General features: G+C 33.1%; 5 protein-coding genes and 1 non-coding gene across 6 annotated transcripts; 5 read left to right on the forward strand and 1 right to left on the reverse strand.

Annotated features, from left to right (window-relative positions):
• The first annotated feature begins 850 nt into the window (after positions 1-850).
• LOC110645645 (2-methyl-6-phytyl-1,4-hydroquinone methyltransferase, chloroplastic) lies at positions 851-4,981 on the forward strand. Its single transcript, XM_021798865.2, has 3 exons — positions 851-1,689; positions 2,632-2,938; positions 4,620-4,981. The coding sequence occupies exons 1-3, from the start codon at positions 1,127-1,129 to the stop codon at positions 4,773-4,775; spliced, it is 1,026 nt and encodes a 341-aa protein (XP_021654557.2). The 5' UTR covers positions 851-1,126; the 3' UTR covers positions 4,776-4,981.
• A 4,180-nt stretch (positions 4,982-9,161) lies between these two features.
• LOC110645640 (calmodulin-like protein 8) lies at positions 9,162-10,192 on the forward strand. The gene is made up of 4 exons (XM_021798861.2): positions 9,162-9,419; positions 9,496-9,653; positions 9,754-9,831; positions 9,951-10,192. The coding sequence occupies exons 1-4, from the start codon at positions 9,344-9,346 to the stop codon at positions 10,083-10,085; spliced, it is 447 nt and encodes a 148-aa protein (XP_021654553.2). The 5' UTR covers positions 9,162-9,343; the 3' UTR covers positions 10,086-10,192.
• A 678-nt stretch (positions 10,193-10,870) lies between these two features.
• Positions 10,871-12,160, forward strand: LOC110645639 (uncharacterized). The gene is made up of 2 exons (XM_058140459.1): positions 10,871-11,810; positions 11,960-12,160. Exon 1 carries the CDS (start codon positions 11,096-11,098, stop codon positions 11,702-11,704), a length of 609 nt encoding a protein of 202 aa, XP_057996442.1. The 5' UTR covers positions 10,871-11,095; the 3' UTR covers positions 11,705-11,810; positions 11,960-12,160.
• An 8,410-nt stretch (positions 12,161-20,570) lies between these two features.
• LOC110645650 (calcium-transporting ATPase 12, plasma membrane-type) lies at positions 20,571-24,434 on the forward strand. The gene has a single exon (XM_021798872.2). The coding sequence runs from the start codon at positions 21,006-21,008 to the stop codon at positions 24,177-24,179; it is 3,174 nt and encodes a 1,057-aa protein (XP_021654564.2). The 5' UTR covers positions 20,571-21,005; the 3' UTR covers positions 24,180-24,434.
• Positions 24,435-31,850: 7,416 nt separating this feature from the next.
• On the reverse strand, positions 31,851-33,659 carry LOC131177987 (extensin-like). The gene is made up of 4 exons (XM_058143178.1): positions 33,165-33,659; positions 32,738-32,819; positions 32,126-32,368; positions 31,851-31,888 (listed from the first exon to the last, which is right to left on the reverse strand). Exons 1-4 carry the CDS (start codon positions 33,657-33,659, stop codon positions 31,851-31,853), a joined length of 858 nt encoding a protein of 285 aa, XP_057999161.1.
• A 19,881-nt stretch (positions 33,660-53,540) lies between these two features.
• LOC131178265 (small nucleolar RNA R71) lies at positions 53,541-53,647 on the forward strand. Its single transcript, XR_009147399.1, has one exon. It is a non-coding gene; the product is annotated as a small nucleolar RNA R71 (small nucleolar RNA).
• Positions 53,648-72,089: the final 18,442 nt, after the last annotated feature.

Genomic DNA, 72,089 nt, shown 5'->3' on the forward strand with positions numbered 1-72,089 from the left:
CACTTCAAGCATTGCTGTAGCTTCGCCTACCACCGAAGGAGAGCAGTAAAACTTGAATATAAATTTAATTATGGGATAAATTTTATGGACTGAAATAAAAAATTAATAATTATTGTGATTCTATGGAACCGATAGTTGTTATCATTTTGAATAAAAGAGCTTACGTCTTGAAAATGACGTTCACATTTTTCGGCTGTTGTTGGAATGATTTAAATAAGGGTATTTTATTATTATTTTTTACTATTTATTATTATTATTATTATTATTATTATTATTTAAATTTATATATTTAAAAATAAATTATTTAATCCCTAGTTTAATTTAAACGAAATATTTTATTGATATTTCTAAATAATGTAATATTGTAATTATTAAGATTAGTTAAATATATATTTTTTTACTAATTTTGTATTAAAATTATCAATATATAACAATGTATAATATTGTATAGAGTAATTTATCGATATAGTATTAATAATAATAAATAAATATATTTAATAAATCTTAATAATATAATATTGCATTAATTAGAAAATTCTATATTTTATTAATCAAAATTATTTATCATAACCTAATGAGAAAAAGGGTAACCCAATTTCCACGACAATTATTAAAGTCAAAATCAATTTAATTAATAAGAATTATATAGACTAATTTATTTTTCTTATAATTACTATTTATATCTTAATTTAGTTAGTATACCCATATTTTCTAATATATGTATAAAGATTTTTAAATAATTTTAATATAATTTATTTTACGGGGAAAACATTTTTGTCAATTAAAAAGATTTTGAAAATGAAATTTCTCTTACATCCTCGTTCTTTCCTTTATTTAATATCTAAATAAGAAAAATTTTAATTTTTCTCAATCCAAGTAAATCTCTGGCAAAGGGGTAAAGTCGTAAAAGGATTCTCTGTTTGGCTTCAATTGAATAGTTATATAACAGTGGCTAACCACAACCGTATACCGGCAATTTGCTATTCTAGCCGCCACATCATGCTTACTGAATAATCACAAACCACCGCCAGTGCCGATTAATAAGCTGGTGTCTGCAAGTGGGTTTCCTTTGAAATCTTCAAATTCACTTGTTCTCCTTGGTGGGTAATCTTTGGTTCATCCATTCATGGCTTCCTCAATGCTTAGTGGAGCTGAGAACCTCACTCTCATGAGAGGCATAAGCCCAAAAGTGAAAGGGTTAGGTTTTTCGCGGTCAGATTTTCACGGGAACCACTTTCCCGGAGTGACAATCACTTGCTCTAGAATCTCCAGGACAAGAACAATGATGCCCAAGTGCAGTTTATCAGCCTCTAGGCCAGCTTCTCAGCCCAGGTTCATCCAACACAAGAAAGAGGCTTTTTGGTTCTACAGATTCCTCTCAGTTGTATATGACCATATTATAAATCCTGGTCACTGGACTGAGGACATGAGAGATGATGCACTAGAGCCTGCTGATCTCAGTGACAGGAATATGGTAGTTGTAGATGTCGGCGGTGGTACTGGTTTCACTACTTTGGGTATAGTGAAGCATGTGGATGCCAAAAATGTCACCATTCTTGATCAGTCCCCGCATCAGCTTGCAAAGGCCAAGCAGAAGGAGCCCTTGAAGGAGTGTAAGATTATTGAGGGCGATGCAGAGGATCTGCCATTTCCTACCGATTATGCTGACAGATATGTGTCCGCTGGGAGGTATGTCTCTGACATGCATGCCTTGACTTTTATTAGAATTGAATTCCAAATTTTTGTTATTTATGTCCTTATTCCATTGGTATTCTTGGTTAATTTATGATTTGGTGGCTGAAGTAATGATCATGGTTCCATTTCTACTCGAAATTTTATGATTAGCTAGAGCTGTTACCCTTCGTTTGTATCCTTAATTTGGCAGGGGAAATGGACAGAAATTAAACAGGGAAATGAGGAGAAAAGAAAAGAATGGAAATTTAATTTATTTGTTGGATAGATTAGTAGAATAGGAGAGAAATGCCATTTCTCTCTTAAGAAGATAGAGGAAATACCCCCATTTTCTTTCTTATGTCTATTATATTGCAGAAGGATATTTACTTATTTTAGTATAAGTAACACTCATTTCCCCCCCGTTTCTCTCCATTTCCCACCGATTTGGAGAGAAATATTTTGAGTTAATTACAAGGAGTTTGAAATGAAATTTCTCCTCTTTCTCCTTTCTCTTCCATTCTCTCCTCCATTTGATGTCCAATCAAGAGAATTTAGAGTCTTTTCTCTTCTCTCCATTTCCCATTTCCCTTTTCCCTGAATCCAAAAGGGTTATTAAATTCTTGTTATTCTTTAGTATTGTCAAGAACAATTCTCTCTGTCAAGTTTCTATTCATCTATGCTGTGTTTCTGTAATTTGGATTTCCAAACAGTGAGGTCAAATTGGTATGCGTATCTATGTATTTTACCATGTATTTAGTGCGCTGTGAATTAGTTATGTGCCGTGGATGTAATGAAGTTTGAAGGATGGAGTGTGCATAGGGTCAAATTTGGTCTCTGCATATGTAGTTTATTTTTACAGGACAATGGTAGATTTATAAGAGAAAGTAAACTTCATATTTATATTGAAAATTGAGTCGATTTCCTAGCTATGGAACTTATACAATTACATCTTCTCAGTATTGAGTACTGGCCAGACCCACAACGTGGCATCAAGGAAGCGTACAGGGTCCTGAAAGTAGGAGGAAAAGCCTGCTTAATTGGTCCAGTGCATCCAACATTTTGGTTGTCTCGTTTCTTTGCAGATGTTTGGATGCTCTTCCCAAAGGAGGAAGAGTACATTGAATGGTTTGAAAAGGCTGGGTTTAAGGATGTCCAACTGAAGCGTATTGGCCCAAAATGGTATCGTGGTGTTCGCCGGCATGGGCTGATCATGGGATGTTCTGTGACAGGTGTTAAACCTGCATCTGGAGATTCTCCTTTACAGGTAACTATTCTTGACTTGTTCATTGTTTAATGATTAATCAAGCATTTTGGTAGTTTTATCAGCTCAGTCTTAAGGGTTAAAATCCTTGTCCTTTTTTTTAATATATTCATTTGGATATAATGTGGTTTGGTGGATGGATGTGTGTATGTGGATGCCTATTTTAGTAATTTTGTTTTAAATTAAGGTTATCTTGCTATAGAAAGCACATACTGGTTGCTCTCTTGATGCTTTGGGTTGCATTCTGTAATGTATGAATATGAGTTAAAAAACCAGTCATGTAGCATTCTTTTATTTTATTTTTATTTGTTTTGACATATATAAACTTGACAGCAAGAGTGGAGGAAGGGGGACAAGGGGAATCTTGCCCCCCGAACATTTATAAAATTTTTTAAAATAGATGTAGTAAATTATGAATTTTTTTTAATTAATTGGCCTCCACAAATTTTCTGTTAACCCTTAATAGTTTATAAATTGTTTATTATGACTTAAGCTGAAGTCTCAAAATTACTTAGTTATTATTGAGTATGAACTATGAAAGTTCAATTAAAAATTAATTATTTAAATTTTTATATTTACAAATTAAAATTTGACTGATAGTTGTTTTTGATAGTTAAGTAGAAATCAATTTAATAATTCCCTATCACATCATCCCAAATAAAATGGGATTTCTCAATATGAACTTTTGCTCTTCCTTTCCTTTTTTATATATTTTCATTTAGCTCTTCTCTCTTTCATGACATTCAAACTAAAAAGTTACCTTCAATCCGTACAAGTAGACAAAGCTAATGGTCTCAACTCTCATGCAATTTTTGGATAGATCAACTTAAATGTATATTTATATTTATCTTTTATGTGCTATTAAGTTGATATTTACATATTCTGTTGTCTTAGTATTTTCAATTGCTCTTTAATCAAAGTGTTTAATATGTGAAATATCTCTCTCTCCCTCACACACACACATTTGGTTTCCTTTGTAATCATGCCTTGTGGATATGATGAAGATTGGCTAGTTAAAAGTAGGTTCTTACACATATACAGATTTGTATATATATATATATATACACACACACACACACATTTATGAGCTTGGTTTTTTAGTTCTTAGCCCTTCAATTTTAGGATTGGATACTGAAATCTTCTGATCCTAGATCTTGGGAAATAGTTGACAAGAACTGAAATGTAAAATTTTGTCAAGTGCATTCAAGGTTCAGTTTCACCGCCCCTGCAACATCTAACTGTAGTGTGCAGTTCTTCATTACCTCAGCCACCATTATTGTAACTTAAGCTTAGCTGGGTTTCAGGGCAATTGTTACTGAACAGTTGCATGTGTTGAAGGCACTCCAAATCCTAGATTAAGAAAATTCTTTTGACCTATTGTCAGTATTGCTAGAACTCGACCCTTTGATTAGGGTGAGAAGATAGATTTTTGCAATCGAATGTAAAATAGTTGAATGGCATTATTTATTTGATTTCCGACCTGTATATGCTAATATTTTGGGAATAATTGAGGGCGGAACTTTATTACTTCCCTAGTGCAGTGATTCTCTGTTTCTAACTTTGCTTAATGTAGACTGTAGTTGGTGATTAGCAGAACTATAATTTATCTATTACTGCAACTGTCTCTCTTTTTTGTTCATTTGTTCAAGTACTTTTTAATATATATTTTTTTAATTTACTACAGCTTGGTCCAAAGCAAGAGGACGTGGCAAAGCCGGTGAACCCATTTGTGTTCCTTCTGCGTTTTATTTTGGGTGCCATGGCAGCAACATACTACGTGCTGGTGCCTATCTACATGTGGCTCAAAGATCAAATTGTACCCGAAGGTAGGCCAATCTAAGACGGATTATGGAGTTGCTTTTGTGGGCTGCTTCTTCTTCTTATTATTTTTTTTATTTTTATTTTTTTAGAGTTTCCGCTTGTGTGGTCATTAGAACGAGTATGCAAGACTAAGTGAGATGAGTGTATCATTGAACACTTCTAAAACTTTTTCTAAAATTTCTTCGTTTGAAATAATAATAGAAGCTGAAAGTCGTCATTGGAACATTACAAGCAGTAGACCCAGAATTTGATGCCACCTGGTAAAATTGTAGACCCGGTTTCATATGGGGGTCCAAAATGACCCAATGGTGTCCGGTACCACATCTTCACATGATACAACTATTCAACAATCCCCCCATATATTAGAGAAAATTTACGCCAGTTAAAGGTAGAATTCCAACACTGGAACATATACTTTTATGACTAATGAAGAGACTAATTAAGCAACCAAGCAAGCACATAATGAGCATATTATATGTACCTGCAAACTTCCCTCCATATATACTTTCTCCACCAGTGCCCCCAAACCAATTAAAGTTTGATCCTTACAAATCAGCAAATGAGTATTGAAGTCACACGGTGAAATCGCATTCATTAGTAGACTAGAAAATTTATCAAATCATAGTGTACCTTTTCCTTTGAAAAGTCACCACCTTGTCAGGACAAGGAAAAGAAAATGAGCAATTTGATAGCAATGAGATTAAGTATCACAAAAACAGAAACAAAAGAAACTTGCTCCTTGATCATTGATACTACAAAAGAATCACATGAAGGTCGAGTTTGCTAGGGAATGTTGCTGCATTGTCAAAGCACCTTTTGGAACTTTGGTCAGGCACTTCTAGAGCACCCATGGCAAAAGCATCCCAAAAGCACGCTTTGATGCTTTTAGTTAAAGAATCCAAGAGTGTTCTTTTGCAGAAGGCAGTTTCAAATGCAATGCAAATTCCGCACCAAGTTGTGCAAAATTTTGTTATCAAGGAAAACAATACAATATGCTACAGCTCAGTGACAATGGGTTCTCTACATAGTTAAGGAATAATGAGACAGCAATATATAGATATGGAAAAGGCATTCACTGAATGTATTAATAACAATCCAAGACACCATACAGTTGTCAAAACAGTCAAACCAACAACAAGTATTTATATTATTCATTTATTTGAGTGACACTTGTTGAATAGGAAAGAAAAAACATACTTGGGCCTTGAATCCTCTAATAATTCGATGAAAAAAAGATCCTTTATGGTGAAGAGGTTTCCCAGTTGTTCACCTACAATGGATCACGACATGATAGTGTCAAATTTCAAATTAACTTATGTAGACAATAGGCAACTGATTTCTCAAGCAAAGAAAATAAATAAGGGTATTCAAATCAACATTACAGAACCAACTCCGGCAGTTTCATAAGATCTAGATGTGCCAGTTCCAGCACTACAATAAAGATGAGTGTCTGCCACCACTCAACAGCCAACAAGTCATTGGCAGAAATAAATGCAAATGCTAAGTGCTAACTGTATCTTCTTAAACACATGCATGCTACTATTCTTAGGTACTTTGCCCAAATTGTCAAAGTAACTTATTACATTCAGAACCAGTACATCATGCCAACAACATCATCTATGGTTGCTTTCCATATTATCCATTTTTCTAGTCCCGAAAATATGTATATTGTATACAGTAACTCTTAGGTTTTTTTTACAACTTCCACTAATTTTTTTTATCATATTGGCCATATATAAATTTCAAAAAAAAAAAATTCCAAATATGTCAAAAGTGACTTTAAATTTTAAACTCATTAACACTTGCACAGTTGATATTCAAATATAGGCCGTATCAGGACATTAATGATCATTCTTAAATGCAATCAAATCTCTAGTTAGGTGTTGTAATCGTTAATAAATGGTCAACGAATACCTTCATCATACTCTTAGTATGCCATAGGGCCACATTATAGCAAGTGTGAAACAGGGTCCCATTGATTGTAATGCATAACCATTATTGAATACAGGATTTGAGAAGATATAGTGTAAACACAAGGCAGGACAACAGTAAGAACATCAAAATGTCCATCCATAGATCCAATACTAAGTCTTTTCCCTTTTTCTATGAAGATGAATGTTCATTACAAACCTAAGCAGGTATTTTAAATTCTTACAACAGCATGCTGTAATACACAAAGACATAATGCTTATGGTGACCACTCCAATAACTATCCGTGAAACAAATTAAAATCCATTTAAATAAACAACTAAACTACGCCCTACAAAGATAAAAGTGAAACTGTGCAAGCTACAGTATACAACCAAGGAGAAGAGCATTTTAAAGTCAACAAAAGGTTCTCAAAAGCAAAACAAGTTTCTTCATTTTCAGCAGGAAAACTGAGTGTTATGCACCCATCATAATAGCATCCATTTAGTGAATCAAGTAAACTTTCGCTTGCATGTCCTGAAGCAGATTCTCAGCATGTAATATATAATTGGAAGAGCCATTGGAAACAACAACATTTAAAAAAGATGTCAAAAAACACCAGATATTGGAAGCAAATAATAATGATTGGACAAATCAAATTGCAGTAGTTCCAACAACATATTGAATGGAGAATATTTAATATGTAGTTATAATTTAAACAGAGAAGTTTAATATGCCTGCACAGAGTGCCCAGAAATTATCTGCAGTATTAGGAACAACATCTGCAAAAAGCTGTCCACTAAAAGAAAAAAGTTCATGCAGTTCAATAGTGGTACACAAACTTCGACTTCTTTCACATAATAAGAATAACAAAAGGCTTTGGGTGCGAGAAGGAACAAACAAGTTGGGTCTTGCATTACCTCAATAGCAATTCTTTCAACTGGATCTCCATCTATTGATACTTGAAAAAGTACAAGAGCGTTATTTTTCTTGCTCATCTCTCCTATCTCTTGAACACAGAATTAGACATCAAGTTAACATATGCATTCCCCAATATTGCATTAGGGTATGTGACACACCTAATTCTATAAATTATCACACATAAAACATGCAGAATCTGTTGTGAGGATATCTGAAATCTCCATCCACAATTTCCATTTATGTAGAAACTTCAAACATAAACGGTACACTTGTTCAGACAGAACTAACATATAAAAAAGGAACTTGGTTTCTCTAACTGGCCAAAGTACAATCTCTTTCTATAATAAAGTTGAGACAAGCTCGTATTACGTTGTGGAATGTTATTCCAAAAATCCTGAGAAATCAACCTTAAGGCAGGGATAAGATAATCGATCGCAAAGAACCTTTCCCTAACATACATTTACCAATGAAACCCAATTACAAAATCAAAATTAATAAAATAATAAAAAACCGTATCATTTGGTTCCGTTTTGAGTTTTAGTATGCTCATTCTTAATTTTCCACCTTCATTTGATCCAAGCAAATCCTCTCTCAGAAATGTAGCTAACTGACTCCAATTTGCAGTCAGAGTACAAAAAAAGTTTCATGCAGCTAAAGCTTGGTTATGTAACACTTTGGTTAGCGCATTTTAACAGAAGTTGTAAAATCCTAAACCCAAATTCTTGTTTTAAACTAAAGGCAATACAATACAGCTTCATTTACTTCAATTTGACTATATTTTAAACAATGGCAGACTAAACATAGCATAAATTTGAAAATATAACGCAACGGGTTGCAGAAACTGAAATTCTACGAATTCCCACCCATTACAAAAACCAGATGAAGGTGATTAATGAGAGAATTTAAGTTGAGACAAGTTTCTAGGCAACCTTGGTAGTGCGCAACTCAGGACTAATTGAATTATTGAACTAGGGATTGCTACTTGAGAACTCAGTCAGCGGCGATAATTACCAGTGTGAATTGCCAAGTGAGAACGTAGCTATGCTTGCGTTGCTACTTGCAAGAGATTTTACCTGCAAAAATTATTCTATTCCACGTTTGGGTGCTGGGCATGAATCTCCTATGCTAGAAATTTTGCAGTTGAGATACACTAATGATCAATCTATGTACGCCACGTGGTCATATGCTTTTTTTTTTTTTGTTGCCCAAAAGCAGAATTCATTGAGGGGCCTTAAATGGCCAATCAAGAAAATACTTAGTTGGTCAAAAGATTTACAAAGAAAGGAAATATCATGCAGACACATTCTAGTAAGATTGTGACCTGCAGAATTCCTCACCCTAAAACCAAATATGCGCCAACGCTATACAGAACTGTTCTTCCCTAAAATGCACGGCAAAGATGGATAAAAAGAAAGAGAAAAAGAAAAAGTCATGGTGCAGTAGACATTGGTTTCAAGAATGAAAGTGAAGGCCGAACAAAAAGTGCCATTGAAATTTCGTTCATCCATTCAAAAAGTTGATTTTATTTAAGAAGCTTTGAATGGAATTCATAGCTCAAGCGCGTTGAACCATTTCAATTTTCAATCACTTTCCCAATAAAAAAATTTATATTTCCTTCATAGCTTACTTTTTATATTAGACTTCTTCATACCTCAAGCTAACTCAATTAACCTTCAAAAATACACATTTCTTCTTCTTCTTCTTCCTCATTTCTCTCTTCTTTTCATCTACTAGAAAATCTTGAAAGATTAAAGAAGAATGGCAGAAGCACTTACAGAAGATCAGATTACAGAGTTTCGTGAAGCCTTTTGCTTGATTGACAAGGACTCGGATGGTGCGGTGTTGTTCTTTAGTTCATATACGATATAACTCTGTTCCATGAATATTATGTTCTAACAATATCTATGCAGGCTTCATTACAATGGAAGAACTAACAACCATTATCCAATCGCTGGATGGACATCCTACAAAAGAAGAAGTTCGAGACATGATAAGTGAAGTTGATGTTGATGGAAATGGAACAATAGATTTTCAGGAGTTCTTGAACATTATGGGAAGGAAAATGAAGGCAAGATTTTATATATGCAGCTGTCTTCGGCTGCCCTAATGAATTATTTTCTTTTTATCCATCTATCTATTTTCATTTTCATGTCATTTCATTCTTGCAGGAAAATGTTTCTGAAGAGCTAAAAGAAGCTTTCAAAGTATTTGACAGAAACCAGGATGGATATATATCAGCTAATGAGGTCAATATTCACATTTCATCTTCTCCAAATTACCTAGTTTTTTTTACAGATTGAATTATCTCTGGTATATGTTTGTATTCACACGTATGTCTGACTTGATACATTGTTTAACTGTGCAGCTAAGGCAAGTGATGATAAATTTGGGAGAGAGATTAACAGAGGAGGAAGCTGAACAGATGATAAGAGAGGCTGATTTGGATGGTGATGGTCTAGTTAGTTATGAGGAATTTGCCAGGATGATGATGGCCTTCTAATCTGTACGAAAAACATAGATCATGATCCTTGTATGCTTGGTTCTTTAGTTTTCTTCTTTGCTTGTCAGGTAGAATTAGAAAGCAATGAACTCCTCGTTATAAAGGCATATGCGCAGTAGAATGAAAGAAAAGGAAAGAAAAGGAAAGAAAAAGCTATTATGTCATGTTGATTATTGATATGAATAAGAATCAAATAGCACAGTACAGAAAGCTTCATCATCAGAATAGAAAAATATGAGCAGAAAATTATAACATGATTCCTTGTTGCCTATCAAATTCAGTTCATACGCCTAGTCCTAGAAACAAGTTCCATGGTCTTTCAATGTAGCTGACGGGCATAATTTCTCCATTTTGGGTTTGGCATTCACATCATTGTAATGTATGGGTAGTCAAAATACTGTTATTGCGTATTGTTTCCATTTTGTCCAAGGAACACAGGAAACCAATTGTATCAAATTAGCCATTGATCAATAATCAGTAAGTAAATTCTTATTAGGTAGCTATACAAAGTAGAAACTATAGGACCAATGATGAGTAACTTTGAATACCTGCTTTTATTTTATTTTATTTTTCCTTTATGTCGTTGTTACAATAGCATATCTGTATTTACAATATGCCATTGGACCTATAAGCATTGAATTCATGTTTCAGTGAAAAAAAAAAACTATGTTATTTAATGTTAATATATTAAAATATTTGAGAAGAAAATACTTACCTTTAAGCAAATCACTATGTTATTAAAAAAATTAATAGCCATTGGAGTTAGTTTATTGGCTAACAATTGCTGAAGATAAATCACCCCACTAATGCTCTAAAATAAATTATTAAAGCAAGCCAATATGAGCTAAACAGCTGATCCCCACGGGAGAAGTAGACGGAGAAGAGCACCTTCGCCTTCTTCCGCTCACCTCTCTCTCACAAATCATTCAATTTACTTCCCATCAACTTCAATTAATTTCATCTCATTCTGCGCTTCCTTTAGGAAGGCTAAATCTGGAAAAACGCGAAACATGGACCCTTCCTTTCCTCAAAACCTCGATGACTACTCCCCATCTTCAACCACAGTCAAATTCGACTATCCAACTCCTCTCCTTAGGGGTCCGGTACCCGCCGGCCCATCCGACGACCCTTCATCCGGCCCTTACCTTCTCGCTTTCAGAAATCCACGATCCTGGACAGCCGCCTACAAGATCTGCGAGTCTAAAATTATCGAGCAGTGCGAGGGCGGGGCCAGGATTGGGTGTGCCATAGCCGCATCCAACAAGTGTAAACCCCCGTGGTGGCGCAGTTTGATTGGAGGGAAATTGCCTGATTTGAAGGAGAGAGAGATGTGCGAGGAACGCGAAATGGAAGGCTGTTTGGCTGCAGCGAAGGAGAAGTGCATTGGGTTCGCCAAGGACAAGTGTTGGAGGCCATTCAGTGAAGCAAGAATTGCAGCTGGGGAAGGGACGGTGAGTGAGAAAATGGTTAAGAAGTTGGTATGTTTAGTATCAATGCCAGAGAGGAGCAAGTGGCCCGGTTTGATTGAATTTGATAAATGTGAGTTTGGCATCACAAATCACAGAGCTGGTGAGTTGCTGGGCTCTGATCCAAATTATGAATGGTTCTTCAAGAGGTGAAAGAGAGAAAGAAAAGAATGTGGAGTTATTGGGTTGTGCCATTGAAGCTCAGTGATGCTGGGAGGTTTGGCAATTTCTTACCTGGTTGAGGATGGACACTGGGGAGGTATGTCTGTTAAACTTTACCACCTAATTGGTTTTTAAAGTGGATAAATAGATGCTAATCATGTTGAGATGAAGAATGTTTCCTAATGCCTATGGTAGTTGATGGTAGAGCATCTTGGCTTGCTTAATTGGATCAAATTTTATATGCAGGGGCTTGTTTAATTGGATCACATTTAATGTTCAGAAAATTTCTTTCTGGCGCTTTTAGTATATTCATTCTTTCTTAAATTTGTAAATTTGATAAGAGACCATTATCAGATCTCTTTTTTTTTTTTTAGTTTATGAGATGCCAAGGAAAAACTTGACATGGAACACATAATCAATAATATTAGAGAGCCCATGATTTCAATAGAGATGGCAAAATCTCCCAATCCCGTGCGAACTCGCCCCGTCCTAATTGGGACGGGTTTTTCAACATTTGACTGTGTTTCAAATCGGATTTCGGGGTACCGAAAAAATTTATCACCGGAATATATCACCGGAAAGGTGTGGTATCTGTATTTAAGAATTCCGCTCCAATATATATATAATTTCATTTTAATTAAATTAATAGTAAAAGATATAAAAAAAATTGTTAATTCATGAATTATAATTACTTAAAATAAATTAAAAGAAAACGAGTTTGGTGAGATGGGGTGAAACTGGGACAGGGATTCTAGTTTTTCAACGGGATGAGGATGAGTAACTATTTTATTAACCCGGCGGGATATGAGGCGGGATTGAGGACATATTTATTAGTAACGGGGCAAAGAAGTGAATGAAACTGTTCTTGATTCGCCTTCTTGCCATTTCTATATTTCAACCTAAGAAATTCTTAGGCGGTAGTTCTACCACGCCATTCATATACTACACCAAACCATAAGTCCATACAAGTATTTTTCAACCTCAATCTTAGGACGATGCTTCAGAGGAGCACTTTGTGGTGTTAATTAAATTCCACCATGTCGACCGAGAGGTGCTATTCACTCTTCAGCACTTGAGAAGAGCTGAGGAGGGAGCAGTGACATCTTGCAAAGGCCTATATGTATATATGCTTGCAGCTTGGTTTCACTAAGATCCGATCATATGTTCAAGAAATTATGTGGTGGGAGGCGTCTTTTTAAGTTTTAAATACATAATCAACCGACTCTGGACCAGAAAAATCCTTTCCTTCAAATGATCTCCTCCTCTACATTTTTGAGGCTTCTCCCGTAGAACTTGGGCTCAGTTTGTGGGCATCGAAATTGGGCTTATACTGGTTCTACTTGCACCTAGCTGATAGCTCATCATTCTTCGCCCACACTTTTCCTTATTGATAGGCCTTGAATAGCATAGAACATAGAAGACCTAACAAGTCCAAATTCTGCAAATTTTTTTGGTTAGACTTGGGTTAGTATACCTTCCAAGCCCTTTCCCACCTATCCTATCGTCTGAGCTCAAAGGTGTTTCAGCCTTTTTGATTCCTGGCGTTTAAACCTAAACACTGTGTCAACTACGACATTTTCTTCTTCAGATAATTTAAGCTGTGGTAACTATTTCTTTGTGAAAATTGCGAAATTCTCTTCAACACTACATGCTTTGACCTTACGGAGAACAATTTACTCGTTTATCTCCAATATATAGCAATTATGAAAATATTGCACTTATAAAAATTTCATATTTTTCATTTGTAGTTAAATATAAGAAAAATTTTAAAGAAAAAAAAATATTTTTCATCTTCAATGACAGTGAAAATAAGGGTGATTAGTATTTAGTGCTGTTATAAAAATCAGATTGATGATCAAACTGATTTTATGGTTTTTTTTTTTTTCAATCCATGAAAATCACCCTACTAATATCTTATTATTATTATTTTTAATATATGAATCCCCCTAAACTCAATTATAGTTTATTCTAAATTACTCAAGAACGTTCTAAATCCAATTATTATTATTTGAATAACACATCAACTCATTTTAACTTTATATATTTTAACTAATACTTTACATAAAATATATTTTTTATTAAAAAAATTATATTTTATAAAATATTTAAATCTTATTTATTTAAAATATAGTATATAAAATTTATAAATATTATTATAAAAAAATATATTTTATATTTAATTAATTAATTTTAAAAATGAGTAGATAATAGGTATCCAATATATAAAATTTGAATTTGACATTAATATTATTTCACAAATTTAAATTTGCTCTAAACTTGTTTATATAATACTTGAACTCATTCCAATATGGTTTAATTAGATTACCTACTTGAAAATATCTAATTCTTGCTTAAGAATGACCACGAATAGAGCACTCACAAAAAGTATCATTCATTTCAAATCCAATTAAAATTTATTAAAAGCATCATTCATTTCAAACTCAATTAAAATTTATTTTTAACTATTTAAGTCTATTTCAAATCAGATTATTATTATTATTAATGAAAATGGTCAAAACTATTTAATTTTAAATATTTTAATTAACAATTTATATAAAAATATTTTTTATTAATAATTTATATTTTAAACATTTAATAATTTTAAAAAATATTTAAATTTTATTTATTTAATTTATAATATATAAAAATTTATAATTGTTATTATAAAAATATATATTTAATTAACTAATTATATAAATAAATTCAGATAATAAATTAAATATATAAAACTTAAATTCGATATAAATATTATTTTTCAAAATTAAATTTATTTTAAACTAGAATATATATTATTTAAATTTATTTTATTAAGATTTAATGGTGTCAAATACTCACGTATAGCCGACCTGTTACCATTCCTTATAACAACTTTAACGATAATGTCGCATAAACCCTAAATTGAATTGCCAGTTTATTGTTTTGCTAGTTTATTGGTTAATTATTGTTTAATCGGTCAACCCCTGTCATTGTCCTACATTTCTTCTCCACTCCTTGCGTACGAAATATGTAATTAATGTAATTTTTTAAACAAATTCATTTAGCACTAATTGAAACTTAAATTTAAGATTTCATAGCAAAGGAAATAACTTTAATATTAATAAGTTAATTGATACAATTAAGGGTATGTTTAATATTATGTTATAGTTAAGAAAAATACTTTCTAAATATATTAATTAAAAAGTATTAAAATTAATTAAAAACTAAATTTAATATATTTTAATAAAAAATTGAAATAATAAAATAACAATAATAATAATAATAATAATTATTATTATTATTATTATTTTGTTTATCATAGTGCTTGTTTTTTCAATGTGAACTTAAAACAAAGATTTGGAGTGGAGACACCAAGACCACGCTGCAGTCTGTCCTGCTTGCCTGCGGAATGGGTTAGAAATAGAAATTTAGGTCGGAGCTATTGAAGTCTAACCCAGTTGAAGGGCAGGCATAGAAAATTAAATATTCGGAAAGTGCACTCTCAATTTCCTAGTTTTTATCCAAATGCAACCTCAGTTCGTATACCATTTGAGCCTTGTTCATATTCCACATACTACTAATATTATTCCACATGGTTGCATAGATGAATGTTAAATTAATTATCCTGTTAAACTTTTTAGATTCAACCTTTTTATTCAAAGGGTGCGTGCTAATTGAATTTATAATTATTTTTAACGCAATTATTCTTTTTTTTTTTTAATTTTTATTATTGTTTTTCAACTTTGATTGATATATTTTAATAAGGTCACTAACTCACCATTTCTAAATTTCAATAAAGATTTTATCAATTTTCTCACCTAATAGCCGCCCCACCTCCTTTGCCGACCTGTTTATTGTAACACTGTCCTGGATTTATTTAAAATGATTTTAATTTCTTCTGTTTGTATAGGAAAAAAAAACATAGAAAATGGTAGTTTAGAATAGCTTGGACATTAAACACCTGAGAATAGACATTTTAGCAATATTATTTGACAAAATGCTTTGTGGTTTTAAATATTAGGGGCTGCTGGCAAACAAAACTTTAATTATTAAATTCTTGATGTTAAACTTTTTATCAGTTAGCTTAATTTCCTAGATGATGCATTTTCTTGGAAAATGGATGGTGGGTGCCTACTGCCAATGGACAAACTGTTGTCCTACATGGATCAACAATGGGCATAAGGCAAGAGTTTTAAATATAAAAATTTAGATAATTTTTTATATTTGAACTCTTTTTAGAGATTAATTAACTTAGAATATTTTTCATGTTTTATGATAAATTAAATTAAAATAAAAATTTTTCTAGAGTTAAAGTTTTTTTTTTATTAAAATTAATTCTTATCTCAATATTAAATTTTTTTGTCTATAATTTCCTGTTTAAGCAGGAGAATGTTAAATATAAAAACATTGTCATTGTTGGTCAATATCATCCACCGCATAAAAAATTCTTGTGATAAAATTCAAAATTGATGAGTTCAGAAGTCAGAATCCAGCATCTGTGAACTTTGAAAGTTTCATTGGCATTAAATGAACAGAGAAGGAGCAAGGAAGCTTCACTGTCGGCTATGAATTTATTTTTAATTTCAATAACTGGAATCATAAGCAAAGCGGACTACGACAATCTGATGTGTTGACAAGAAATAGGTGTCAGAGACGACTCAGTAAAGACAAAGGTGATGTCGATGCTATTAATAGAGAGAAGTGTTGTGTTGTGCAGACGAATATGATAGGAAATTGCGCCATTACTTTTCAATGACTTTGCAGAACTGTTCAGCAAAGTATTCAGTTGGTGAGTGACGTGTGGGAAATTGTCTCTTAAAAGAAGATAGTGGAGATTATGGATCCGTGAATCATTTCATAAATAAAATTTCTAATGAAATCAAATGTTGTATTTGACTTATTCTGAAAAAAAAAAGAAAATATGCTTATGAATTATGATAGGTTGTTTATTTTATAAAAAATAATTTATATATAAAAAATATTTTTTATAAAAATATATATATTTTTTATTTTAATATTAAATTAATAATATATATTTATATTACAAATATTTTTATATTTTAATAAAACTATTAAAATTTAAAAAATAAAAAATAATTTAATTTTTTTAATTAAAAAAATATTTTCCTTTCCCTTATTTTTTTTAGTATTTTAAACATTAAAAAATATAAAAAATATATTTTTGTGAAACAAATAAAACTTTTAATACATACTAAAATATGAGCATTTATGATAAATTCTTTAATAAATTGATTTAATTTATCAACTTTATAGTCTAATGGTTAAATTTTTGTGTTTAATTAAACATTGACCCGTAAATTTTAAGGTTTTAAATTAAATTAAAAAATCATATTAAATTAATTAATTTTAATAAAATTTATTTTATTATTTTTAATTAGTTATAATTTTTCATGAAAAATTAAACCTAATCGAAAATTAATTTTATATTTATAATTTTTTATAATATTTTAAGATATATTATATACTTTTAATATAATTATACATTTTATATATAATTAAAATTTTAATATATGCATTATAATTATAGATTATATAATTTAATATTATTTTTTATTAATTTATTTTTTTCTTAATAATTTTAATTATAAATACATTAAATTATTTTACAATATTTAATTATAAGTGAATTATATATATATATATATATATATTCAATTTTTTATTTTATATGTAACTTATAGATAATAATTATATAATTAAGAAATAGTAAAAAATATATTATATACTACATTTGTATTAGTATATTATGTATAATATGTTTAATTTTAAATTATATATATATTATAGTAAAATATTATTAATTAAAAAATTTAAAAATATATTATGTGATATATTATGATTATAATAATCAATTTTAAAATTTAAATGATAAATTAAATATAATTTTTTATAAAAATCATTATATAAAATCATTTTAATAACTAACTTCTTTTATTTGGTGGATGAGTTTTTTTCCTATAAAAAGGATCAAAATTCGAATGGAAATTATATTGAATGAAATTAAAATTAAAGTATTAGAATCAAATTAAATTTAACTCGTATTAGAATTTCAATTCGATTTTAATTATTAAGTATATCATGAATTAGAATCAAAATCACACACTCTTAGCCGTCAATATGAGAAAAATAAATTAAAATTTATTGGGATTTTAAAAATATTTATTAAAAAAAATAATCAAATTCAGTTTACGAAGCAAAATTCAAATTCAAATTTTCCACCTTTCTCTTACGCTCCAAAATTTAGTAGCTTCTTTTTTTTTTTTTTTTTGTGGTCCCTTTTCTTTTTATCACTTTAATTTGACTTTCTTCTTTCGCTTAAAATATTTTTCGTGAAACACGATTCAATGAAAAGTTTCCATTCATTACTCACTTAGGATGTGAAACATAGATGAAGATGAAAATATTTTTTTTTTTATTAATTTGATTTAGACTTAATACCTCAAAAATTTTAAATGATTATAATATTAATAAATTAAAATTAATTATTTAATAATTTTAAACTAATGAACTAAATGAGACAATAAATCGATGGATTTTAAAAACTCTCTTGATGATATCAGTTCGAGTAATTATCACACGTGATTACTAAGTGTTTTCATAAAAATTATTGAAAATTTATTAAATTGTAATTTAATTTTATAAAAATTATTGTGACTAAAAATTAAAAGTTTTCAAATTAATTTATTAATTTATTAATTTTTTTACAAATAAAATTATTTAACTGGTGGTAAAAAAAGTATAAAGAAGAGAAAAATTTAACAACGAAGATGATAAATAGATGTATTTTTATATATTATATTTAAAAAAAATTAATAAAATAATTAATAAATCAATAAGTTAAAATGAAAATTTAATTTTCAATTATAATAATTTTTATAAAAATAAATTAGAATTCAAATGAATTTTATAAGAGAAGTTAAAATTTAATATTTTTTTTATAAAAATACTACTAAAATTAACTTATAATATAATATTTACCCAATAATTTTGGTACAATGTTGAAGATATATCATATACATTTTGTCAACCATCGTACAAACAAGATTATGTTATCGACTTTCTCTTTGGATTCTTGATGTCTCGTAGTGCTTGCCGGAGAAGCTAAAGTCTGGCTAATCGGCGCTTACCAATTCCATGGTAATGGGTCCGAAAGTTTATGGACAAAATTAAGTTTGGCATACCCTCTTGATCTCTCCGACATTTTCCACCCGTCGACACTATAGAAGATTTTTTTTTTTAAATAAAAAAAGGAAAATTACAAAAAGTATATTATGGTTGAGTGCATTTTGCAAGTTGGTACTTGTAATTTATCATAGATAATAAATATTATGTTTCATTAGAGTTGTATATGAATAAGTCATGACTTTGAAAGCAGTCATAAATAAATAGAAAATGAAAATTTATGTTAAATATAATTAGGCAAAAACCATGAGAATAATTTGAATAAAAATTGAGATTAAAGGGTAATTTAGTGTGCAATTATACCATAAAATTATTAGAATTTCAAAATAAAGGCAAAATTTTCATATGCAATAAAAAATTTACAGCAGTCATAATTTATTATTTTTATATAATTTTCTCTCCATTTAAATTACTAATATGTTTAAACGATTTGTATAATTATAGTTTTTAGGATGGTAATTGATCGAGTATTTACAAGCATTTAATTTGATTGAATCCTAATATGATAAATTTGAACAATATATAATTAGGTTTATGTTAAGTTTGAATTTAAAAAATAATATTAATGACAGTTTCAAGTCGTATTAGAGTTTTGCATATTATATACTGATTACACAAATTCGTTTATATAAATAATTAATTAAATAAATAAATAATTTTTTATAGTAATATTTATAAATTTTTATATATTTTATTTTTAATAAAATAAAATTTAAACATTTTATGAAACTATTAGATTTTTTAAAATATAAATAACTAATAAGAAAACATTTTTTTATGTATTTTATTAATTAAAATATATAAAATTAAATGAGTTTGGATAACAATAATCAAGTCTGAGAAGAATTTAAATGATTGAGAATAAATTTTAATCTAATTTAAAAGAAATTTAAATATTAAAAATATTAGTTAAATTTGAATTCAAATAGGTGTTCTTCACGAGTTCTACCCATTATCATCCTAGTTTTTTCCAAGTATTTGTTAAACAATATTTATTAAGCAAATACATCCTAAGCGAAGATGCTGAAAATGAAAGCTACATTAATTGATTTGTTTGGATTAATTTTCAACACTATATTAAATTACATCCTTTTCTTGTAAGTTTCTAAGAAATTATAGCTTCTTCTTTGGCTCCGACAAATTATTCAATGTGCTCAGTACACTATAAAATAATACATTTATCATTAAAAAAAAATTAATTACTTTTTAAATTTAAGAATGTAAAATTTATAATTTTATGAGTGAGAGTGCATATATATACCGAAAGTATTTAATAATTTGTCACTCCAGTTATACTTCAATTTAGAATTACAACTCTAAAACACAAACACGAATTCCATTCTCCAAATTCCCCAAATTGGATGAGCTAGGTCAAGAATTGGGTTTTGTGTCGATTTCTCCTGCGTTCTCGTTGTCAACCAAAATAGGATATTAGAAGGATTGAGATAGAAATAGGGGCAACGAAACAAATCTAAATGAATGGCAACCCATTTCGCAAGCAATCTGTATACCACACGATAGGCTGACAATGCAATCAATCCAATCCTTTTATAAACAGAAAATACAAAGAAAGGTGGGCATGAAACCGCGTTTCTGACGTCTACGGTCAATGAAACTTTTCCATTTCAGAAAGTTAAGTGGATGTTCATCTAATTTGGACAATTAAAAAACTTTGTTGACCTAAAATGAACACTTTAGCATGTTCAAGGACCCAAAAACATACAATGTGTTGCTAGTTGTTGGAAATTGAAAATCTTGTTTTCTAACGCCACACTATTAAATACATTGAAAATCAGACTCCGGCAAGAATTAGTACCGGACAAAAAAGTACCCATGAATTGCTATTCAATTTAGCTGTGCGCAGATTGTGGCTAAAATAAAAGAAAATCAAGTGGGGAATACTTTAGAAAACCCTGTTGATTGGCTGTGTGTAAAGTGAGAGTCACGTTTGTACATACGTTAATTTCATTGTATAATTTTTTCTATAAAAAGGCTCTCTCAGGCAAGCTACTGGAAATGAAATTCCAAACCAGCCCTTCTTCTCTAACTATCTATTAGAATTTCTTTTCAGACGCTGCCTTACTAGCAACTTCTTAACAAAGAAGGGAAAACTATGGCGAGCAGTAAGCAATCGAATTTCGATTGCACCAAATTGCTAACCAACACTCTCAACAACGCAAAGAAACGGTGGCGTATTGCTTATTTAACAATCTGTTCTGTTCGTGCAATGCTTTCTCTCGTAAGAGAGATAATTGTATCCGAAACAAATAGCTATCAACACTCTGGTATTCTGCACTCTGTTCCCTACACCATACTTGATGTAGAATCGATCAGTTCCCAAAAACATGTACCCGTTTCCAGTATCCCTGGTATTGATAAAAAAAGACTTACCGAAATGGTAAAAGAGAAAGACTCTGTAGCTCTCCGCCAGTTTAGAGGAGTTAAAGGTGTTGCCACCGCTCTTGGGACAAACTTAGAGCATGGAATTGACGGTGATGACAGTGAAGTCAGCTTGAGGCGTGACATGTTCGGTTCCAACACTTACGATAAGCCGCCCCCCAAGGGGTTTCTATTTTTCGTGCTGGATGCTTTTAAAGACACCACCATCCTTATCCTCCTGGTATGCGCTGCTCTTGCGCTTGGCTTTGGAGTAAAAGAGCATGGAGCAGAAGAAGGTTGGTATGAAGGTGGGAGCATCTTTGTGGCTGTGTTTCTAGTCGTTGTTGTCTCTGCTCTCAGTAATTTTAGACAGGAAACACAATTTTACAAGTTATCTCGAATAAGTAGCAATATCAAAATTGATGTTGTTAGAAATGGACATCGACAACAGATCTCTATATTTGATATTGTTGTTGGAGATGTTGTCTCCCTGAAAATTGGAGATCAAATTCCAGCGGATGGCTTGTTCTTGCATGGGCATTCTTTCCAGGTAGACGAGTCAAGCATGACAGGAGAAAGCGACCATGTTGAAGTCAATTCCACCAGCAATCCATTCTTGCTTTCTGGTTCGAAAGTTGCCGATGGATATGCTCGAATGCTGGTGACATCCGTTGGAATGAACACTGCTTGGGGCGAAATGATGAGCTCAATAACTCGTGGCTCCAATGAAAGAACACCATTACAAGCTCGACTTGACAAACTAACCTCTTCTATTGGGAAGATTGGCCTTTCGGTTGCTTTCCTAGTTCTTGTAGTCATGTTAATTCGCTATTTCACAAAAAATACAAAAAATGAGAATGGTATGACAGAGTACCGAGGTAGCAAAACAGATACAAATGATCTGTTAAATTCTATTGTTCGCATTGTGGCTGCTGCAGTCACTATCGTGGTCGTGGCAATTCCAGAAGGTTTGCCGTTAGCAGTCACGCTAACTCTAGCTTACTCCATGAAGAGAATGATGAAAGATCAGGCTATGGTCAGAAAGCTTTCGGCTTGTGAAACCATGGGATCTGCCACAGTTATCTGTACTGACAAAACAGGCACTTTGACATTAAATCAAATGCAAGTAACCAAGTTCTGGCTTGGTCAAGAACCCATTGATGAAGTTTCTTGTAGAGGAATTTCTCCAGCCATTCTTGAATTGTTCCACCAAGGAGTCGGTCTGAACACAACTGGTAGCGTCTACATTCCAGCATCAGGTTCTGTACCAGAGTTTTCAGGTAGTCCAACTGAAAAAGCCATTCTCTCATGGGCAGTTTCTGAAATGGGTATGGACATGGGAAGAGTGAAGCAAAGTTATACCATTCTCCATGTCGAAACCTTTAATTCAGAGAAGAAACGAAGTGGGGTTTCAATTAAGGAATTGGCCGACAACACCATTCATGTACATTGGAAAGGTGCAGCCGAGATGATACTAGGGATGTGTTCAGATTATTATGAGAGCAGCGGGATCATAAAGTCCATGGATGAAGATGGAAGAAGTAAAATTGAGAGAATAATCCAAGGTATGGCAGCTAGTAGCCTCAGATGCATTGCTTTTGCTCACAAAAAAATAAGAGAAGAACTGATAAACAATGACAATGGTGAAAATATGCGCCCAAAGCTACAAGAAGATGGTTTGACCTTGCTAGGGATTGTGGGTATCAAGGATCCATGTCGACCAGGAGCCAAGAAAGCTGTGGAAATTTGCAAGTCCGCCGGAGTAAGCATCAAAATGATAACCGGGGACAATGTTTTCACAGCAAAAGCCATAGCCACAGAATGTGGAATACTTGAGATGGATCCCGAAGTAGACAGTGGGGTAGTAGTAGAAGGTGTCGAATTTCGGAACTACACACACGAGGAGAGAATGGGAAGAGTTGATGAGATTCGCGTGATGGCAAGATCATCACCCTTTGACAAACTTCTAATGGTGCAGTGCTTGAAGCAGAAAGGTCATGTTGTTGCAGTAACAGGAGATGGCACAAATGATGCACCTGCACTGAAAGAAGCTGATATAGGACTGTCTATGGGCATTCAAGGCACAGAGGTTGCTAAGGAAAGCTCAGATATTGTCATTTTGGATGATAATTTTACTTCTGTGGCAACAGTTTTAAGGTGGGGAAGATGCGTCTACAACAACATCCAGAAATTTATCCAGTTTCAACTTACTGTCAATGTTGCAGCTCTTGTGATTAATTTCATAGCAGCAGTTTCTGCTGGTGAGGTTCCCCTAACAGCAGTCCAATTGCTATGGGTGAATCTCATTATGGACACTCTGGGAGCTCTGGCCCTGGCTACAGAACGGCCAACTGATGAACTGATGCAGAGGCCGCCAGTAGGTCGGACAGAGCCCCTCATAACAAATATTATGTGGAGAAACCTTCTAGCTCAAGCTCTTTACCAGATAGCAATCCTCTTGACTCTACAATTCAGGGGCGAGTCTATATTCAATGCGAGTCCAGAGGTAAATGATACAATTATTTTCAATACTTTCGTGCTTTGCCAAGTATTCAACGAGTTCAATGCAAGGAAGTTGGAAGAGCAGAATGTATTCAAAGGCATCCACAGGAACCATCTGTTCCTTGGCATTGTGGGCGTAACTATTGCTCTTCAGATTGTGATGGTGGAGTTTCTAAAGAAGTTTGCAAGTACGGAGAAGTTAAATTGGCTGCAATGGACAGTTTGTATTTTAATAGCAGCTGTGTCATGGCCAATTGGTTGGGTTGTGAAACTCATGCCTGTGCCAGGCAAACCATTCTTCAGTTATCTGAAGAGGCCAATATCCGGCTTCAGAAGGGCTATGTGTTCAATCTACCATAGAAAATCCTCTTCCTGTAGGCTTGCAAATGAGTGTAGGAGAAGCTAAAAGCTTCAGGAATGGCATCTTCAGCTTCTCATTTTGGCTATAAAATTCATTCTCATCAACAAAATCCAGCAAGAGAAATCGGTTTCCTTGGATAATTGAAGATCTGACAATTCACAGCCGAAAGATGGCAGGTTATCAATTAAGATTCATTCAACATTAGAAGCTAATTACTGATTACTAGTTTTATCCGGGTAGGCAAACCCTTGTTTTCTTCCTCCTGTATAGAATGGGAAAAATTAACCTGTGTTGCTACCATTTGATGTTCTGCAAATTGGCCCCTCAAACATACTAGGTAGTCAATTTAATCTTTAAAATGCGACTGGTTTCAAACATTTACTATAATTCCTATATTTTTACAAGAACAATGATTAATCCCTCAAATATACTAGGTGAACTATAATTTAATCCCGAGATTTGATAAAACCTATAATTTAGTTTTTATATTTTCAAAATTAAATAATTTAATCTTTCAAATTTTATAAAACCTATAATTTAATTATTTCATTCAATTTACCTTTAATTATAGTAAAAATATCAAAATATCTCTAACTTTATATACTTTATAACTTAAACAATTTAATCCATGAAATTTTGTATTATAAAAAAGTAGTTTAAATCAATGGATTATTTTGTTTATAAAGTTTGAATTAAGTAACTATTTTGTTTATAATATAAAATCTTATAGACTAAATCGTTTAAGTTAAAAAAAAAATATAGAGTTAAGTGAATTTTAATTATTTTTGCTATAATTAATAATAAGAAAAAAAAAGAACAAATCAGTTCATATACTTTAGGTTGAGGGCCAAATAAACTTAAAATCAAGTTTTGAGACAAATAAATTTATGTATTTCCTAATTAAGGTCATTTAAGTCATTACTTAATAAAATATTAATTTTTTATTTTTTAATAATAAAAATTTAAAAATAATAATTTTAGTAGTAAGTAAATTTTATTCATCTTGTTCTTATTTTTTAAAAAAATCTGATTTTCATTAAAAATAATAAATAATTTTAATATCTAAAAATTAAAAAAAATATTTTATTATTAAAAAATGATATTTTATTAGATAAGGACTTATTTGGCTTTAATTAGAAAATGTAAAATTTTATTGATCCTAAAACTTAATTTAGGTTTATTTGACTCTTGATTGAAAGTATATGAGTTTGTTTACTCTTTTTTTCGTAAATGGTCAATTAAATGGAAAATTAGATAGAGAGATTAAATTATAGATTTTATCAAATCTCATAAATTAGATTGTTTAGTTTTAAAAATATAAAAATTAAATAATAAATTTTATCAAATTTCATAAATTAAGTTTTAATTTACCCAATTTATTGTAGTGAAAACTCACCCACATCGATTAACAAAACACAAAAACCTACTCCACAATAAATTTACAATTAAAAAAATTACAAAAATCTAATTATTTTTCTACCCACAAACACTCACAAATTGCTCAAAAACAAAATCACTCAAGGTGGCCTTACAACTGCAACCCTAAAAACTCAGAACTTAGAGCCTAACATATGCTCTCAAAAACGTGTTGTAATGTCTTAACTGCACACATGTTACCACCACAAATATTCTGTATTCTTCTCTCTTTGATCCATGAATCAACATTTACATGCCTGGCCTTTCATTTCCACTTATAGGCCACGTGACTCCTAGTCTAAATTGGACAAAGAAATAAAGTCCAAATTAGACTTATTTTTGGTCTCCTTCATCAATTCAATGTTATTGAATTTAAACAGTAAAAAGAACCACACTCTTTCTGCTTTTTTCGTTTTTCATCTAGAGCCAGTCTCCTTTTTCTGTCATTTTTTGTGGCTTTTCCCTGCCCCTTTTGGATAGGGAGAGACGACTTCTTGGCCGGCTATATGGGTTGTACACTCAACTTCTCTGGGTCGAGCAAAGTTTTTTTTTTTTTTTTTTTTTTTTTTTTTTTTCTAGAGAAAAAAAAGGAGAGGTGGTAGATCTGCGTTGTCTTCCTTATTGTGATGCAGTGGTTTTGGTTTGGCCATGGGTGGTTCGAACTTAGCCTCTGTGTTTTGGGGCATTTTTTCTCGTCGGGTGAAAAGGGTACCTCTCTCAAAGATATATCCGCTTTAACAAATCAGAGTCTACGAAAAAATTACTAAAGAATGTAATTAAAAAAAAAAAAATTAAAAAAAGAAAAATAAATAAAAAAGAAAAAATTTTTTTTTTTTTTTTGAGAAAGAGAGAGAAGAAAAGTTATGAAATTATGAGTATTTTAATTTAATTTAATAATAAAATTTTTTTCTTTTTTTTATAAAATAAAATAAAATAAAATGGCAGGGGCAGCTGGGTGCTACCACCCATAGTAGAGTCTAGCTGCTATCAACAGTATAAATTCTCTCATTTTATGAAAAAGGGTCTCGTTTTACAAAAGAAGAAAAACGCAAAAAAAAAAAGAAGTATGAACAGCTGGGTGCTACCCATGGTAGCGTTTAGCTGCCACGTCGTCAGACGAGGCAGCCAGTCGCTACCAAAGGTAGCGCCCAGGTACCCATCAGCTTCTCGTTCCGCGTGTGGCATCAGAACCCGTGAAGCGTTAGAACCCGTGATGGAGGGGTCTCATCGTGCAGGTAGACGCGAATAATAGTAGCGTCTTGGTCTACTATTTATACCACCATCCACCACGTCCCTCAACAACCCATCAGATAGCTTGAGGAAAAAAAAAAAAATTTAACCCTACTCTGCTCTCCCTCTAAAATTTTGCTGTAGATCAATTTTGTGTAGAAAATTTAGTGATCATTTATTTGCTTATTTTTCTTTGATTATAGAAGAAACAAAAAGTAAATAAATATATTTATAGTTAATTTTTTTATTATTCATGCTATATAAATATTATATAATAATATCTCTATCTAACAATATTTGATATATTTTTTATATACTAACAATATTTCTATCTCAGTGTCTCTCTCTCTATTTATAGACAAATTAAAGCCCATTAAATTCTGAGGTAATTTTATTTTGAGATAATTTTTTTATTATTATTAATATTAAATAATAATGATATAATAACAATTACTGTAGTATGATTTGTTATAATACTCCAATAAAAATACTATTTATTAAAATTTTTACACACTCTAATAAAGAAAATAATTTTTTTATAAGTGTAATAGTATAATTTTTTTTATTATTGTTGTTAAATAATATTTTTATAATAAAAATGACTGCAACATAATTTTTTGTAATACTCTAATATCTCCCTCCCCCTCTCTTTGTCAGTACCTCTTTCTCCCAGCTTGTAAAAAAAATATAGTGCAGTATATTTTGAGGTATTATTTTAGTTATTGATTTATATTATAAATTGTTATAGTATAATTTTTTATGACCCTCTCTCTCTCTCTCTCTCTCTCTCTCTCTCGACGTGTAGAGAACTTATAGGTGCAGTGAAGTTTGAGGTAATTTTTTATTTTGAGATTTTTTTTTTTAATTTTTGATGTTAAATACTAACTTTATAAGAAAATTTAGTATAATATAATTATTTCTAATACTGTAAAGAACTACTGTTTATCAAAATTTATAGATAATGTAAAAGAAAATAATATTTTGTAAGTGTAATAGTTAATTTTTTTTTTATTGTTGTTAAACAATAATTTTATAATAAAAATTACTATTATATAATTTTTTGTAACACTTAAATCTCCCCCTCTCTCTATTTTTCTATCAACATCTCTTTCTCTTAGCCTGTAGTGAAAGTAAGTTCCAATGCATTTTGACGTATTTTTTTAATTATTGATGCCATATTATAAATTATTGTACTATAATTTTCTATGACACTCTAATCTCTCCCTCTCAATCTCTCTTTCTCTCTTTGCCTATAGAGAAATTAAGGTGTAGTGAATTTTGAGGTGATGTGACTAATCCGCAAGTATACGGGTCGTCTCAAGTAATAAAGTGATGAATCAAGTATCGTTCCCACGAGGATTTGCCGTTTGAGTACCAAACTATGAATGAAGCGATTATTTGGGCTAATGATTAAGGGATAAATGGTAAATGTAAATGAGAAAAATAAATTGATTAATCTAATTAGAATATGAGTAAAGAGTAAACAAATAAATTCTAAATCTAGTTTGCAATTAAACTAAATTAACAATTAGTAATTCAAATCAAAATCTAATTATGTTAAAAGTGATTCCAGAGTTGGGGGTTTATGCATAAATTAATTGAGATTTGTCTTGGGCATTCCAATTTTTAGGGAAAAATAGAGTTTGAAGAAAATTGATTCTAAATTCCTTTGATATCTTTTTCAAGCAAACCAAAGTGTGTTCTAAAATAACCAAAACTACTTTCGTATGTTATTTGATTACTTTAAAACCCATTAAGTTTTGTAACCAATAATTAATTCCTCTTAAAATCCTAGTTTATTTCTAAATCTAGGTGATTTTAAGTTCCAATCCTTGATTATCTATCAATGACTTTCACCTTTCGGTCCTTCAATCAAAGATTAACATAATACCCAATGGGTACCAACATTAGGCAAGTAAATCAAGCACACAAGGAAAGAATCAAAACTCATATTTATGTAAAATAAGGAAATACCCAGTCCAAATCCACAAATTAATCTAAAACATGTTTCCCAACTCTGAAATCTAAAGAGTTTACTTACTCATAATGGTATTTACAAAAATGATTGATGGAAAAGTAAAGAAAAACATGATAAGAGGGCTAAAATAGAAAAACCCAGGTAGAAGAACCCAAAACTCTGGTTTCTAGAGCTCCAAAAATGGTTGCAGCAGCTCCTCCACAAGAGAAATGGCGTTTTCTCCTCTCTCTATTATATTTTTCTTTCCTTTTTGTTTTTCCCTGCTTTCCTCTTGTGGAAAAAACTAGGAAAATGATGAATTTATATAGTTCCAAAAAGTTGCCCTAAAAGTAAATAAGAGCCAAGGAGTGAATAGGAAATGAGGTGTAAAATTATCCAAGTCAGCAGCATTATTCACGTTCTGAGCAGTCTGCCTAGGGTTCGGCTTAACCCTAAGCAGCTTCTTAGCAAATTTCAGTCGAATCATGCTTAAGGTTAGCGGACCTCAAGAAATCTCGGCAGACTTAGAGTAAAATAGATTTTTCTGCTCATGCTTGACTTGTGCTGCACCTTAAGCACTGCCGCTTGACCCTAAGCAGGATTTTAAGCAAAGTCTCAAGCAAATTTCAGCTAACTTGCTTTTTCAAGGCTTAATTTCTTCAACTTTCCTCTATGCTTAAAGAACTCCAAATTTCTTCAAATCACTTCCTAATGCACTCATTGATCTTCGATTTGCCACAAAATCCTATAAAAAACAACAAAATTACAAAAATCAAATATAAAATATCTAAAGTTAACAAATAAGCTAAAATAAAGCTAAAAACATAGAATATACTAAAATATAAGGGCAAAATGGATACAAAACTACCCTAAAATGCCTATATGAAATGAGTATAACAAATTCCCCCAAACTCAAACCTTTGCTTGTCCTCAAGCAAATATTAAAAACAATTAATGCAATTTGGGGTACCTTACCTTAAATTTATGAAAATTACTTATCCAAACTTTCAAGCTTACTTTTAGCCACCAACAAACCATATACCCACTTTCAAGATGCAAAGAATTCAATCCTTACCAAAGTTATCACCGCTTAGCCTTGGGTCAATTATCCATATCATCAAGCCCAAACCAATCAATCACAAAGAATAATCATGCCTAAATAGACTATAGAGTAATCCATAAACTAAAGTGTCTCAAATAATGATGGAAGTAATTGAATAGATTAATGATATCCCAATCCCATAGGCAATTCTCCTATTCCAATCTCCACTAATGTAGCAAAACACCATCAAAAGATCAAAAGGACTTTCAAGGGTTATAATGGGGCCAAAGGGGTGATAATGTGGCTAATAAGGAAAGGATAAAGGTAACAAAATATGAGAATAATCAAATTATTAAAAGATCAAGACACAGTTTTTTTTTTTTTTGAATCAAATGGGAGAAGAAACTTTACAACTATTCACCAATGCTAGCATATAATTTTGAAGCTTTTAGAGGGACTATATAAATAACATTGACTTTGAATTACAATTGTCCCTTTCAATTCACCCCCAAACTCATTTCTTTGTGTACTTGGGTGGTGAATTACTTTACATACCATAATTGAATTTGATAGCGCCCCCCCCCCCCTTTTTTTTGAATCACTTCTCACAACTAATTATTATTATTATTATTATTATTTTAAGTATATCTATCACTCAAAGAATTATTCTCATAGATGGTAGGTAAGTGTTTGGGTTTATGGCTAGGCATTAATATGGGTTCTAAAGAAATAAGAGGGATAAATGTAGGGTCAAATTGGTTTCAAAGGGAAATTTTTAAGTGAGGTTGGCTAAGGCTAAAATATGGGTTTAAAATTCAAAGAATGCCTAGATCATTTCTTTTTCAAGTGTATGCTATGATTTCACCTTGAAAGGTTTAGGAAGATTGTTCTAGGATTGGTGAGACATCAATTAGCTACTTCTCACCCTAGAGTTTTCTCTAAGCACTCAAAGTCAATGCAATTGATTGGGTGGCCCTTGGCTAAGAAGATATAAACTAAAGCAAGAATCTAATAGCTTTGCACCTATCTAGAACTTTCAATCCATCAAACCCTTCTAAAAGTAAGCTCAATTGCTCATCAAAACAATTCTCAATCCTCTAAGGACAAGGTAAAAATTTATTTTTATGATATGCATGATCCTAAAATAAATGCATAAATCAAATTAAAACTAAGTGTAATCTATATGAAAACTATATGCAAATGTATGTATATAAGTATAGACATGTGTGGTATATGTATAAGTATATGGATCATCTATATATAGATGAATGAAATGCAATAAATGAATGAATGAAAATTTTAATGAATGAAAATTTTAAAGAAAATTTTAAAAATTTTGCAAAAATTTTGCCCTCACCCCCAAACTCAAATGAAACATTGTCCTTAATGTCTAAAATGAATGCAAAGATGGGCAAAATTGTGTGAACTAATCAATGAATGAAATATATACAATTGGGGATTAAATCAATATAAGCTCAAGTATTTCAAAATTAGCTCAAAATGATATTAACAATGAAGCTTTAGAGAGAAAAATGTGAAAAAGTATCCCAAATGTATAAATTTACACTGCTTAAGATGTTGCTTAACCTGTTGCGTAGGGTAAAGCGAAAGCATAAGCATTGGCATAAGCACTGGCAACATACCATAAGCATAAATAGTAAAAGGGTAAACTGTTACCTCCAAATGATGTGAACATATGCGGCTCAAAGAAAATTGTGCAGCTCATCAATGTCAGCAAAATTACGATTGAAGAAAAGATAAAGTGCAAAAATAATGTGTAAGAAGATGGAAAAAGTGTAAAGAAATAAGATCTAACAGCTAAATCAAGAATTAAACCAAAAAGCATTCATAGAATAACTATATCCATATCAGAAGATAAAATAAAATAAAGTAAACTAAAGGAAAGAAGTGCAAAGATAATTATAAAAACTAATTACCAAAGTATTACAACTATTACTAAGGTTTGAAGATTAAAATAAACATATTACAAAATGAACCTAAAACAGAAATTAAAACTGAATTGAAGAACTAAAACTAGTACTAAACTACTGCTACTGTTCAAGCTCTGCTGTCAAGGCTTTGTTGCTGCATCAGGGTCTGCTTCAGGTCCTGCAGTAGGTTCATTGTGATCTGAAGCTTCAGAAGCAGTTTCCAAATTTTCTGTGAGGTCTTTCATTTCTTGAAGCATGTCTTGGCCCCAATGATATAAATTGTTATAAGATTGGGCCAATTTGTTGTAGAGCTTCTACATTTGAAGTTGTTGCTGCTTCTGTTTCTTTTTAAGAGATGAAAATCTCTTTTTAAGTTTCTTTTCTAGCTTCTTCTTTTGGTTGACCTGCTGCTGACCCATGGTATCAATTTTGACTTCTAAGCTCTTCAAGGTTGCAAGGATATCTATGGTGTCAGGTGAGGGAACAGATGGTTGGACAGTGAAACTGGCTATTTTAGATTCCAAGGATTTTAAGAGGGACAAAATATCTGCTGAAAACTGCGGGGCAGTGGTTGTTTGGGGTTCTGCTGGTGCAAAGGTAGTTGGGTCTGCAGTACCACTGGCTTCAGGATGCTGCTGTAACAAAGCATAGGTATGTCCTACTTTCTCACAAACATCCATGTGTAGCAACATTGTGCTGTCTATATATGATTCACCAGAAACTGGCAGCAGCTTATATAGACTAGCATCAAAGCTAAATGAGTTGGCTATGGCAGTTATATATCCTCCAAAAACTATACTACCTTTGGTATGCTTTGTGACAATTTGGTGCCAATGAGTAGCTAGGAAATGGGCTGTGCTTACTTGTTTTCTCTCCTTCATGCACCACAAGAAAAATAAATCTCCAGCACCCACAATGCTGTTACTGTGTCCCCTTCCTAAAACAGTGTAAGAAATGAACCTATGGAGGTATTTCAACACATGATCAACTATCCTAGAGGCTTTTGCAGTCCTCTGTCTGTAATAACCCCCAAAAGGTGCAATGTCTTTCCAGAACTGAACAGGGTCATAGATGGTTTGTTGCCACTCAATATTTTTATAGCCCGAACCCTGAAAACCAAAAATTGCATTCATAGCATCCATGTCTAACTCCCTATCAATGCCAGCACATCGAAAATAGATCACATCCTTATGCTCAGGTACTGTCGGTTTGAAATTCAGCCTTAAGGAACTCAAAAATTCCAATGTCAAATCCTTGTACACTGGTTCCCTAATCCTAGCAAACTTAGTCCAGTTGACAGCATCTAAATAGGCAAATACAGAGTCATAAATGCCTAATTCTTTTAAAATCTGCTCATCCATATATTTGTTTGCCAAAATAGGTTTAGAAGCTAGACTCTCATAAGCATTTTTCATATCCATGTCTTTAAAAGCCCAAGGTAATGGAGAAAGTACCTCCTCTATATCATTGGCAGATGACGCAGGTGCTGCTGGAGAGTTTAAGGGTGACTGAGATACAGGGGTTTGAACCACTGGTGGTGGAATGTGCGAGGAGGACCTAGTTCTTTTGCTGACTGGTTCAGAGGAAGGTTGAGGTGGAGAGTTTAAGTCCAAAGGAACAGAGGGCGCTCCTTTTCTTTTTTCGACAGTAGCTTTCTTGGGTCTACCTGCAGCTTTTTTAGTTTTACCTTTGGATTTCGTTTGAGTTGGCACAGGTTCAGGCATTGGTTCTGGGAACTGAGTTTCGAAAATGGGTGTTTCATTTTGTGGCTCAGTTTGTGGCGAGAGGGGGGTCGGCGGAATGAGAGTTGGTGTTTGGCCTTGGGGTAGTGGTGGTGTTTGCGGTGGTGGTGATTGAGGTAGCGGCTGCGTTTGCGGTGGTGGTGATTGAGGTAGCGGCGGACTGGGACTGGGGTTAGGGTTTGTGGGTAGAGAAGATGGAGTACCCATTTTCGATTTGACAGAGCGCTGAAATCTTCTGGGTTTGGGTTTGTGGGTGGACCACATCTTGGTTCTCACCATTTAATGAAGAGAAATAAACTCTTCAGCTTCCCTAAAAATGCCAGAAAAAATGGTGTGGGAAGGGAGTCAGCGGAATGAAAGTTGTGGTTTATAGGAAGTTTGGGCGAGGGCTTCATAAAAATGGCGGAAGTTTTGGGCTTTTTAAAATGTGGGGCAGACATCTGGTAATTTGGGTTATGCTTGGGGTTAAGCATAGGGTTCAGCAGAATTTGCATAGGATACAGCTTAGTAAGCAACATCATCAGCAAGTTTCGGCAGGTTTTGGGAAAAATTGTGATTTTACTTACGGAAAATAGTCCAAATGATATGGAATGCTATCATGACCCTCAGCAATTACCCAATACACTTTAATACCACCAAATTGAAAAATTTAAGCTCATTATCTCTCATAAACTTAGCAAGCATTGTACATGTTCATTTAGCTTATGCAAACATGATTCAAATTAGGCACCAATTGTGATTACCTTTTTGCGAACTTAATGAAATGGTCTCCTTTCTAAACTTATACCAAAAGCACATTTTCAGCAGCATTTGAGACAAGTTTTAGACATTCAAAAATTGCAGAAAAGACATAGAAATTGACCTTTTAAGCAGCATGAACAGTAACAAAAATCTGCAGACGGCAAAAACTAGCAGTAATTCAAACAAAAACATGTAAATCTCTAATAGATTGCAAAACTATATATACACTAGAAGGTAAAACTCAACAAACACTATTTTTGCACTTTAATAAAGCTCACATCAGTCCTAAATATCAAAACTGATCCTCATTCAAGTTGCATTTCACAGAATTTACACAAGACACAAAATTAAACATGTGCTATCAAGTAGATTGCAATATCAGCAACTTAGCACAAGTTTAAAGGTGTTATTGTTCACAGGTACTGCATAAAGTGCAGAAGTTTGCTTATACTTGCTCCCTTTCAATTCTTTCTTTTTGCTACATGTGTCAATTTGCCCAATCTTCATGAATGACCTACAAAAGATAAACAAATGTCACTTTTGAGTTTAATGAGGGTAAACACTGAAAATGAAATGAAATGGAAAATTAACAAACTATAAAAGGATACGCTTGGGTTGCCTCCCAAGAAGCACTTGTTTAAGGTCTTAAGCTTGACCTTCCACTCTAAAGCAATTAAATATCCCTAATTGGAGAACCAAGCCATGAAACCTCTACAACCTTTTGTGTGGGTTCTCCAACAATATAATGCTTTAATCTCTGCCCATTAACTTTGAAAGTCCTTGAGGTTTCATTTCCTATCTCAACAGCTCCATAGGGGTATACTTTTATAACAGTGTAGGGCCCTGACCATCTTGACTTTAATTTTCCAGGAAATAACCTTAACCTAGAATTATATAAGAGAACAACATCACCATCCTGAAATTCTTTCCTTGTAACACCCCCGTTTGCATAGCCTGGTAGATTTCACTGTTCCGGTGACCGGTATCGGTCCGGACAATTTGATGCACACATTTTGCATAGTCATTTAGGTCTAATTTCATAACCATTTTTATTTGATTATTAGTCATTTTTAGCTAATTTCATTAGTTAATTAGTTAGTTTTTCATAGTTGTCAATCTTGGATTAATTTGTAATTTTTACTTTGTTTTGTAGGAAAAATGGTGTTTTTGAAGGACTGAAGAGAATTTTGCCATTGAGGAGTGTCTTCTACAGCCAAAGATGTCAAAAACAAGTTTTCAAGCTGAAATATACATTGACCAAACTGTGCATAACTTGCCGCATAAGCTATGCAGATCTGCATAAGGAGAAAGATCACTGTTCCAGAAACAGCCGAAGTGTGCATAAGGAGACAAAGATAGCTTATGCACATTCCCGCCTCCTTATGCACCTTCACGGAATTGTGCATAACCTATGCACCAAGTCATGCGATTTTGCATAAGTGGCCCAGAACCAGCGCATAAGGGATCATAACTTATGCATCCACTTATGCATCCATAAAGAGTTCATTAATGAGCTGGCAGAAGATTCCCTTAATGTATTTCTCCTAGAACATACTATTTTAGGGCTCCATGTCAGAAAAATACTATATATAGTCTCATTTTCTCATTTTAGAAAAAAAGGAGGAGCAAAGAAGAAAATGAGAGGGGCTGAGCAGAATTTGAAGAGTCATCTTCACCTTCCACACCATTTTCAACTAAGATTTGCAGATTTCTTTCTTTCTTTACACTTTCCTACATTTCTAGTGTTTAATTCCTTACTTCTTAGCTTAGATTAAAGCTTTATTTCCATTTAAACTCATCATATCTTGTAAGCATTATGGATAGTGAGTAGTTTACTTTTGATTCTGGAGTAAGGGTTGTAATATTTGAGATATTTTGTGGATTTTGATTGGGTAATCCATATTTTGTGGTCTTAATGAGTTTTATTCATTTCTTGTATGCTTAATGACATGCTTAGTGTAGGATCCCATTAAGTGATGTTCTTAATCCATGGTTGAAGCACCGAAAGGAGAAGGCCTTGTGATAGATAATCAAGAAATTGGACTTAATTAACTTAGACCTATAAATAGGCTAAGGATTAAGAGGATTCACAAATTAATTAAAGAACTTAATGGGTCTTAATTAATTCTAAGTCCACGAAAGTAGGATTAGATTGATTAAGGCACTCTTTGTCTCACTCGAAAGGGAATTCAAAGGATTTAAGAATTAATCTCCTTAAAACCATTTAGTTTCACAAGATTGGATAACCAATTTAAAATCCCAAAATAGCTCGAATATGAAATCCCGAACTCCGGAATCGCCTTTTTACCATTGTTAATTTCTAATCAAATTTAATCATTTGCCATTTTAAATATTGCCATATTTGAACTTGCTTATTTCAATTTGATGCAATTTTAGTTTAATTAATACATTGTTGAATAGAATATTAAATTTGCACATTTAGATTTCGTACTCCATTACCCATTAATTCATTATTTTAATTTCATGAATACTTCAATTTAGTCAACTTTTATATCGAAAATTCAATCATTAACACAACTCCTCGTGGGATCGATATTTTTATATACTACTTGTACGACCCGTGCACTTGCGGTTGGGACGCATCACAATTAAGGGAATTAGAACCATACTTAAGACAACTAGAGAAACCATAAACACCAATAATTAGTGATTTCCAATTAGTTAAGTATAAATAAGAAAAACAGAACATCAGAAGTTAAACGAGCTGAGAGTCACAGCGATGGGTGACCTTCTCGGGAACGACTGCGAAGTCATTTTAAACTCAATTTTTGAACCGTAAAAAGTGACGCTGCGGTCCTTAGGACCCTTATGAACACAGTGGAAAAGAGAAAATCACGAAAAAGAACTGTTAAGTCAGTCAAATAATTAGGTCAGGGAGCCGGAAGAAATATGGAATTATTTGCAAACCGGGATGAACCGGCGAGGGGCAATTTGGTAAATTGACCCCGAGAGCGGACTCCTGACCTAACTGTCAAATAAAATCGGAGAAAAGAAAATTTCGGAATCGAGAATTAAATTAAAGAACTAATAGAAAAATAGAAAAAAAAAGAGAAAAATGAAAAAGGTAAAAAGGTGATGACATCATGCATGACCTCATGCATGATGCCATAAATAAATAAATTAATTTAATTAATTAATTAGGTTTTTGTGGTCTTCCATAAACCAAAATAAATAAAAGAAAAGAAAAAAAAATTTTTTTTTTACTTCTCCATTCCCGTCACTCCCTCTCTCCCATTTCTTTCTCTCATTTTCTCTTCATTTCCACCATTTTTGAACTTAGAAAGCTTGCTTTTCTCTAGTTTCTTCCCATAAATTTCTTAAACTCCAAGACAAAATCACACTCTTAGACCTAGATACATCACTTGGGAGTAAAAAGGAGGAGAAAAAAAAAACTTGAAGAAAAGAAAAGGAAAAAGGGAGTGAAATTGAAGAATTGGAATTCAAGTGAAGGTACATTTACTTTGAAATTTTGGTTTTGATTCACATGTATTAAGTTAATTTAACTTAGATTTTGATCAAAAAAATCAAAGGAAACAATTGTTGGGGGACTTTTAGTGAATTTCAGCCACCCATGGATGTATGAGAATTTGATGTGTTAGGAATGAATTAAAGATGTTAATAAACTTACATTAGTATGGTGTTAAGATGGAAATGCACCAATTGTGATTGAATGAGTGAGTTAGGGTTTGAATGTTAGGGTTTGTGAACCAAATTTTGGAGAAATGCATAAATGATATCTTTGACCAATTGTGGACTGAAAAATGGTCAATAATGACCAAAGGAAATGTATGGGAAGTGTTAGAATGGGAGACAAATTCGTAGGTCAATTGGTCATGCTGCTGGCAGCATGACCAAACATACTTTGAAGGACCAAAACGGGAATTTTAAAAGCCCAATTGATATGCCACCAATTGGAGATGAAAATAGACATAAAATAACACAATTTTCATTAAGGAACCATAGCCAAAAACTGACTAAAACTTGGTGAACCAATTGACCAAAGTGAAATGAGAGCAGGCTGCCACTGCACCAAACTGGCCAAATGAACAGTAATTGTTCATTTGGTCATAACTCGAGCTAGGAAGGTCAAAATGACCTGAAATTTTACCAGAAATTAGATAAGATATAGATCTAAAACTTTCATGAAGAACACCACCCCAAATTATGCCATTAACCTAGTCAAATTATTGAGCAAAGTTGAATTATTGAACCTGCAACTTTGCAGAATTGCCATTGAGCAGTAAAGTTCCAATGGCTATAACTCTTTCTAGAAAACTCCGATTTAGGCGATTCTTGAACCGATGGAAACCTAAGACATAGTAGAACATTTCATATGAAGAAAGTTAGACCAAATTATGAACTTGACTTGATCAAATTACTGAACAAAGTTGGATCAAAAACCTGCTAGAACCATAGTTGTAGTATGAACAGTGCACGTGAACAGTAACTGTATTTTGGCTATAACTTGAGCTACAAAACTCCGATTGGGGTGATCAAAAAATGAGAATACACTTAAGACAATATGGAACATTTTCTATGAAGGAAGTTTTGCCAAATTCCAACAGTAGATTGTCCAATGGAACAGTGCAACTTCGGAGCACCAAAACTGAAAATTTGACAATTTGGCCAAAAGGACTTAAGCTTTGAGAAAATGACCAAAACCAACAAATTTAATGACCAAAATGTGGTATGTGGGTGAAGTTGGAGTTCCCATACCTATTAAGCCTTAGAAAGTCAACTATTTGACTTGAATAGTGCAGTGAATAGTAACCCGAAACACAAAATTTAAAGAACGTCGAATTTAGCACGTTAGAGTTAGGTAATTGTGAAGCTAAATTTATTTTGGATTTATGTTAAGTTCTAGTACTGAAACATTGTAAAATTGTGTGTTTCAGTTGAAAAGAATATCGGGAAGGAACCCGAGGAACCGAGTCGAAGCTAAAGGACGACTCGCTTGAGGTTTGTGCACAATAAACCCTATTTAAGCATTTTATCCTTGAAAAATTGATTTAGTACGCATTATGAATTTATGAACTTTTGTGTTGCCACCTTGTGATCAAATTATAACTTTAGAAATTGATTTGATTTTTGTATGCAATATTTGAATGAAATGTTTGAAATGGATTTTTGATTCACACTTAGCATGGCAGTTACTTATTATTCCTCCTCCATTTATGGGGTTGAGATCGTTTATTTTCCTCCCTCTTTGGCTTACCAGTTGAGGTCGAGATCGGATGAGTACTCATTAGCTAGCTAGCCACCTCCCTCATTGATTTTGATTAATAGGGTTGAGATTGCTTTGTCGTGGTGTACAACGCGGCATTGATCGGAAATTTTGTGTCATTGCTTAAGTTGTGTATGACTTTGGCAACACTGTGTTTATGAAATTGTTTGACTAAACTGTGTTTAATAGATTATTTGACAAAATGATGTTATTATGAACTTTAATATTTGTGAAATGTGATTGAGAAACATTTGAATTGTGTTTGGCAATGAATGATTATTTATTGCATTTTAAATTTTTATTATACACCACTGAGTATTTTTATACTCAGCGATGGCTTATTTTGCTATCGCAGATAAGAGCAAGGAGAAAGCAGCAGAGTGAGCTGCTGTTAAATCGAGGACTACTCTGATCATTTTGTACGGGTATTATTTTATACCCTTGTAGATAATCTTGATGTAAATATAAAAATGTTGTATGTATCAATGTAGTTGAGCGGTTGTAAATAAATTGTAATAATATTATTTTGGATTCTCTTCTGTAAATTTAAAATTTGTACATATGGATTTTCTGCTTTATGCTTGGTGAATGGAAATATTAAATATTTTTAGATGAGAAAACTTGATTTGTATTGTGAAATTATTTTGGAGTGCATTGAATTGAGATGATTGAGTTATTGAAGGTTGGGAGTTGTGAAATATTTTTGGAAGTGCTTTTTACAGGTCTTTGAAGAACTGGTTTCTCAAAATACAGAGGGAACTCTGTCAAAATTTTTATAAAATTTGCGGCAAAATTAAAATGGACAAAAATTTTTACTAGTATTTAAACTTGAATAAATGATTTTTAATTCCTACCAAAATACTCACCACTTCCAAAATGTAAGAAAATTGTTTTAAAATCCCTTGTAGGGTACTTAATGACTTATCATTAAGTATTCTACGGGATCATGTTATGCCTTACGGAGGGGTAAGGTGTGACATGTTTTAGTGGTATCAGAGCATGGTTTTTCAATCAATTTGACTATGTTTATGAACATTTTATTGACAAGTACAACTGCTCAAGTGTCTTTAATTGATACATATGACATATTTACATCATGAATATGCACTAACGGAGGTCAACCTCCTTGTGTTTAATCTCAGGAAGTAGAAAATTGTGAAAAACGGAATGGAAGGAGGAGATCATTCCGAAGAACAATCTGTTGAGGCTGAGGTTCAAGGGGAAGCCCCAAAGACTCTGAATGTGAGTGGGTCACCACTCCAGCTCCTACTCCAAAGACCACGCTTTCTGCTCAATTTATGCGGCAGATGGCTGCCTTCTTTCAGCAAATGGCGGGTAATGTGCCACCCCAAGCTCAGATGCCAGTACCTGTAGCACAACCATAGCCCTCAGCTCGGCAATATGAAAAATTGATAAAATTTGGGGCCACTGAGTTTAAAGGCACTGTGGATCCACTGGAGGCAGAACAGTGGTTGGAAAGAATGGAACGAGTTTACAGAAAACTGCAGTGCACGGAAGAGATGAAGTTCGAGTATTCTGTTTCCTTGTTACAAGGGGATGCATATGAATGGTGGAAGACCATCCCCCACAGCCTGGTTGAGCCGCCTGTGCTGACATGGACAGACTTCCTAAGGGAATTCAGGCAGAAATGGGTTCCCGATGCGTATATAGATAAGAAATTGCAAGAATTCCTGAGTTTGAAGCAAGGGGACCGAACCATAGCAGAGTATGAGAGAGACTTCTCAAGGCTAAGCCACTATGCTGGAAGCTTAGTCTCCACCCCCAGAGATAGATGCAAGAGGTTTGAGTCCAGATTAAGGCTAAGTATGAGAATGCAAGTAGTGGGTTTCAGACATCAGAATTTTGCTGAATTGATCTCACAGGCCCTGGAATTGGAAAGGATAGAATCTGAAGGGGCAGTGAAGAAGGGTACACAAGAGAAGACTAAAAAGACTACTGGACAAGCATCTGAAAGTGGTTCTGGCAAGAGGAAACAGTTTGGGGGATCTAGCTCCCGTAGAGGCAGAGGCAGATTTTCTGGCCAAAGACCACCTCGGTCTGGTCAGCCGACCCAACAAGCTTCTCGAGGATCTCTATCGGTCCGGTAGTGTGAAACTTGTGGGAAAACTCATGGCGGGGTTTGTTTCAAAGCTACTGGCGCATGTTTTAACTGTGGAGGAAGCGGACATTTCGCTAAGGATTGCACTAGTCCACGCCGGTCTGGATCTTTTACCACATCTGAAGGTTCAACCCAAGTCTCTGCACCTAGAGGGTCACCGTCAGTTGCTAGAGGTAGAGGCAGAGGTAGGGGTCCTGGTAACACCCCTGGAAGTCAGAGCACTGTTAACTGCCCAAAGATCCGATGGCGCACGGTTAGAGTGTATACCATGCGTCAGAGGGAAGAGGCTGAAACATCAGATGTTGTAGCTGGTATTTTCTCCACCCTTGACCAAGATGTGTATGTGTTATTTGATCCTGGCTCCACACATTCATATGTTAGTGCTAGTGTGATGTGTTCTATTGCTATTCTGTGTATACCAATGGACTATGATGTGCTAGTAACTAGTCCATTAGGCCAGGAGGTCAGGGTAAATAGGCTATATAGGGACTGTCCTTTGGTGATCCAAGGACACACTTTTTTGTCTGACTTAATTGAAATGCCCTTCAGAGATTATGACATTATCTTGGGCATGGATTGGTTAGCGTGCATCACGCTATGATTGGTATCAGAATCAAGATACACTTTTGGTCTTCCTCGGTATGGTGATGTAGTAATACATGGGGAGAGAGCTTATTGCCTTCAAACATCATTTCACCTTGACCGCCAGAAAATGATTAGAAAAGGGTGTGAGGCGTTTGGCACATGTGATAGACACCCAAGTGGGAGTCCAAAGACCGAGGACATTCCTATCAGTATGTGACTTTCCGGATGTGTTTCCTAATGAATTGCCAGGATTACCTCCAGAAAGATAAGTGTAGTTTGAAATTGATGTTATGCCTGGTGTGGACCCAATCTCCATAGCGCCATATAGAATGGCACCAGCAGAACTAAAAGAATTGAAAGTACAATTGCAAGAGTTGCTTGATAAGGGCTTCATCCGCCCTAGTGTGTCACCTTGGGGAGCGCCAGTGTTGTTTGTAAAGAAGAAAGATGGCACTCTCCGTTTATGTATTGACTATCGGCAATTGAATAAGGTGACAATAAAGAACAGATATCCATTACCCCGCATTGATGACTTGTTTGATCTTAAGGGTGCAACAGATTCTCCAAAATTGACTCGAGATCGTTATTATCAGCTGAAAGTACAAGAGCAGAGTATTTCTAAAACTGCCTTTAGAACCCGCTATGGCCATTATGAGTTCTTGGTCGTGCCATTCGGGTTAACTAATGCTCTGGCTGCTTTTATGGATCTGATGAACACTATCTTCAGACCATACCTCGATCAATTTGTTGTGGTATTTATCGATGATATAATGGTTTATTCGAGAAATGCAGAAGAGCATGATAGACATCTGCGGATTGTACTGCAGACTTTGAGGGAGAAACAGCTATACGCCAAATTATCGAAATGTGAATTTTGGCTGAAGGAGATATCCTTTTTGGGGCACACAGTATCAGTAGAGGGTATTAAGGTAGATCCTAGCAAGATTGAAGCTGTCCTTAATTGGAAGCCACCCAGAAATGTCACAGAGATTCACACTTTTCTGGGGTTAGCTGGATACTACCGTCGATTTGTGAAGGGATTCTCCATGTTGGCATCTCCATTGACCAAGCTACTTAGAAAGAATGTGAAATTTCAGTGGACGGACAAATGCCAGCAAAGTTTTGATGAATTGAAGAGATGTTTGATAGAGGCTCCAGTCCTGACTTTACCTACACCAGGTAAAGAATATACAATTTACAGCGATGCTTCTCACAATGGGTTAGGCTGTTTATTGATGCAAGATCGAAATGTCATTGCCTATGCATCACGCCAGCTAAAACCGCATGAGAGGAATTATCCGACACATGATTTGGAGCTTACAGCTATCGTATTTGCTCTTAAGATCTAGAGACATTATTTGTATGGGGAGAAGTGTTACATCTACACAGATCATAAGAGTTTGAAGTATTTGGGCACCCAAAAAGAGTTGAATTTGAGACAGAGGAGATGGTTAGAGTTGATAAAAGACTATGATTGTCTGATAGACTATCAGCCAGGGAAAGCGAATGTTGTGGCTGATGCCTTAAGTCGCAAGACTATGGCAAGTCTACAGGTTACTCCCTTGTCTTTGGTACATGAGTTGAGATCATTACATGCCAGTTTAGAGATTAATGATGAGGGGCAGACAGCAGTTGCATGGCATGTACAGCCAGTGTTAATTGATCAGATCAGAATGGTTGCTCAGAATGATGATAAGTATCAGAAGCTGTTGGAAGAAGTTTAGCAGGGCAAGAAACCAGACTTCTCAATCAAAGATGATGGTTTACTGCTACACCAGGGCAGAATATGTGTTCCTAATGATGTTAATTTGAAGCAGATCATTTTGAAGGAAGCACATAAGTCTCCTTTTGCTATGCACCCTGGTGGTACAAAAATGTATAGAGGGCTAAAGGAGCATTACTGGTGGATGGGTATGAAGAGAGATGTGGCAGAGTTTGTATCCAAATGCCTAACTTGTCAGCAAGTAAAGGCAGAGCATCAAGTACCAACTGGGTTATTACATCCACCGCCGCGCTGTAATGGAAATGGGAAAGAATAACAATGGATTTTGTGATGGGACTTCCAAAACACGGAAGAGTCATGATGCAAGATGGGTCATTGTCATGCACTAACTAAGTCCGCTCATTTTCGCGATTCGGATGGACTACGCTTTAGAAAGATTGGCCAAGTTATACATCGATGAGATTGTGAGATCGCATGGAGTGCCGATCCATTGTATCGACAGAGATCCTAGGTTCACTTCTAGATTCGGGTAGTCTTGAGAGCCCAAGGAACTAGATTGAACTTTAATCTTGCATTCCACCCACGCATGCATGGCGATGCGAGAGGGTAATTCAGATCTTGGAGGACATGCTACGGGCTTGTGTGATTGAGTTTGAGGGTAGTTGGGATACACACTTGCCTTTGATTGAGTTTGCTTATAACAACAACTACCAATCAAGCATTGGGATGCCTCCATATGAAGCTTTGTATGGCAGAAAATGTAGAACCCCGTTGTGTTGGGATGACGTGGGTGAAAGAAAAATGATTGGATCCGAAATTGTTCAACAGACTGAAGAGAAAATCAGGGTGATCAGAGATCGACTTAAATCTGCATCAGACCGTCAAAAGTCCTATGTTGATTTGAAAAGAAGGGATATTGAGTATGCAGTGGGTGAGAAAGTTTTCCTCAAGGTTTCTCCTTGGAAGAGGATTATGAGATTCAGCAGGAAGGGGAAACTAAGTCCTCATTTTATTGGGCCATATGAGGTATTGGAAAGAGTGGGTCCTTTGGCTTATCGTTTAGCACTACCTCCAGAGTTGGAGAAGATACATAACGTCTTCCATGTGTCTATGTTGAGGAGGTATCGATCAGACCCATCTCATGTACTACCAGTAGAAGAAATTGAAGTGAATCCAAACCTCACATATGAAGAAGAACCCATAAAGATTCTGGCTTATGAGGTGAAGCAACTACGGAACAAGCAGATACCGTTGGTAAAAGTGCTGTGGAACCATCATTCGGGCCAGGGGGCTACTTGGGAACGAGAGGAGGACATGAGGAGACAACACCCACAACTGCTCGTAGATTGATACGTGTCAAATTTCGAGACGAAATTTAATTTAAGGGGGGGAGAATTGTAACACCCCCGTTTGCATAGCCTGGTAGATTTCACTGTTCCGGTGATCGGTGTCGGTCCGGACAATTAAGGGGATTAGAACCATACTTAAGACAACTAGAGAAACCATAAATACTAATAATTAGTGATTTCCAATTAGTTAAGTATAAATAAGAAAAACAGAACATAAGAAGTTAAACAAGCCGAGAGTCACAGCGATGGGTGACCTTCTCGGGAACGACTGCGAAGTCATTTTAAACTCAATTTTCGAACCGTAAAAAGTGACACTGTGATCCTTAGGACCCTTATGAACACAGTGGAAAAGAGAAAATCACGAAAAAGAACTGTTAAGTCAGTCAAATAATTAGGTCAGGGAGCCGAAAGAAATATGGAATTATTTGCAAACCAGGATGAACCGGCGAGGGGCAATTTGGTCAATTGACCCCGAGAGCGGACTCCTGACCTAACTGTCAAATAAAATCGGAGAAAAGAAAATTTTGGAATCGAAAATTAAATTAAAGAACTAATAGAAAAATAGAAAAAAAAAAAGAGAAAAATGAAAAAGGTAAAAAGGTGATGACATCATGCATGACCTCATGCATGATGCCATAAATAAATTAATTAATTTAATTAATTAATTAGGTTTTTGTAGTCTTCCATAAACCAAAATAAATAAAAGAAAAGAAAAAAATTTTTTTTTTTACTTCTCCATTCCCGTCACTCCCTCTCTCCCATTTCTCTCTCTCATTTTCTCTTCATTTCCACCATTTTTGAACTTAGAAAGCTTGCTTTTCTCTAGTTTCTTCCCATAAATTTCTTAAACTCCAACACAAAATCACACTCTTAGACCTAGATACATCACTTGGGAGTAAAAAGGAGAAGAAAAAAACTTGAAGAAAAGAAAAGGAAAAAGGGAGTGAAATTGAAGAATTGGAATTCAAGTGAAGGTAAGTAATTTACTTTGAAATTTTGGTTTTGATTCACATGTATTAAGTTAATTTAACTTAGATTTTAATCAAAAAAATCAAAGGAAACAATTGTTGGGGGACTTTTAGTGAATTTCAGCCACCCATGGATGTATGAGAATTTGATGTGTTAGGAATGAATTAAAGATGTTAATAAACTTACATTAGTATGATGTTAAGATGGAAATGCACCAATTGTGATTGAATGAGTGAGTTAGGGTTTGTGAACCAAATTTTGGAGAAATGCATAAATGATATCTTTGACCAATTGTGGACTGAAAAATGGTCAATAATGACCAAAGGAAATGTATGGGAAGTGTTAGAATGGGAGACAAATTCGTAGGTCAATTGGTCATGCTACTGGCAGCATGACCAAACATACTTTGAAGGACCAAAACGGGAATTTTACAGGCCCAATTGATATGCCACCAATTGGAGATGAAAATAGACATAAAATAACACAATTTTCATTAAGGAACCATGGCAAAAAACTGACTAAAACTTGGTGAACCAATTGACCAAAGTGAAATGAGAGCAGGCTGCCACTGCACCAAACTGACCAAATAAACAGTAATTGTTCATTTGGTCATAACTCGAGCTAGGAAGGTCAAAATGACCTGAAATTTTACCAGTAATTAGATAAGATATAGATCTAAAACTTTCATGAAGAACACCACCCCGAATTATGCCATTAACCTAGTCAAATTATTGAGCAAAGTTGAATTATTGAACCTGCAACTCTGCAGAATTGCCATTGAGCAGTAAAGTTCCAATGGCTATAACTCTTTCTAGAAAACTCCGATTTAGGCGATTCTTGAACCGATGGAAACCTAAGACATAGTAGAACATTTCATATGAAGAAAGTTAGACCAAATTATGAACTTGACTTGATTAAATTACTGAACAAATTTGGATCAAAAACCTGCCAGAACCATAGTTGCAGTATGAGCGATTACACGTGAACGAATCGTATTTTGGCTATAACTTGAGCTACAAAACTCCGATTGGGGTGATCCAAAAATGAGAATACACTTAAGACAATAAGGAATATTTTATATGAAGGGAGTTTTGCCAAATTCCAACAGTAGATCGACCAATGGAACAGTGCAACTTCGAAGCACTAAAACCGAAAATTGGCAATTTTGCCAAAATGACCTATGCTTTGAAAAAGTGACCAAAACCAACAAGTTTAATGAACAAAATGTAGTATGTGGGTGAAGTTGGAGTTCCCATACCTATTAAGTCTTAGAAAGTCAACTATTTGACTTGAATAGTGCAGTGAATAGTAACCCGAAACACAAAATTTAAAGAACGTCGAATTTAGCACGTTAGAGCTAGGTAATTGTGAAGCTAAATTTATTTTGGATCTGTGTTAAGTTCTAGTACTGAAACATTGTAAAATTGTGTGTTTCAGTTGAAAAGAATATCGGGAAGGAACCCGAGGAACCGAGTCGAGGCTAAGGGACGACTCGTTTGAGGTTTGTGCACAACATCACTATGCTTTAAAATGTGTTGATAAAGTGAATGAAATATGTATTTTACATTTGCTTTGAATTATTGAGAATTTATTTGTGACAATAGTTATGATGTTTTGACTTAAATTATTAGAAGTTATTGTGTATATTTGAAATGACAATGTTTAGCAAATTGTTAAGATAAGTTTTGAAACCACAGTGTCATGACCATATATTTGAACACCTCACTAGCATGACTAGTGGGGGTAATTATTTTCGAATTTTGATTCCTTCTCTGGAGAAGTGTTGAGGTGTGCCAGCAGAAGAGGATGTGAATGGATATCCATATATTTGAGCTAGCTAGCATTGTGATGTGATTTCTCTTTAGCCTTTGGCTATCGAGATTCATGTGATTTCTCTTTAGCCTCTGGCTATTGAGATTCTATTTGTTTCGGATGGCATGATCTAACTGTGGGTTTTATGAAATGTGTTTTGATACTTTGAAATGAACTTGGTTCGTATTAAAATCTCATGATTTATGTTTTGTGTTTAATGCGCATGTTTAGCCAAAATTTTGAATAAATGTGATTTAAGTTTTGCATAAAGATTATTTCAGTATGTTGTGTACCACTGAGTCCTAGTACTCAGCGATAGCTTTTATTGCTGTCGCAGATACAGAGACTAGAGGAGCAGCAGACTGAGCTGCTGAGGTGTGTGAAGACATCAGCTTGAAGCCTTCGGGTATAATTTATACCCTAATCAGAATACTTCTTTTGATGTATATATTGCACATAAATGTATGGACATGTAAAAATGGGTCTTGAGCAGCTTGTACACAAATTTGTATGAAGTTTGTAATAAAGTTTAGTTTGTGTTTCTTTTGATATAAATTTGTAAGGTTGTGTATAAATTATTTTGTTTTTAATGAAATATGAATGATATTGATTGACAGTATTTTGAAAAATTGATTGAGTTTGATTGTGAAACCGAAGTAGTGGTTGAGAAAAACTTTTAGAAGTGCTTTTTACAGGTATTCGAAGAACGGTTTTCTCAAAATACAGAGGAAACTCTGCCAAAATTTTTATAAAATTTGCGGAAAACTAAAATGGCCAAAAATATTAATTAGTTTTAATTTCAACTAAATGTTTTAAATACTTATTAGAAATGCTCACCACTTGTCAAAGATAAGAAAATTATTTTAAAATCCCTTGTAGGGTACTTAATGAGTTATCGGTAGGTGAAGTTTGGTAGTTCATTAGGTATTCTACGGGATCATGTTATGCCTTACAAAGGGGTAAGGTGTGACACCTTAAGTTCATTTAGTTGCAACATTCTTTTTTCTCCTGCAGTTTTTAAGTCAAAATTCAGTGTCCTTATGGCCCAATATGCTCTATGCTCTAACTCCAAAGGTAAATGACATGCTTTCCCATAAACCAATCTAAATGGGGTGGTGCCAATAGGAGTTTTAAAAGCTGTTCTATAGGCCCAAAGAGCATCATCTAACTTTAGTGACCAATCTTTCCTTGAACTATTCACTGTTTTCTCAAGAATTCTTTTCAACTCTCTATTTGAGATCTCCACTTGACCACTAGTTTGTGGATGGTAAGGTGTTGCAACCTTATGCTTTACTCCATATTTTTGTAATAATCTTTCAAATTGATGGTTGCAAAAATGAGAACCTCCATCACTTATAATGGCACGTGGAGTTCCAAATCTTGTAAAAATGAACTTTTTAAGGAATTTAATCACAACTCTAACATCATTAGTTGGAGATGGTATAGCTTCAACCCATTTGCTCACATAATCTACTCCAACTAAAATGTATTTGTGCCCAAAGGACGATGGAAAAGGTCCCATGAAATCAATGCCCCACACATCAAATAGTTCCACTTCCAATATATTTTGGAGGGGCATTTCATCTCTTTTCGAGATATTACCCATCCTTTGACACCTATCACATGCATTTACAAACTTTTTCACATCCTTAAACATGTGTGGCCAAAAGAACCTTGCTTGAAGAACTTTTTCTGCAGTCTTTGTCACACTCATATGACCCCCATAAAGTGAAGAATGGCAATCTTTAATAACATTCCCTATCTCCTCATCAGCTAAACACCTTCTAATCAACTCATCTCCACATCTCTTGAACAAAAATGGCTCTTCCCAATTGTAATTCTTCACATCAAAAAGAAATTTCTTCTTTTGCTGCCATGTTAGGTCTGGTGGAAGGATTCCACACACTAGATAGTTCACAAAATCTGCATACCAAGGGGTTTTTGCATTCATGATTACTAACAGTTGCTCATCAGGAAAATAATCATCTATTGGGGGCTCTTTTCCCAAATTATCTCCTTGTTCTTGCCTCAATCTAGACAGATGATCTGCTACCACATTTTCTACTCCTTTCTTGTCTTTAATTTCCAAGTCAAACTCTTGAAGGAGTAGCACCCACCTTATCAATCTAGGTTTAGCCTCTTTTTTCTGAAGGAGATACTTGATAGCTGCATGATCCGTGTACACTATTACCTTAGACCCCACAAGATAGGACCTGAATTTGTCTACTGCAAATACCACTGCCAAAAACTCTTTCTCTGTAGTAGAGTAATTTATTTGAGCATCATCTAAGGTTCTACTTGCATAGTATATTGCATACACCTTCTTATCTCTCCTTTGTCCCAAAACAGCCCCAATGGCATAATCGCTAGCATCGCACATTAACTCAAAAGGTAATGACCAATCGGGTGGCTGCATAATAGGAGCAGATATCAAAGCTTCCTTTATCCTGCAAAAAGCGTTCATACAATTAGTATCAAAATGGAATTCCACATCTTTACTCAATAAATTGGTAAGAGGTTTAGAAATCTTAGAGAAATCCTTGATGAATCTCCTGTAAAATCCAGCATGCCCCAAGAAACTCCTCACTCCCTTCACAGATGTTGGGGGTGGCATTTTCTCAATAATTTCTACCTTTGCCTTATCCACCTCAATACCCCCTGTTTGACACAAGATGTCCCAAAACAATTCCTTCTTGTACCATAAAATGGCACTTTTCCCAATTCAAAACTAAATTGAACTCTTCACATCTCTGCAAAACCTTAGATAAGTTAAATAAGCATTCATCAAAAGATTTACCATACACAGAAAAATCATCCATGAACACTTCCATAATATCCTCAATCATGTTAGAAAATATGGACATCATACATCTTTGAAATGTAGCAGGGGCATTACATAGTCCAAATGGCATCCTTCAATATGCAAAGGTACCATAAGGACATGTGAAGGTAGTTTTATCCTGATCATCTGGGTGAATAGGGATCTGAAAGAACCCTGAATAGCCATCCAAATAGCAAAAATAAGAATGATGAGCTAGTCTCTCAAGCATTTGATCTATAAATGGTAATGGAAAATGGTCCTTTCTAGTTGCATTATTCAATTTCCTATAGTCTATACACATTCTCCATCCAGTTACAGTCCTTGTAGGTATTAGTTCATCATTTTCATTTTTCACTACTGTGATACCCCCTTTCTTGGGTACAACATGAACTGGACTTACCCAATTGCTGTCAGAAACAGGGTAAATGATACTTGCATCAAGCAATTTCAAGATTTTCTTTTTCACAACCTCTTTCATATTTGGATTCAATCTCCTCTGTGACTCTCGAGAGGCTTTATGATTATTTTCCAACAAAATTCTATGCATGCACACAGAAGGATGTATTCCTTTAATATCATCAATGGTATAACCAATTATCCTTCTATGCTATAATTTTTCAACTTCACAATCATTCAGTTTAGCACTAACAATTACAGGATATGTATAATTTTGACCTAAAAAAGCATACCTGAGATTTGTTGGAAGAGGTTTCAACTCTACCTTCGGTGCTTCACTCTTTTCAAGCTTTGATGATGAAGTTGTATCTTGCTTCAAATCCCCAATCTTTTCAATATTAGCCATAGGCAAAGGTGGATTTCCTTCCAAGATTGTAGCATATTCTGCAGCTTCTTCAATCTCATCCCCTTTTTTGATGTTATGAACTAAACAAGCTTCTAAGGGATCTTTAGGATGTTGCTTTTTAAGCACTTCTCTGACCTCTTCATCTATCACATCAACTCTCAAGCATGAATTTGAATCATCTTTCTTTTTCATTGCTTGAAACAAATTAAATTCAACTTTCTCTTCCCCAACTTATAATGTAAGCCTCCCATTTTTTACATCAATCACAGCTCCAGCAGTAGCAGCCTCCCATTTTTTACATCAATCACAGCTCCAGCAGTAGCAAGGAAAGGTCTACCAAGAATAATAGGAATGTGTATAACCTCCTCCATCTCCAATACCACAAAATCCACTGGTATGAAAAATTTTCCAACTTTCAGAGGAACATTCTCAATTACCCCAATTAGAAATTTAATAGACCTATCTGCTAGTTGTAGTGAAATGGTAGTAGGCTTCATTTCTCCAATCTTCACTTTCTTATAGATAGACAATGGCATCAGACTAACACTGGCTCCAAGATCACATAAAGCCTTATCTATGCTGATATCCCCAATGTGACATGGCATGGAAAAACTCCCAGGATCTTTCAGTTTGGGTGAAAGCTTATTTTGCAAAATAGCACTGCTTTCTTCCGTGAGAGCTACGGTCTCAAATTCCTCCAATTTCTTCTTATTAGATAGAATCTCCTTAAAAAATTTAGCATATGAAGGCATTTGTGCTAAGGCATCAGTGAAAGGAATAGTCACATGCAAAGACTTCAATACTTCCAAATACTTACCAAATTGTTTATCCAATTTCGCTTTCTGGAACTTTTGTGGGAATGGTAAAGGTGGCATGTAGGCTTTAGGTGCAACATATTTAGGTTCTTCTTCTTTGCTTTCCCTCTCCTTCTTCCTTTTTCTTCCACTGAATTTTCTTTCTCAGCTTCAATTCTAACTTCAGATTCAGTTTGTTCATCTCCTTCTCTGTTTTTCTCTTCTTCAATATTCTCTTCAATCTTTTTATCTCCATTCTCCAATATTTTTCCACTCCTCAATGTAATAGCCTTGCAATGCTCTCTTGAATTTTCTGGCTGGCTAGGGAGCTTCCCAAATGCTTTATTATTTGAAGAGCTAGCTTGTTGAGCTATTTGATTCTCTAACATCTTGTTGTGTGTTCCCATTTGATCCACTTTAGATGCTAATTGAGAAATCATTTCTTGTTGACTTTGATGGCTCACAAGTAGAGTCTCAATCATGGCTTCCAATCTAGCTGTCTTGTCTGGTTGTGCTTATTGTGGTAGAGGTGGAGCAGGTGCATTTTGAGGTTTAGAAATTCTAGGAGGAGGACCTCTATTCTGCTGAAAATTCTGATGTTGTTGATACCCAGAAAGTTGCTGAAAATTATGATGTTGTTCTTGTTTACCTCCCCAAGAGAAATTGGGGTGGTTTCTCCATGCTGGATCATAAGTTGCAGAAAATGAGTTATCACCTAGTCTTTGATTGTAGTTCCCCACATAATCCACTTGCTCACTCGAAAAATCTTGATTAAGTGCAGAAAAATCTGCTGCACAATTGACATTTGCAGCTCCAACTTCTGCTGAATTACTAGAACCTCCAGCTGAAGAATCTACTTTCATGCTTAGCTTGTCCATTTTCCTTGTCAAAGCATCAAACTTAGCATTAATCATATTCATGGCATCAAGCTCAAACATACCAGCTGGTTTCTTGATCTCATTCCTCTCACAACTCCATTGGTAGTTGTTATAAGCAATTTTATCAAGAGCAGAAAAAGCTTCATCTTCAGATTTCTCCATAAGATCGCCTCCAGAAGATGCATCAATTGTATTTCTAATAGCTGGTGAAACTCCATTGTAAAAGTGTTGAACAAGCATCCACTTAGGAATCCCATGATGTGGATATCTCCTTTGCAAATCCTTGTACCTCTCCCATGCTTCATACAAGCTCTCATCATCTCTAGGTTTGAAAGAAGTCAGCTCATTTCTTAGCTTAGCTGTCTTGCTTGGTGGAAAATATTGAGCTAAAAATGCTTAAGAAAGTTCTTCCCATGTTGTGATAGAACCCGGTGGCAAAGAATGTAACCACTCTCTAGCTCGGTCCTTCAAATAAAAAGGAAATAATCTGAGTCGAATTGCATCATCAGAAACTCCATTTATCTTCAACATATCACTGATCTCAAGAAAGTGTGCTAGATGCACATGTGGACTTTCACTTGGATTTCCTCCAAATTGTGATTGTTGTGCCATCTGACAGAGTGCAGGCTTCAGTTCAAAATTATTAGCTTCTACTCTTGGTCTTGTGATACTTGGCATGAAATCCCTAATGTTAGGATAGGCATGATCCTTCACAGAGCGGTTGTTATTGTTGTTGGCCATTTCTTCTTGTAATTGCTCTTACTCTTGTGCTCTTTCTTGTTGTTGTTGAACTTTAATTTCAGCTTTTCTCCTTTTAGATTCTACTCTTAAAGCTTTTGCTGTCTTTTCTATTTCTGGATCAAAGAATAAATTAATTTCTTCACTTTTTGTTCTTCTCATAAAATAAAGCACCTGAAAAACAAAATAAACAAATTCTCAAAGTAAAATGGTAAAAAGAAAATAAAATAAAATGCCAAAATTAACCAAACAAACAATTATTCAATATCAAACAAAAATCAAATCCCCGGCAACGGCACTAAAAACTTGGTGTGGCGAATCCGCAAGTATACGGGTCGTCTCAAGTAATAAAGTGATGAATCAAGTATCGTTCCCACAAGGATTTGCCGTTTGAGTACCAAACTATGAATGAAGCGATTATTTGGGCTAATAATTAAGGGATAAATGGTAAATGTAAATGAGCAATGTAAGTCGATTAATCTAATTAGAATATGAGTAAAGAGTAAGCAAATAAATTCTAAATCTAGTTTGCAATTAAACTAAATTAACAATGGGTAATTCAAATCAAAATCTAATTATGTTAAAAGTGATTCCAGAGTTGGGGGTTTATGCATAAATTAATTGGGATTTGTCTTGGGCATTCCAATTTTTAGGGAAAAATAGAGTTTGAAGAAAATTGATTCTAAATTCCTTTGATATCTTTTTCAAGCAAACCAAAGTGTGTTCTAAAATAACCAAAACTACTTTCGTATGTTATTTGATTACTTTAAAACCCATTAAGTTTTGTAACCAATAATTAATTCCTCTTAAAATCCTAGTTTATTTCTAAATCTAGGTGATTTTAAGTTCCAATCCTTGATTATCTATCAATGACTTTCACTTTTCGGTCCTTCAATCAAAGATTAACACAATACCCAATGGGTACCAACATTAGGCAAGTAAATCAAGCACACAAGGAAAGAATCAAAACTCATATTTATGTAAAATAAGGAAATAGCCAGTCCAAATCTATAAATTAATCTAAAACATGTTTCCCAACTCTAAAATCTAAAGAGTTTACTTACTCATAATGGTATTTACAAAAATGATTGACGGAAAAGTAAAGAAAAACATGATAAGAGGGCTAAAATAAAAAAAACCCAGGTAGAAGAACCCAAAACTCTGGTTTCTAGAGCTCCAAAAATGGTTGCAGCAGCTCCTCCACAAGAGAAATGGCGTTTTCTCCTCTCTCTATTATATTTTTCTTTCCTTTTTGTTTTTCCCTGCTTTCCTCTTGTGGCAAAAACTATTAAAATGATGAATTTATATGGTCCCAAAAAGTTGCCCTAAAAGTAAATAAGAGCCAAGGAGTGGATAGGAAATGAGGTGTAAAATTATCCAAGTCAGCAGCATTATTCACGTTCTGGGCAGTCTGCCTAGGGTTCGGCTTAACCCTAAGCAGCTTCTTAGCAAATTTCAAACTGTCGTGACTGCTCGCTTAAGGTTAAGCAGACCCTCAGCAAATCTCGGCAGACTTAGAGTAAAATAGATTTTTCTGCTCATGCTTGACTTGTGCTGCACCTTAAGCACTACCGCTTTATCCTAAGCAGGATCTTAAGCAAAGTCTCAGGCAAATTTCGGCTAACTTGCTTTTTCATGGCTTGATTTCTTCAACTTTCCTCTATGCTTAAAGAACTCCAAATTTCTTCAAATCACTTCCTAATGCACTCATTGATCTTCGATTTGCCACAAAATCCTATTAAAAACAACTAAATTACAAAAATCAAATATAAAATATCTAAAGTTAACAAATAAGCTAAAATAAAGCTAAAAACATAGAATATACTAAACAATAAGGGCAAAATGGATACAAAACTACCTTAAAATGCCTATATGAAATGAGTATAACATGAGGTAAATTTTTTTATTATTCATATTACATTTTTTTTAATTATTGATGTTAAATACTAATTTTATAATAAAAATTACTATAATATAATTTTTTATAATACTGTAAAAAAAAATATTATTATTGATTAAAATTCCTATACACTCTAAAAAAAAACAATTTTTTGTAAGTGTAAAAGTAATTTTTTTTAATTATTGTTGTTAAATAATATTTTTATAATAAAAATAACTATTGTATAAAATTACTGTTGTGAATCTTGAGGTAATTTTTATTTTTAGGTAATTTTAATTTTGAGCTAATTTTTGTTATTATTCATGTGACATTTTTTTTCATATATGACATTTTATGATTATTGTAGAAAATTTTTAGGTAATATTTATTTTGACATTAATTTTTGTATTATTGTTGTTATATGAAAATCTAAATAGAAATTGATATATTAGATGTAAATACAATATTGTATTTGTTAAGTTTTTTATATAACGTGTTATAATAGATATTAATAGATTAAAAGACTAATAATTAGAGTGATTATTTTTTTATTTATTTTTATAATAGAAGAGTAATAATACGGTGCAGTGAAAGATCAATAAGTTGATTATTACCCTTAATAGGAATGGAAGGAGAACAAATGCACAGTCGAAATTACCTGTGGCCAGGTCCATTTGATCCTTCGATACTCAGACACCAGAGACTTCATCGGTCAAAGTCTATCTAGGAAGGTACAATGTAGGAAGAGGTGATAACTTGCAGAAGACATGCAGATGTTCTTCACTTGGATGCCCCTCCACAATTGATTGTTCCTCATTTGACGGAAAGTGGTTTTATTGGAGTATCTCGAATGAGATTTTTTGCATTAGATTGGCATCTAATATCAGCTCTAATTAAAAGGTGGAGACTTGAGACGCACACATTCATGTTGCCGATAGGAGAGTGTACTATCACTCTAGAAGATATCGACATAATTACTGGATTGCCTATAGATGGTCATGCAGTAATGGGCAATTCTAGATTGAATTGGCCATTTGTTTGTGAAGAATATCTAGGCATAAGGCCACCTCCACATGTATTTAAGGGATGTGGATTATATATATCATGGCTTATAGGTCAATTTGAAGCTACTCCTGAAGGAGCTGATGATGCCACTTTACTTTTACACGCACGAGCATATATAATGCATCGAATTAGAGGTTCACTTTTCAATGACAAATCAAACGCTAGTGTTAATTTGATGTTCCTACCATTGCTTGCGGATATGAGACAGGCTAGGCAATATAGTTAGGGTTCAGCATGCCTTGCATATCTATATAGGGAACTTTGTCGTGGAGCAGATCCTGAAACTAAAGAGATATCCGGTGCCCTTTTCATCTTACAGATTTGGGCATGGGAGAGAATTAAGATGGTTTCTCCATCATTACCAAATCCAGCACCACATAATAATGCTCAATTGGGTAGTAGGTACGCATGTTAGTATTGATTTTTTTTATATGTAACACAAAATTTAAACATTTATAAATTAAGAAATAAATTAACAGGTTACTAGTAATATACGATAGGTGACACACGTTACCACGCATGTATTAATCCAAATGAGAGATAATATTGATAGAATAGCGGATAATAATGTAAGATACATAATAACATATTTCTATTAAATTAATTATAAGAGTTAATCTTATTTTCATGATTTTCATCTAACAACAATTATTTCTATGGTTTATATTTGCAGTTTATATGGGAACCATACACCCAGGATGTACTAAATGGTTTACCTGAGTATTGCATGCAAGGGGAGGGTGTGTGGTGGGTGATGGTGCCACTAATCTGCTTTCACATTGTTGAGTGGCACCAACCTGAAAGGGTATTACGGCAATTTGGATTGCAACAGCCGATTCCTCGGCCCCCTCATCAAACAGACGACCTGCATCAAACTTCACTGCGACAAGGTGATGGTGACTGGGCAACATTTCATGCCCAATATATTAACAGATGGAATAGATGCCACCAATTCATTGTACCAGGTGAAGCTTCTACGAGGCCACTCCACCATCATTCACAGTACATTAAGTGGTATCGCTGCATGTCTAGACGATGGATCTTAGTAACAGGAGCTGCTATAGGTTCTGTGGTAAAGTATCATTTTTACATTTGTTTCTTTAACAATGTATTTGGTTATTAAGTAATAAATTAAGTGTGTAATTTTATTATATTCAACATTGTGTTTCATAGAAGGATGGCCTACAAATCCGTCCGCATAGAATATTACATATAATAAAAGATTAGTCCTAAACATGCTACGAGCCCTGGACGAGGAGAAGCGTCTCATTAACCTACGACCACCATTTCTAGATCTAGCCCCACTAGCGCATGTTTTTGGGGAGTTGTTAGAAGATCCACTAATTGTGTAGTCGCAGCAACAACAGAGAAGCCTTAGGGGTGGATAAGTAAGACAAAGGGAATGATTTCATCCGTCTACAATGCCAATAACTGAAGCGGTGCCACACCCTATCTTTTACCATCCCTTTGACAGTTTTGATGCTAGGGCACAACCTCCTACCCAATTTCCCAAAGTTGGTCCGTTAACATCCATTCCAACATTCACTGAATATTTACAAAGCTAGTACACGAATTGGACCCCTAGTCCATCCATGCCAGGCCTTTCTGGACAATGGATGCCTTCGTCCTCACATCATATGACTCAACAAGAAAGGACATCATTCGAGTTCATTCCAACTCAACATGAAAGGACACCATTTGATGCAATGTTTGCCCCTTTCTCTCGATCATACACAAATGAACCTTCAACATCAAGATATGGATTTGATGTTGCAGAAGCTTCAGAAATGTATTTTGCACCTCATGATTCTGGGCTTGGGACTTTTGCATCAGGGGTAGGACTCTTTGGGCATTATGAATCTGGTTCAATGCAAAATGAGGCAGGTCCATCTTCAAGCATGCAGCAAACTGGACCAGAACTTCAACTGATGTCAACACAGGATGTTGATAAACATGAAGATCAAGAAGAACATCACAGACATGGGAGGTGGGCTGGTGCATTTTTTATTGTTATTTCTTTGTAATTTATTTAGTACATGAATAAAATACGTGTCATAAATGACATTGCTAGAAAAAACATGCATTTATTATAATATCTAAAATTAATTTTAGTGATGTCATTAATTTTGCAAATGTAAACTCTATTTATAGAATAATGTATTTATAGATATAATAAACATAAGTCTCAAAATTTAACTTAAACATCAAGTACGTAGTTATTAATTTAACTAAACATTAATTCACATAATCGTCTCAATCTTAGAAAAAAAAATTTTCATCAACAACCACGCACATAGTTTAAAAAAAAAAAACATATATCCATACTATCCATACAGTCCATACAGTCCATGCTTATGATATTATAACTAGGCAATTTTCTTGTAATGTCCGTGTTTTTCACCTTCAATTGTGCGCTTGGCAACTTTAAAACTTCTATGACTTTTCAGTTGTCACATATATTCATATAATTGGAAATAATTATTTTCAAATTCTTTTTGCTCGTGGACTACAATAACATATTCAAACATAATTATAAATATGACAATATAAATAAATTTACAATCCATTTTAAGTAATACTATAGTTATAAACATACCTGATCTTTTCTTGTTTTCTCTATGACAATATATCTCCTGTGGAACAGGTAGAGTTTCCATCCATGTTAAGGTACTCTTTGTATTTGGGATGACTTCCTCTAGGAAAAAAGTTAAAACTAGTTCATTATAGGTGTCAACACCTTCTTGTTCCCAAATTCGAGATAGCAAGTGAAAATATCGAATGGGAACAGTTTCGATTAAAACATTAACTTTTTCTATTTCTTGGATCTGATAACCAGTATTAATGATTTTTTTTGTAAGAAATTATTAATTTCAACAACATGCTTCGTTATGCATCTTCCATGGCTTCTATTTAATTTCATCAATGTTCTGCAGCCTAAACCTAATATTTTCTTTTACATATTGCCCTCTTAAAACTCTTGGAGTGAATTTCATAATGACCATCTACAAAAAAAATAAATAAATAAATAAATAATAGGACTATTAAACATACTAAAAATTAAGAAAACATAATAATGAATAAAGCAGAAAATTAACAACATCGTCAAGTCAAATACACATAAGTGATAACACGTAATAATTAAAAAAGGTAATAATTGAAATAATAGAATAACATTGTTATGAATTTATTATAATAATATCAATTCATTAACAATATGACGAAAGACAATATGGAAGAAATTTTACAAAATCATTATCGTCACTATCGTTGAAATTAGAAATTTAATCATAATCAATAATTAATTGTGATGTAGTTAGACTTTGTTTTTCACCTATATTTTTGCATGGACTAAACTGATTGTGAAAATGTTTAATAAGACTATTCATTTTATCTATCTCAAGTTGTAATTTTGCTTTCACTTTGCATATTTCTTCATCAGTATTCCATTTTAATTCAGTTGAATGCACTTTCAAGACTGATAAATCGTGAAATCTACAATATGCTTCCATCTCACAACGTATCTCTCATAATCTCTCCCATTCATTTTATGGAGAAATTGTAACTCTACCAAAATCAGCAATATTCTTTGAATGCTTTCCAACAAATAAATAATTTGCATAGCCTCTCTGAATACACGTGTAACTAGGCAAGTTGACAAAAGGTCTTTTATGACTATACCATGTGCATCCATTGGGATCAGTATATTTGTCTACAACATCACCACCTACATGAACACATGATCGCGTAAAACGTTTCTTTTTCGATAATTCACCCCTAACATTTATCCTACTCATATTGCCTGTTACGTTAGCGACAAAATTGAAATAAATTTATATTAGTACATTACGAGAATTTATTCAATTGAAAATATTTAATTTCATTAATGACTTAGAAAATATATCAATTCATGAAAATATATAATCAACAATATTAGTGATCTACATTTTTCATAGGGCAACTTTGTCTATTATGTCCGGGTTCACGACAAATGGAACAGTAGATTGTTGACCTCTCCCCTAATTTTCCCTTAAACATCTAATCCATTTCATTCTTTCTTCTACTGGACATTGGTCTCCCTTTCTGCCTTTTCCTTATTGAGTCAGGAACAAGAGGATCGCCATTTGATTCTGGCCAATAAGCTTCATCTTCAAGATCATGGAACATTAACTCATAATATTTCAATATTCGTTCCAACTTATAATAATCAGACACGTATTGCTCATAATCTATTGCTTTGGATTGGCATGCTGCAATGACATGAGAGCACGGGATTCTCATCTCTTGGAATTTTTCACAACTGCAAGCTTGATCATTTAGCTTGACCACCTGCTTATGACCTTGCCTACTAGTCCTCACTTCAAATTCACCACAATTAGTGTTGAAGACACGGACATGGTGTCCATTTGCTTTTTGTGCATTTTCTTATAAAATTTTGCTACACAATTGCATGAACTTAAAGCCTATTTGTTCTTCTTCTCGAAACGTTGTGCGTTGTGCATCAAAATACTCTACGCATTGGTAAAATATTTTTCTACCATTGCAGTCATTGATAATGCACGTAATCCTTTAAGCATTCCGTTTACCGACTAAACAGTGTTTGTCATCATTGAACCATACCTTTTACCTCCATCGTGAGATCGAGTCCACTTTTGCAAATCTATCTTTACTGCCCAATCATATGTTTCTTGATGCATATTTCGAATTTTGTTCATTACTTCATAAAATTTCTTCTTTTGGTTTTGATGTGCTGTAATCATTTAGAATGAAAATTTTTTTTATCTGTTATTGCCTTATATTATTACTCTATTTAAATTTAAAAATGTACATAATAGTTTTTGTATTAACCAGCCTTACATAATGCGTCTTTCATTACTGAATTATTAAACTTCATATTATAATTGCTTAAGATGTGCCGAATGCAAAATCGGTGATGAGCTGTAGGATGTTGCCACCAATCATCCTGCATTGCCTTTATAATCCCTTTGTGTCTGTTCGATATGACACATACTATCTTCTCGGTCAGTAACAAAACTCTTAAACATTTCATAAACCAGTCCCAATTCCTTCCATCTTCACAATCAACAATAGCCCCCATGCAATGGGAAAGATATGGTTATTTCCATCCAGGGCTGTTGCACAAAATAAATAGCCTTTATATTTCCCGTACAAAAAAGTGGAGTCAATGCATATAACAGGGCGACAATGCTTAAATCCCCTAATTAATTGTTTAAATGACCAAAACATCCTGTCAAAAACCCTGTATCCCAAAACTAAATGATTATTGATAAATAATTCATCATCTTCAATTAGGACAGGAGATCCAGGGTTTTGCTTGCACAATGCTGTCATTAATCGTCTCAACTGACCATAAGATTCTTCCCAACCTCCATAAATCTTTACAATTGCCATATACCTTGCCTTCCAAGTTTTCCTATAACTAGGTTCATAACCGATTTTGTCTTTACATTCAGCTTGTAAGGCTGAAATCTTTACACTCGATTGTTGTTCAACTAAAGGCATTATGAAATGACAAATAATTTTTGAATCCAATTTGCAATGATCCTTTGAGATGGCTGGATTTGAACACGTATGAGGTCCATTGTAACGAGTAATTTTTCATACATCTAGACCTTCCTGTCGGGACGCACGCATTCTCCACTTACAATTACTATTCTTATCACTGCATCTAATAGCATATGTTCGACTCTTGGTCTCTTTCTCACAAAAGTCATGGTGTCTTAATATATGATATTTTTTAGCAGCATTTTTAACAGTCTCTCTTGACGGAAATAACATATCAACTTCAAACTCCCTTGACTCGTCCCAAAGTGAAGAAGACGTTGGTTTTGAGAATGTGTCAACAGTTAATAAGGAAAAATCTATTTATGAGTAAGGTGGAGGAGGCACAATCGAGATAACTAGGTTTGACACACTACTGTTATAGTAATTAACCAAATTCAAATTGGTACCATAATCATCATTATCTGTGTCATCATCGTAACAAAAAAATTCATCTTCGTCTTCTGAATCTTCCTCATCTTCTTCATTGATGCAATAATCATTGTTGTCCGATTCATGTTCGATATCCAATTCACTTGTACCAATATCATGACCTTGAATTCGAACGTCAATTGCACTGTTATTGACATCATCCACAACCTCAGCATTTTCTGATGTACCGGCATTTGATGGGCCCGCTTCATCTACTACATTTACACTACCATCGGGTCGATAAATGTCAACATATAATTTTATCGATTCCACACCCCCAATTTGCTCAATGAAATTAAACATTATTGACACATCATCATCATTTCTCAAATCTATGCAAGCCTAATTCAAAATACCTTTGCTCAGTTTTGGTTTCCTAAAAAGGATACGCTCAATGAATTCACGTCCTTCTATCAGGGAAATTGTGCGTACTATTCTCATCGCGAGATTTACCTATTTTAATCTACTGCCAATACTAAACACAGCTGATCTACTCCCACAATAATCATATCCATCATCACCTAGAATAATCTCGCAGTCCCAGTACATAGTACCAAAACGTGGACTTGACATCTTCCCATATAAAAAATAACATTTCTTACAATTTATAATATATATGTAAAATAACACATAAACAGAATATAAATTTTTGACATAAAAATTTTAATACTGTTTCATACAATTGGACCAGTTAATGTATGAGGGCAAAACAAAACATAATATAATTAGCTTTCCCATTAAACCAATAGGACCAATAATTGCAATAATATAAAATTTTAATGTAATTATTTGTAATAAACTAACGATTAACTAGGCAAAAAACAAAAAAAAATCTTTTTTTTTTTGTAAATCAAATAACTTATTCACAAATAAGTTATAGAATTCTATTTTTTTTCATAATAATAAAAATTTAAATATTTTAATTATAACACATATTAAAATAAATCATTTTAATCTATTTCTTTTAAATTATTATACTTTAAACAACTATTTTCCTAATTTCAATTTTGCAACATAATATATCAATTTCACTAATAATAATTTTTCTTTTTATATTTTTACTAATACAAACTTTTTTACCACACTACTAAATTTATTAGACATCAAAAATAATACATATGTAGATTTTATTCTATTTTTCTAAATCTAATAATATATTGACATTTATACTACATAATAAAATTTTTCTAATAATATAAATTTACCTCATATTTATTTTAAGTACTCTATAAAATTTTTCTTAAAAAAATATGTAATATATTATCAATATTTTACCTAATTATTTTTATCAAAAAAAATAATACACATTAAAAAAAAATTACCTCAACATTTTTTTTAGTTTTTATACTTTTAATATTTTTTCATTATTTACAACTTTTCAATTACATTTTACATTATTTTCACCTAATTTTTTTCTCTCAGAAAATTTATGAATAATATTCAAAATAATAAAATTATTTTTTCCTTTTTTCTATTATTTTATTACCTTCTTTAGATATAAAATCATGTTCTAAACCTAATAATTTTTCAAATTTAAATTTTAGAACATAATATTTAAATTTTATTACTAATATTTTTTATTTTAACTAACACAAATTATTAACCACACTATTATATAATTATATAATATTTAATTTCACTATGAAATTTTAAAAATATTTTACTAATACATCAATTATTTTCTTTAACATGAAATTTATTATTACATATCATAAAAAAAACATATAAATATATACACTATACATACCTTAAAATGTTAGAGAGAGAGAGAGAGAGAGAGAGAGAGAGCCGATGCTTCAAATGGTGAACAGTGCCGATGCTTAAAACCAGTGCAGGAAATGAGAGGAGTTGGGTTGGTATATAAAGTGTCACTAGACCCTATTATATTTAGAGACTATCTATCAACTGACTCTCTTACGGGGAGAACAAAACGGTGTGGTGGCTGGACGCTACCTTTGGTAGCGTCCGACTTAAGCTAGGCGCTACCATGGTAGCACCTAGCAGTTAGGTGCTGCCAATGGTAGCACCTTACTCTCTTCTTTTTGATAGCCGTGCAGATTCTGTACCGGCATTGCAGCTAGACGCTACTATGGGTAGCACCCAGCTATCTGGCTTCTTTTTCAAACGATAAGAGAATATGAACTGTTCACAATAGCTAGACTCTACTATAGGTAGCACCCAGTTGCCAACGTTCGTACTGTGGACTGCAGCTAGACTCTATTATGGGTAGCACTCAGCTGCCCACTTTCATAAAATGAGATCCTTTTTCGTAAAACGAGAGAATTTGTACTGTTGATAGCAGCTAGAATCTACTATGGGTAGCACCCAGTTACGCCTGCCATTTTATTTTTTATTTTTTTACATTTCAGTCTAAAAAAAAATTTATTATTACAAGTTAGTCCTTAGTTGCTACTCATGATTGAGTATGCCTGTCTCTCTTCTCCACGTCATCAAAAATACCCCCTTTTGGTAAATATTTTTTCCCTCACCCCCTTTTGGTAATTTAATTTTTAAATTGCATTCTTTAGGTAATTTCCCCTGAGTTCACAGGATCATTTTGGTGTTGCCTACGCAATTTTGGAAGAAATAAGTGAAATAAGGGTACTCCTCATCTAATATACTTTTCTGCCTCGCTAAATATGGTGGTGGGTTTTCATTGTTTGAGCTCTTATCTTGGTATCTCATTTCAGCTGCTTCGCTGAAACTTTCTGGTGCGGCAAATGCTGTGGGCGGCATATTGGGTCTTCAACTGTTTCTCCTAGCGGGTCAAATAGTTTGGTCTTGGATTGGATCCAATCATACCTAGGGTTTCTTTTGTTGGGTCTTGGACCTATTTATATTTTGGGTATAGGTAGTCTAATTTAGTTATTAGTTTTTGCTGGGCATTTGAGCCTTATTTGTATTTTTTGGGCCTTGAAGCCATCATTGTAATGCCCCTTTTTATAGTGAATTAATCTCCTATCTTTGGTAAAAAGAAAAAAAAAAGAATTTAAACATCAAACTTCCCCTTTTGTTTTTATTTCTTTCTAATTAAAATTCAACCAAAACTTCCTACTTTATTTTATTTCCTAATTCCAATTGAATTCCAATTTCTAATAATCTCTACCTCAAAGTGATCAAATAAAATTAGTTTTCACAAATTTTACAAAAATTAATTTTATCTTGGATGCATCCTTGTACTTTTTTATTGTTGATGTTGCCAATTGTCTCGACTTGTATTCTTTTAATCAATGTACTACCTTTTAGCTTATAGAGATTCTTTACGTTAATCTTTTTGTCCTTTATAATCACGGGAGTACCTTGGCTAACTCTCATGACGCTACCATGAATAGAATACCTATATCTCAAAGAATCCAGCTCACCCAAAAAATTAAGTTCTTTTCGAATTTAGGAATATATCTCACTTCATCGAACAATTTCACATGAGTGCCAAGCAGCTTGATCTTTACTGCACCAACACCTTCAACTTCTATACTTTACTTTCTCTAATTTCTTTTCTTCAATCATATCAAATCACTCTTTCTTTGAGCATATATAGAATAGGCAAGCATAATCCATTAACCACTCATTTTGCAATGAATCCTTTGCCTTTTTCGTATCATCATCGATGTTCATAACATCATCATCAATTGCAATTGGAGCAACCCCTTTTTTCCATGACTTTTCTTAAATAGTTTGAACACTATCACATTCTTACAAGTGTATTAAATGCAGCCCTTCTCATAACAGTAGTAACATTCCTTATTTGTAAGGTCTACTTGTGATCTCAAGCTCAATCTATCATTTCTTCTCAAATTGCCCCTTGTGGATTGCTTTTATCATGACCAGAACTAGCAACAAAAACTCCACCATCATTGCTACTACTTGACTTGTTAAACTTCTCATTATCCAATATAACTGTAGTAACCTCTTTCATCTTTAAAGTCTCCTTTCTAACTATTAGGGCCATCACCAAACTTTTATAAGGCTGCTATATTCACACTAATGTTAGCCAACTGAGTAATTAATTCATTGAAGGTAATGAGTGATCTCTTGCATCATTACCTTCTTTCATTTTGAGTTGGTACAACTCTTTCTCAATTATAAATAATTTGTGAGTAACTTTGACATGTATAAACTCTCAAACTTCTTTCATAAGCAATTGGTGATGTTTTCTCTAAAACATTACACTTCACATTAGAGGGTTATGTCAATTGAATCATACTCAATATCCTTTGTTGAAATTGCTCCAAATTATCAATTTTTATAGTCACCGGTTGCTTTTCATTCAAAACTCCAATTCACCTTTATTGCACAAGAACATCCTTCAAGATGTTTTGCCACATTCTAAAATTATTTTTTTTTTCCATCAAATGGCTCCACTTCAAATTTTGTGCTTATCATCTTTGACATCTTGAACCACGCTCTGATACTAATTATTGTGAAAACTCATACACACAAATTAATAAAACACAAAATTTAACGTAGTTTGGCATAAACCTAATCTATAACAAATCCATATTATTAAAGAAAAATAATTACAAGTACTAATTATTTTTCTATCCACAAACACTCACAAAATCACTAAAAAACAAAATACTCATGGTGGCCTTACAACTAGAAGTGAGCAGAATTTGGTTCAAATAAATAAACCGACAGCATTGATTAATTTCGATTTTCAGTTCGATTTCATAATCATCCTCCTCTTCTTCTTTTCATTTTTTTCCCTTCTCCTTTGCAAGCTGATTTTTTAGGTCTACTTTCCAAGATGATGATGAAGGGGCTTCTTTCTTCTTAATTGAGCCATCCATTGATGCCACCTCCATCGTGAAATCAAAATTGAAAGTTCTAAGTAGTAGCAAATCGAAGCTGATGCCATCCTGAGTATTTTAATTTGGTTGATTCAATTTTTTTTTTTCGTCTTTTAATTTTTTAGTATGTTGCCCATTAAACTGAATGTATATTTATTTATATATTTTTCCGTGTTATTAGTCCTCTTTTGTAGAAGAATTTGAAAAATCAATGATATTTGAGTATAGATTTTTGCATATGATTTCTTATAGAATTATCATTGTTTTCACGTTGTGCTTTTGTTGAATTCATCTTAAATTAACTAGATTCACTGAATATTGCGTTTTGAATGAATATTGCATCGTCAATTAGGGGAGAGCAGTTTTCGGTTTAAACCGAAAAATCGAACCGAACCGATTAATTCGGTTCAATCGGTTCGGTTTTAAAATTTAATCGGTTCGGTTTGGTTTATAATTTTGATAATTTCGGTTAATCGGTTCGGTTCGGTTATTTCATAAAAAAATAAAAAAAAATCGAACCGAACCAAAATTATTTATATATAGGAAATCAAAAAAATCGAATCAAATTGAATCGAACCGAATCGAACCGAACCGAAATCAAAGAAAACCGAACCGAACCTTAAGATTTTTGAGCTTTGATTTCTAATTTTTTTTGTTTTTATGTTTTTTTATTATTTAGATTTAATGTTAAAAATATGAAATTTTATAAATTTCGATTTGATCGGTTTAAAACCGAACCGAACCGATATTTATCGGTTCGATTCGGTTCGATTTCCTTTTATCAATCGGTTCGGTTTGATTTTTAAAAATTTTGATTTTTGATTTTTGGTTTTGTTGGTTCGGTTCGGTTCGAAACCGAACCGACCTTTTGCACACCCCTATCGTCAATATTGAGATTTGTTTAACATTCCCTTCCAAAAGTGAAGGTGAAATTTGTATTCATCTAAAAAACACCATGTAATTCGAGAATTGAATATTCAAATCGAATCGAATTAAATTTTTTAAAATTTAATTTAATTTAATTTTTCATTTGATTCAATTCAGATTTAAAAAATATTAATTTTAATTTATTTGATTTTTTGTATTTTCATATCCATCCAAATCAAACCGAAACAACTGATGCACACTCCACTTACAGCTGCAACTCTTAAAGCTCACGAACCTGGAGCCTAACACATGCTCTAAAAAATGCGTTGCAATATCTTCGCTGCACGCGCGTTACCACCACAAATATTTTGCACTCCTTTCTATTTGATCCACAAATTAGCAAATGTAGGCCTCACCTTCTTAAATTATGGCCTTTCAATTCTACTTATAGGCCACGTGTCTAAATTGGACAAAGAAGCCAAGTCCAAATTCAACATGTTTTTGGCCTCCTCCATCATTTCGGTGTTACCGAATTTAAACAGCAAACTTTGGCCCAATCTTTTTTTTTTTTTAATTTCTTCATAATTAAAATTCAACTAAAACTTCAAACTTTAAGAATAAATTTTTATTAATAAATGAATGTAATTAAAAATTACATGTTAATCTATTTTAAGCAATAAATAGTTAATGATAATTTAATTAATTTATTAAAATTATTATACTATTATACCTTTTTTAATGTTTACTTGTATTAATCACGTAGTTGTTCTTTTCATTAATTTTAATGATTTTTATTCAAATTATAAGTAATATTAATCAGTTTTATAGATTTTATCAATAGAATAATTATTTGATGATTCTATTTATGAGAAAAATAATTAAAATTGACTTTTTCATCGTTATTATTTTTTATATAATTTAAAATATTTTTAATTTACCGATAATTATATTATTTTAAGTAAAAAATATTAATTTAATATGAATTATATATGACATAATTGACAAATTTTTGCATAAATATGTATATTTATGCACATATAAAGATTTATTACATTTATAATTTTACATTCAATTTTTTCATAATTTGATATTTAGTTCCGCCACTGCAAATCAGGAAAAAAAAACTTTTCTAAATCTTACAAGAATTTTAAAGAATATTTCTCTCAGGTTAGTTTTCATCTTTTATTTTTTTATTTTATTTTAATTCTCTTAGATTTATTTAGTTTTATTTTTTACGTGTTAACTTTCTAATTATGTAAATTTATTTTTTATATATTTTTTTTATTAGCCCAATTCCCCATTTTTTCATATTTACACATTTATAATTCATAATATTTTATTTTTAATTTTTATAATTTAGATGAATATAGCTATATAAATTAATATTGAAATAAAAAAAATTATAAGATTAATTCATGGTTTCTATTGTAATAAAAAAATTTTATTTTCTTAGAAGAAAATTAATTATCAAATAACCCTGAAGCTACTATAAGAGAAAATGTGCAAAGTTCTTCAAAACAAACTCGTTTAGAAATTAATTTGGATGATCTTCCATTAGATATCACATTAATTATGAAACAAAATTTTAGATTATCATCTTAATAATCTTCTGATAAAATCAAAAGATTTATTAATTAAAATCGAGAGAGGCTTCCAAATCCATTCAATTTATGCTGAGAATTATTATTTTGATGCCATCTAAATAAAAATTTATTTAATTAAGGGCAATATGTGGGTAAAAATCCAACATAAAATACCATGTCATGGTGTAATTAATTAATTAATTAATTAAGGGTATATCTGCTAATTTGATCTTATTTGAATTACCTTTTAACCATTAATTTTTCTTAATTAAGTAGGTTAGATGTCATTTTCTTTTGATGCATCTCCACGCCACGTATAGGCAGTGCCTTCACTACTATTATTTTTTTTTTATTTGCTAAGGTATCTCCAATGCTTGTTTTATAGTTTACAGAAAACTAATCTCATTGAGATTTATGGCTTCCCTTTCAATAATGTATTCTCCAAAAATCAAACCGAGTTCTCCTCTAATTGACATCATTATTATTATTATTATTATTATTTTGAATGGCATTACAAACTTTTAAATTAAATTATAATTTAAATTTATAAAAGAAGTATATATTCAAAATTTAAACTACATTATAATAATTTGGTTATAATTAGACTATACCTGACTCAACTCAATTCAACTAAATCTTTATCTCAAAAATTTATTTGGAGTCGGCTATATGGATTCTCTTTCTCCACTCTAAACAATTTTAGATTAAATCCTCAGAAATGTGTAATACTTTTAGGTCATATTGTACAACTCTCCTCTAAGTCAGTTTAGGTCTACCCCTTCTCTTCTTTCTATCCTCTAACCTAATGTGCTCTACTTGTCTAACTAAAGCCTTCGTATGTCTATTCTTCACATGACCAAACCATCTCAATCTCCTTTCTCTCAACTTATCTTCAATTGGCACTACTCCTAACTTTTCTCTAATACTCTCATTACGGACTTTATCTAGTCTAATATGACCACTCATCCACCTTAATATTCTCATCTCCGCAACTCTTATCTTAGACACAAACGACTTCTTCAGTGCCCAACACTCACTACCATATAACATGGCCGGTCGTATGGCTGTACGGTAAAATTTTCCTTTCAACTTATTGAGAATCTTACGATCACATAAAACTTCTATGGCACGTCTCCACTTTAACCATTCAGTTTTAATCCTATGACTAACATCCTTCTCACATCCCTCATCTACTTGAAGGACTGAGCCGAGATATTTAAAGTGATTGCTTTGGGATAATACCACACCATCCAAATTAACTCTTTCTCCATCACCAGTTTGGCATTCACTGAACTTGCAATGTACGTATTTTATTTTTGTTCTACTTAACTTAAAGCCATTTGACTTTAGAGTACTTCTCCAAAGCTCTAGCTTTCTATTGACTCCTTCTCGTGTCTCATCTATCAGAACTATATTATCCGCAAACATCATGCACTAAGGGATACTCTCTTGTATATGTTTCGTCAATTCATCTAGAATTAATATGAAAAGGTAAGGGCTCATAGTTGAATCTCGGTGTAATCTAACTGAGATGTTATAATTAGACTATAATTATAAATATTTATTTTATAAACAATCATAGAGTTAGAAATATATATATATATATATATATATATATATATATATATATATATATATATATACAAGTGGATTAAATTTAAACAAGAATTGATGTAAAGCTGTTGAAAATCGACATCATCATATTCGTCATACCTTTTTTTTGGTAGAAATTACCCAGTATCCAAACCCGTCTAGTCTGACCAATCTGAATTTTTGCCAGACAGACCCACAAAGGGAGGCAAAGTGCTCCCTCCTAAGTTTTAAAGGTGTTTCATATTTAGAGTTTAAACCCAAGACCACTGATTAAGAGAGAAGGAACCTTTACC

Source organism: Hevea brasiliensis, chromosome 2, assembly GCF_030052815.1.
Source record: "Hevea brasiliensis isolate MT/VB/25A 57/8 chromosome 2, ASM3005281v1, whole genome shotgun sequence".
Taxonomy (NCBI): domain Eukaryota; kingdom Viridiplantae; phylum Streptophyta; class Magnoliopsida; order Malpighiales; family Euphorbiaceae; genus Hevea; species Hevea brasiliensis.

Coding starts and splice junctions, on each gene's coding strand:
- LOC110645645 (XM_021798865.2), top strand. CDS start 1,127: ATGGCTTCCTCAATGCTTAGTGGAGCTGAGAACCTCACTCTCATGAGA. Junction 1,690..2,631: donor AGATATGTGTCCGCTGGGAG/GTATGTCTCTGA, acceptor ACATCTTCTCAG/TATTGAGTACTGGCCAGACC. Junction 2,939..4,619: donor CTGGAGATTCTCCTTTACAG/GTAACTATTCTT, acceptor AATTTACTACAG/CTTGGTCCAAAGCAAGAGGA.
- LOC110645640 (XM_021798861.2), top strand. CDS start 9,344: ATGGCAGAAGCACTTACAGAAGATCAGATTACAGAGTTTCGTGAAGCC. Junction 9,420..9,495: donor GATTGACAAGGACTCGGATG/GTGCGGTGTTGT, acceptor ATATCTATGCAG/GCTTCATTACAATGGAAGAA. Junction 9,832..9,950: donor GATATATATCAGCTAATGAG/GTCAATATTCAC, acceptor TTAACTGTGCAG/CTAAGGCAAGTGATGATAAA.
- LOC110645639 (XM_058140459.1), top strand. CDS start 11,096: ATGGACCCTTCCTTTCCTCAAAACCTCGATGACTACTCCCCATCTTCA.
- LOC110645650 (XM_021798872.2), top strand. CDS start 21,006: ATGGCGAGCAGTAAGCAATCGAATTTCGATTGCACCAAATTGCTAACC.
- LOC131177987 (XM_058143178.1), bottom strand. CDS start 33,659: ATGGGTACTCCATCTTCTCTACCCACAAACCCTAACCCCAGTCCCAGT. Junction 32,369..32,737: donor AGACATTGCACCTTTTGGGG/GTTATTACAGAC, acceptor GTGAGAAAGTAG/GACATACCTATGCTTTGTTA. Junction 31,889..32,125: donor AGTCAAAATTGATACCATGG/GTCAGCAGCAGG, acceptor AACCTACTGCAG/GACCTGAAGCAGACCCTGAT.